The 72,089-nt window shown below is 38.2% G+C and overlaps 1 protein-coding gene across 4 annotated transcripts; it reads left to right on the top strand.

Annotated features, from left to right (window-relative positions):
* Window positions 1-30,281: 30,281 nt before the first annotated feature.
* LOC109155305 (ABC transporter C family member 13) lies at window positions 30,282-58,186 on the top strand. 4 transcript variants are annotated; one of them, XM_019302992.1, is made up of 36 exons: window positions 30,282-30,367; window positions 30,702-30,742; window positions 30,858-30,945; window positions 31,186-31,344; window positions 31,442-31,573; window positions 32,122-32,222; window positions 32,829-32,892; window positions 33,232-33,489; window positions 34,012-34,081; window positions 34,507-34,567; window positions 36,940-37,027; window positions 37,207-37,325; window positions 40,287-40,384; window positions 40,901-40,967; window positions 41,787-41,904; window positions 41,999-42,115; window positions 42,205-42,285; window positions 42,371-42,619; window positions 43,580-43,681; window positions 43,764-43,831; window positions 45,225-45,356; window positions 45,445-45,592; window positions 46,350-46,630; window positions 46,723-46,879; window positions 47,830-47,891; window positions 47,963-48,074; window positions 48,212-48,265; window positions 49,016-49,138; window positions 49,318-49,416; window positions 49,574-49,666; window positions 49,801-49,911; window positions 50,002-50,163; window positions 50,284-50,471; window positions 50,654-50,843; window positions 50,983-51,150; window positions 58,032-58,186. In XM_019302992.1, exons 1-36 carry the CDS (start codon window positions 30,329-30,331, stop codon window positions 58,110-58,112), a joined length of 4,281 nt encoding a protein of 1,426 aa, XP_019158537.1. In that variant the 5' UTR covers window positions 30,282-30,328; the 3' UTR covers window positions 58,113-58,186. The 4 variants fall into 4 exon arrangements, with proteins under 4 accessions (XP_019158537.1, XP_019158536.1, XP_019158538.1 ...); XM_019302991.1 differs by having other exon boundaries at window positions 47,716-47,891; XM_019302994.1 differs by lacking the exons at window positions 30,282-30,367; window positions 30,702-30,742; window positions 30,858-30,945; ... (3 more) ...; window positions 32,829-32,892; window positions 33,232-33,489 and adding an exon at window positions 33,798-33,860 and having other exon boundaries at window positions 47,716-47,891.
* The last annotated feature ends 13,903 nt before the right edge of the window (window positions 58,187-72,089 follow it).

Raw genomic sequence — 72,089 nt, 5'->3', positions numbered from 1 at the left:
TATTTATAGAATCAGGAATCCTAATCATAATCTGAATAATAAGGGCCTACTTTCTTTATTCCTAATTAGAATCTGACTAGTAAAAGGTTTACCCTCTTTATTTCTAATGGGCTTAAAACTCTAGTTTAGGCAAGGGTCCACAATCCATGGTGGACCACATTAATTAATTAAAGGGAACCCTAATCAAATTAAATCCTTTTTAATTATTATTAACGAAATTAATTAAATAATTAATTCGGGATTGAAGGCCGTAACACGGGGTGTTACACTCTCCCCCCCCCCCCCCCCTCCCCCTTACGAGAAGCTTCGTCCCCGAAGCTTAGAAATTATTACAGGGATAATGAGTCAAAACTAGTACGGTGGTTATGTAGGGAAAGTATTCTACGAGAAAAATATATAATTATATATCTATGTACGCTGGGTTTTTGGGAACGATTGTGTTAGAAGGATAAAGAGAGTGGGCAGTTCGGGTTTCAAACTTGAGGACAAGTTGAATTTAGGGATTAGGATCAAAGTTTTCAAAGTCGCAACTTAGGAGGTGGGGTTGCTACCTTGTATGGAATCGTTAAAATGGGGAATCAAGAATGAGGCTTGAAGGGTAAAAAGGGTTTTGCAATAAGACGGGGTTCGGTTGTCAAAGGGAAGGGATGGAATTCGGCTAGGATGGGTTAAGGATTCTCGACATTGAGTGATTATTCCTGTTTGAAGCCCGATTATGACGTCAAGACGAACTGATGACCCTTTTTCTTTAGTTTTGGCTCTGCTTGGCTCTAAGATTCTGTTGATATTTTCTTCCCATGCTAAGGTCTCATCCATCTTTACCACTTTTGAAGGAATTTTTGTGATGAGTCCCGTGATGATTCAACACTTACTTCTTTAATGCGCCCAAGGTCTTGACCAAACTTGGTCAACCAAGCCAATCTTTTAGGGCGCACTTCCCAAATTCTTCCCAAAGTCTCTTGGGAGTCAATAAATTTCGGGTTGACTTTCTCTCCTTATTGAATTTCATCTCCTTTTTAGTGAATGAAATTCTTAGTAAGACTTCATGTCTTTCCTGGGGTTCGGCTTGCTGTGCCCTTTCGTGTTATTCTTAATGATGAAGGTGCCTTTACATGCTCCTCTTCTTCTTGAAGTGCAGTTGGTTACCTAATCTTGTTGCGGAATGTCTCGATGACTTTACGAGTCATCTTATTTCCTTGTTGGTCCTTAATAACCCTTGAGGCCTTGGCACAAATGTGCTTTTTACTTTTTCCTTAGCACCACGGACAACGTCATTATTGATTTTGTACAACTTGTAAGGAGCCCTCTGATTTACTTGAACGATATCCATGGTTCGAGGGAGTCCTGGTCCATCCTTAGCGTTTCGATTTTAAGGCCTGTGTGAGTCTTTAGCACGAGTTCCCAACTCGCCTCCTTGGGTTGCACAATCCTCCTTGCCGATCACTCCTAGTCGGTTGCATCGTAGAGTCCAACTACAATTCCCTGTGTAACGCAATTGGTTGTGCTCTTCCGACGGTGTTTCGCGGGTCAAGGTCTATTACCGAGGTTACCATGTTTGGACAACCCATGATTCCTTTCTGCAGACTCGCGTTCATCACCCTAGGCACACAAGTGCGCCATGAATCAATAAAACGAGGAGTTAAGAAATCAACGCATTGTACCAGTGGGCACAAGGTGGGCGGTCGTCCGCCTGCCAAGCTCCTGTCAGGGTCCCGTCAAGGTCCCGTTAGGGTCCCATCAAGGTCCCGTTGAGGACCTGCGGGAAGGTGACTAGGGAGGGGGAATTCCTTCGGGAAAAATCCCAAGAATGCACATATTCACCCGACAAGCCCCATGCCCACGTGAACAATAAAAGGGGCTTGAATATATAGAATGACTCATCGTACTGTGTTGTTGATCCTTAAGTACGAGTTCTAGATGAGTCAAGACCCTTGCGTGTTCTCTCCACCCAGTAGGTCGGGTCCAGTTTCCAATTAGCAACCTCGTCACCTTCACCGAGTAGTTGGTCATAAGCCAAATGTGTCTTTCCTTGCTTGATTAATGAAAAGCCTTCTTGGTTTTTCTTGGGGTTCAGCTTGCCGCCCGTTCCTTGTGCAACCCTTTGGTGACCAAATGCTTAGTGATGTCTTTCTCTTCCTTGGAATGCATTTGATTGGCTGTCATCGACGTCGCATGGTGTTTTGGCGATTTTGTGTGTCACATGTACTTCTTACGGTGTCTTAAAACCATCAAGGTCCTTGTTCCAAGGTAAGACCTTTATTGCAGGGAAGCTTTAGTTGTATGATACTTTCTACGCGTCTGTCGCGTTTCCTTGTCGTGTCGAGTCTTTTTCGACAATTCGCGCTAAAGATTAAGAAAAGCTGTTGTTTATGTGCTACTTCACTTCCTTGTATTTAATTGGCGTTTCCTCGTCCTCTTTACGAGTGGTCCCCCACTTCTGTTACTCCTCCTTTTGGGTTTGTTCCTGAATTCCCGTTGTAGAGGTTGGATTCGGCAGCACTGTTATAGGCTTTGTTAGGGGTTCGGGGTGGAATCGTTCTTGTCGCTGTGCTTTTAGGCATTCCCAGTTGATCCTCCGGTTGTTGCCCATAAGTGGGTCCTTCATGGGTTTACCAAAGATCGGCTTCATGTCTGAAGTAGAATGAGGTTATCTCTACGCGGCGTTCCTTTTTGGGCATTCCACTAACCCGAGGACTTTGTCGAAGGTTTGGATCCATTCTTCGAGGAGTGTGGGGTCTTCTTCCCCTAAGAAGGTGGGTCAGCGATGGTTCGAAACTTGCTGGGCGACATCTGAGTTTCTGTTAGATGGTGGTGGTGTTCGGTTGTTGTTGTGGAGGATTGCGTTGCTTAGTGCCTGGGTGACATGAGCTAGTTTGTAGATTCTGAGCTAGAGATTTGTGAGCAGAGGGTTTGGGTGTCTTCGACTGACTTCTTGTTGGCGCCATGCTGCTGGTTTTCAGGGCCAATATTTATGGTAATGATGAGTTAGTGTGCTGCACCCATACCTTGGTGTGGTTAGCGTAGAGGGAGTTCTTTTAAGCTAAATGTAAGATAGAGTGAGGGAAAGTTATGTGACGATAGGTAGGCTCACAATCTCACCGCGCGTCCTAAGATTCCTGAATCCTATGCTCCTAAATACCTAGAGTTCAAGCCTAATGTCCTAAAGTCTGGTCTTAAGATTCTTATCCTAGGGTCAAACTTAGGCTCTGATACCAACTGTAACACCCCAAACACCCCAAACAGGCTAAACTATCTAATTATCCTTAAACAACATCATTACATCATTATGGCACACAGGCCGAATGTGAAACTATCTATCTAAGCCTCGGGTCCTCTAGCGCGCTCCGGAGCAAATCGTCTAAGCCTGAAAGCCAAATATATCTGTTCAGCGAATAATGCTGGTAACCCACTCTAACGCGTTGAAATATCGTATAAGTATATATATATATATATATATATATATATATATATATATATATATATATATATATATATATATATATATATATATATATATATATATATATATATATATATATATATATATATATATATATATAAGAAAAACCATTTTGAAGCCGGAAGAGATATCCTAGGAAACTCTAGTTTCAAAACCGGAATAGACTCGACAGATAGGGATAAGCACATTCAACAGTTATAACCAAGCATATAAAGATACTAGCATATATCCTACGGTCACAGATTCACTTCATCTCGTTCATATCATCATTCAATTCGTATCTCATCACACAAGCACATTTTGGTGGCGCCACAGGACCAATCACATGCCCATACATGAGGGTCAGCGCATATAGCTCTAACACGGCCCCGCAGCACCCTGCCTCGTATCGCAACACGAAGGGGTCGATCACAACCGACCGATGAACCGCAGCTCATCATAATGTTTGATCGCAACCAAACAGTGGACCGCAGCCCAAGAGTGATTATCTGACCGCAGCCAGGAATATGAACCGCAGCTCATGTAAAATGTTTGATCGCAACCAAACGGTGGACCGCAGCCCAAAGGTGTGTTTTTTACCGCAGCCAGCTTCTGAATCGCAGCTCAGGAATAACCAATTTGATCACAACCAAATTGGGGTATCATGCACACATAACACATAGCAAGCACATGCAACCCATATTAACACATTGGGAAAGGGGAGAAAAACGTATAATGAAACCTATGCGTGGTCATCCACATACTAGGAATAATCCTAAGGGGTTCGTACTTCTTCCACCTAGGCCATCCGGGTACCAATTCGACTAGCATGCGATATATAAGACTTATTTATCCTACGAACGGTACCCGAAACATCAACTAGACTTAGGCACGATAAACGGAGTCCATTGGGACCCCACGAGGGTCGGGGAAACATCAAACGGGGAAGCCGAAGTCCCAAGTTGGGCAAGTTCCAGCGGGTAGCCGGTGGGTAGAGGACCACCCGCCGGCGATCAACCTCCGGGCAGCGGGTGCCCGGCGGACAGCGGGTAGGTGGCGGGTTCCCCTACCCCCCACAGACTCTTTATCAAAATAACCGTCCCGGGATCCTTTGTGGAACCCGAAACCATGCTTAGACACTTTTAAACGCAATTGATGACACTACGTAGACAATTAATTAATAACGGATCAAAAGCAAGAATCATATAGCACATATCCTATCATGACTTCTAAGCATAATCATCACCCGAATATGCGAATTCCCACCCAAATATATCAAGGATATCACAACATGAATTTCACGATTCATCCTAGGGCTCTAATCATATTTAAATCATCAAGATCATAGTTCATCTTTTAACATCAAGGAACATCAAGATTTATCAAGAACATCACATAATCATCAAGAACCTCTTATCATTATCAAGATCATCAAGATCACACATAAATTTATCTCATCAATCATCAAGATCATATCATCAACATCATAAACGATTTATCAAGACACGAGTATAGAGAAGAAGCCAAAGAAGGAGATTATAGCAAAGAAAATAGGTTTTGTTAAGACATGGGTTACCTCTTAGCCTTAATTAATCCTCCCTTGGCTATTAAGGTTCTTCTCTAAGATTTCCATCCGTTTGATCTCCCTATACTCGGTGGTGGGGAATCTCCCGGGAATATTTTCGTGTAATATAACTATGGGTGGTGAGGGTTCTAATTGCTTTCTAATGCCCTATTTATAGAATCAGGAATCCTAATCATAATCTGAATAATAAGGGCCTACTTTCTTTATTCCTAATAGATATATAGGTCTAGGATTCCTAATTAGAATCTGACTAGTAAAAGGTTTACCCTCTTTATTTCTAATGGGCTTAAAACTCTAGTTTAGGCAAGGGTCCACAATCCATGGTGGACCACATTAATTAATTTAAGGGAACCCTAATCAAATTAAATCCTTTTTAATTATTATTAACGGAATTAATTAAATAATTAATTCGGTATTGAAGGTCGTAACACGGGGTGTTACATTGGGGGTAGCCATAAGGTTGGAACCGGGCATAAGGAAGGCATATCAACTCGTGACAGGTGATGTCACGAGGGCTTGTGTAGCCGTTGTTGTGAGTTCTCTTCTTGTGACGTATGTAGTCACAAAGGCATGTGTTGCCGTTTGTCGTGTCTTATTCCTTTGAGTTATATACATGTCGGGTGTTGGTCTATTGTGTAATGATAGACCATACCTTGAGACTTCTTGTGAGTTGTTGTTGTTCCTTGTTGTCTTGGGATGTGTTCCCGTATTCTTGTTGAGAGTGTTAGAGTCTTGTGTTGACTATTACTCTTGGTTTTTGACTTATATATATGTATTCTGTTTCGAAAATGGCTTTATAAACTTATATCTTACCTATGTATGATACTTCACATGTATTGGTGGGTTACCAGCATTATTCGCTGACCGGGCTTCGTCCCATGTTTTATATGCTTCTTTCAGGTGATGTTTAGACGAGTGCGCGGTCTAGTGCCAGCAAGTATAGCTCCCCTTTTATGTTTTGTGGCCTGTGAGCCAATCTAGACTTAGTACTCTGTTGGATGGTTGTAGATTTTAAACAATGCAGATTTAGCATGTACGTTCACCCTTGGGTGAGGATGGCATAGCACCCCGTTTCCTTGTTTTATATATATCTTCTCTTTTAGTCTTCCGCTATGTTTGGTGTTTTGGTTTAAGTTATTTGCATGTTTTAAGGCTTTAAATAGCATGGTTTTAGGGGGTGTTACAATTGGTATCAGAGCCTTGGTTTTGAGCCTAGGATGGTTAAATCTAGACTTTCTAAGTGGCAAAGAATGGTTTGAGACCTTAAAGTGACCTTAAAAATCTAAGTGTTAGGCTTAGGACTCTAGGTTGCGCGGTGAGCTGAGTGTTGCTTTCAGTTATTTGCTTGCTTGTTGTCCTTTTGGTAACCGTGTTGTTGTTGTAGAAGTTTGTGATGCCTCCTCGTCCCCGAGCACGTACCCCGGAGACCCCGACGAATGAGCAGCTTGCTCAGAACCTCCGGCAGCTAACACAGACGATGCAGACGCTTAGCGAGTCTTTGCTGAACAACAACCACCCCGCGCCACCTCCTCAGCCTGCTGGGCACAGGGATATGGGCCGTTTGGTATCAGGTCATAGGCCGCCGACCTTCGCGGGTGAAGAAGACACAGTGGTTTTGGAAGAATGGATGAGAGTGTTTGACAAGATCTTCGTGGTTGTGGGTTGTCCCGAGGAGAGAAGAGTAGAACTGGCAACGTTCTACTTCTGCCAAGAGGCTGATCTGTGGTGGGTCCATGAGGGTCCAACCTTTCTTGAAGAGCCCGAGTTTTGTTGGTCTGCGCTTAAGGATAGGATGCGCATGAGGTTTTACCCAGCACACGTGCGAGCCGCCATGTTTGATGAGTTCCTCCACCTGCAGCAAGGATCCCTGTCTGTGGTCGAGTACCACAAGAAGTTTTTGGAGTTGGCGCGCTTTGCTCGGATGCTTGTGCCTACGGAGCTTGCTAAGGTCGAGAGATTCGTTTCCGGTTTGAACTATGAGGCACGAAAAGCGTTGACAGTGAGTAGGCCCAGTTCTCTTAAGGATGCGTACCTGAGTACCGCGGATCTGTATCACGTTCAGCAGCTTCAGCGGGGATCCTATGAGCAAGCGAGAAAAAGGACCGAGAGTGGAGGTTCTTCTACCTTCAAGAAGCCACGGCCGAGTTTTCAAGCCAAGAGTGGGCCATCTTCGACTCAAGTACCCAACCGGATGGAGCAAGGGAACCAAGTCAAGACGTTTGCATGCCGTAGATGTGGGAAGGTGCACGCGGGCCAGGATTTCAACGGCCAAGCGTTGTTACCAATGTGGAGATAGGGGCCACAAGGTTGCTGAGTGCCCTCACCCGGCCAATCAAAGAGCGTTGCCGCCACCCCCTGGAGCCGGAGGAGTAGCGGGCGGAAGCTCAAGCCGCGGGGGCTAGGCCAGCAGGGAGAGTCTTTGTGATGGGGCGTTCGCAAGCGGAGTCTGAGGGTTTGGTGGAGGAGGAGCTAGCAGGTAACCTTTTCATAGCCTACTCTTATTCCTTGTGCGCATTTTGTTCCTTGTTACCTTAAGCGTTGTCCTGTGTCCTTTGTTGCATACTTGAGTTACTTGGCTATTCTTGTCATATATCGTTGATAATGATTCTTTGGAGTTAAGTGTAAGCCCTCCTTGATAGATTATTTTCCTAGTTTTGTGGGTAAGTCTCGTTGTGGAAATAGTTATTCATCTCCTAAATGAATCATGCTTGGAAATTCTTGCAACTTTTTCCTTTGAGAACCCTCTAAATTTCCCACGTCTTCCTTGAAATGCAACCCTTGAGTTTCAAACCCGGGCCTAATCTTTGCTAATCCAACCTCTAAACCACTTGAGCTAATTATCTTTCTTGGAACCTACCCAATCTTAATTCCATTTAAACCATAAATTTCCATTTTACCCAAATCCCTAATTAAATCATCTTTTCTCCAATTTTTCCCCAAAATCCCTAAATTCCCAAATCTCTCTCTTTCCCTCTCTTCCCTACCCGTGAACCCCCGAGCACCCCACCCCACCCATCGCCACCACCTGCAGCTGCCGACGCACCACCAGCCGTCGCCACATCGCCATCCGCCGCTGTCCACCGTCAGCCGGAGCTTCGCCGCCGACCTATGCGTGCCGCGACGCCGAGAAAGCAGCGAGAGAAAGAGAGAGAGAGAGAGAGCCGAGTGAGTGGAGAAGAATCAAGAGTTGTGGACTTCTTTTGTTGAGCTTTGGGTCATCTCTTATCATGCCTAGAAGGTCAAGTTTGGCTAGGAAAGCGAAATGGGTGGATTCCCATTACCTTGTTCTTGAAGGTAAAGCCTTTGACCCGGAATGTTTTTCTAATTCTATGTTGGAAATGCTTAGATTCCAAGGTTTGTTGGATGGGTTTCTCGCCATAAGGGCCGAGACTTACCCGAGTTTGGTTAAGGAATTTTATCGTCACATAGTTGTGACAAAGGATGGTGATAAGCTTGAGGTCACCTCAAAAGTGAGAGGTGTGAAGGTAGTTCTGTCTGAAAAGAGGTTGGCTCAACTTTTGAGTTTATCTGCTTCTGGAGTTGCTCAGTATAGCGGTAACTCATGGATTAGTACGGATACCATGGGATACCGGGACTATTTGAGTTATCTATTGGATCACACGAGTGGTTTCACTCAAGCTTCAAGGACCGGAGAAAAAATGGTTGTCTGCGGAACAGAGGATCTTGGTTATGTTGGTCTCGGATTGTTTGTTACCCAATAAAAACAAGATTAAGTTGTTGGGAAAGTTGGAGTGCACCTTTGCCTTTTGCCTCAAGAATATGGTCAAGTTCAACCTGCCCGCTTTGATGTTGCAACATATGGTTTTTTGTCGTGATCATAACCGGAAAAGCCTACCGTATGGGATGGTGTTGAGCTGGATCTTGGTTAGGAAAGGTGTGAGTGTGGTTGGTTGTCTACCGAAGGCTGTGGGAAAGTTGGTGCTGGATGCCACCAATCTTCGGAGTTGCAATCTGTTTCAGCTGGATGATGGTGATTACATCACTCTTGAAGAAGTTGCAAGGAAAGCCCCTAAAGAGAGAGCTGAGTTGGCAACAGAGCTTGGGATTCATGCCGGGAAGTTGAGCCTCGCAGTCCAGAGTTTGGGCGGTGATGAAGAAGATGAGGATGAAGCAGGCCAAGAAGAGGAAGTGGAAGCACCGGAAGCTGCCGAAGCCGAAGAAAGTGATTCTGAAAGTAAGGAAAATCGAAGAAGGAAAGAAGCTCGCACCAAGAGGGAGCATGATGCCATGGCACATGAGGAGCGCGTTGTCACCTTGCTTCGGCAACAGAACAGTATGATCGCAGAAGGCTTCGCGTACATGAAGGCGCAGTTTGTCGCAGTGCACCAGAGGCTAGACCAGATCGTAGCCAGCTCGAGCCGCAGAGGAGAAGATGAAGAAGAGTCTGAGGAGTCCGAGGAGTCGGAGAGCGAGTCCTTCTAGAGTGGAGCTGAGGTCGTCTTGTTTGCCCTTCTTTTGTTGTTGTTATCTCCCTAGCCGTTTAGTTGTTGTTTGCTTTTATGCTTGCTTTTGCTTTTTGTTTTTTTGCTTAATTAGTTTTGGTAGTTGGTGTTTGGGGTTAGTTTCTTAGCTCTTATTTGTTGTCTAGAAGTTGGTGTTTGTATTGGGACTAGAGTTCGTTATGCTCAATATATCCGTTTGCTTAATTCCTGCCAATTCTTGTTTTGAACTCTTTTGCCTTGAAATCTTGTGGAATCTTTTGGGATTTTGACCAAAATAAATTGCTCTTGGCACTCTTTGTCACATTGCTGTTCTTGTTACCGTTTGTTCTAATTCGTCGTACCCAAGCTTCGGGGACAAAGCTTCTTTGAAGTGGGGGAGAATGTGACACCCCAAAATCCAAATTTGGTTAAGGGATTAATTAAGTAATTAATCCTATTTCCATTTGTAATTTAATTCCTTAAATTCCTGAAATTTAATAGTCGGGGAGTAGTAATTGACTAGTCAACCCCATAGTCAAAGTTGTACCTTGAGCTTTGTAAGGAGTTCCCTTATTCCTTACACATTTCCATGTTAGTAAGGGTATTCTTGACCTTTCACCTTGTGTTAGTATTGTAACCTAACCTAGTAAGAACAACTCATTTCTATCCTTACACTTTCCAAATCCTAGCTCCATCTTCTCTCTAAAAATGTGGGTAGTTGTTCTTCCAAGCCAAGTTGAAGCTTTGTCAAGACTTCAAGAGTTGTCTCCAAGATTCTACCTTTCATACATTTGGGCAACTAGGAGGGTAAGATCCATGTTCATCTTGTGTTTTTAGTGTTTTCTTAGGTGTCTTTTCTTAAAGATAGGATCTTTATGATCTTTTGGTATGTTCTTGAAGTGGGTTTGGAAGGTAAGCTTTGATAGGAGCTTGGTGTGGTGTTAAGTGAAGGTTTTTGGTCTACAAGAGGTAACCCATGCTCTACAAAATCTATTTTGCTTACCTATATGATGATTTCTTGGATTCTACATGTGTTTTGCTATGAAATGTGAGTGTTTATGCATTGTCTTGTGAAAATGCATATCTAGAGCTTGTGTTTAGGGTTCTTGTATGCCATTGCTTGGCTATTCCTTTGATTCAAGTCATTTTGTTGTATTTGGTGAGTTTTGGCATGTTTTGGACTTGAATTTGAGCTTGGAGTTGAAAATCCCCGAAGGGATTATTTTGGTACAGGTTGGGTACCCGCGGGCGGAACGGCGGGCAGAGCCCTACCCGCCGCCCCACCCGCGGGTGTATGTACCCGTGGGTCCACCCGTGGGGTACACTTTGGTGATTGGCGGGGATTTGTTCCCCGTGATTCTTTTGACTCGGTATTTGGTCTTCTGACTTCCCGATGTTCTTTTGTGGAACTATTTGAGCGTCTTCTTGATGTTTCGTATTTCTAGAACTATGTGGTAGGTATCCATGTAGGTTTTGGTGTCTTGAATCGTGCTAAGTATTAAACATTGTGTTTCGTTGAACCGTGATGAGTCTTGTGTGTTCTTCGGAACTACGTTTGGTTTAACCGTTTGATAAGCATGCTAGTTCGGTGTTTAAATGCTAGCATGTGTGTTGTTTGTACCTTCCTATTGGTTAATGATAACTTGTGTTACTCATCGTTGTTGTTGTTGGGTTGTGACCCATTCCTTGATTGAGTATGGTTTTATATCTTCGTTGTGATCCGTTGATTGATTCCTGTTGTGGTGTGATGTGTGTGTGGCTTTACCTGGATTGCACGATTAGTGGTATGGGACACTAGTCACCAAGGTAATGCAGTGGTCCTCGTGGTGGCCATGACGTGATTATGGAGTTGTGACCTGTGTGTCAGGTTCACGTGTTTTGGGAGAGGCATGTGTTGCCATGTGTGTGAACGGTACCCTCGTGTACTATGAAACCGGTGGTTTTTATCGGTGGTCGTTGGCGGATGGGGACGACTGCCCTCGGAGGGAAAAGGTTGGACTTGGTGTACAGGGGTCCTGGAGGTAATGGTTGGAAGAAGATATAAGGTTGGGGGTAGCCATAAGGTTAGAACCGGGCATAAGGAAGGCATATCAACTCGTGACAGGTGATGTCACGAGGGCTTGTGTAGCCGTTGTTGTGGGTTCTCTTCTTGTGACGTATGTAGTCACAAAGGCATGTGTTGCCGTTTGTCGTGTCTTATTCCTTTGAGTTATGCATGTCGGGTGTTGGTCTATTGTGTGATGATAGACCATACCTTGAGACTTCTTGTGAGTCGTTGTTGTTCCTTGTGGTCTTGGGATGTGTTCCCGTATTCTTGTTGAGAGTGTTGAGTCTTGTGTTGACTATTACTCTTGGTTTTTGACTTATATATATGTATTCTGTTTCGAAAATGGCTTTATAAACTTATATCTTACCTATGTATGATATTTCACATGTATTGGTGGGTTACCAGCATTATTCGCTGATCGGGCGTCGTCCCATGTTTTATATGCTTCTTTCAGGTGATGCTTAGACGAGTGCGCGGTCTAGTGCCAGCAAGTATAGCTCCCCTTTTATGTTTTGTGGTCTGTGAGCCAATCTAGACTTAGTACTCTGTTGGATGGTTGTAGATTTTAAACAATGCAAATTTAGCTTGTGCGTTCACCCTTGGGTGAGCCTGGCATAGCACCCCGTTTCCTTGTTTTATATATATCTTCTTTTTCAGTCTTCCGCTGTGTTTGGTGTTTTGGTTTAAGTTATCTGCATGTTTTAAGGCTTCAAATAGCATGGTTTTAGGGCAGTCGTTATATCATGCCCCGCGGTAAAAAACGGCGCCGTTTCTTTAAGTAAAGAAACGGCCCGCCGTTAGAGTTAATGGAGTCCGCTTGTTTGGTGTATTAAACACCAACTGACACTATAGTATATCTAAACCGACACTGCAGTTATATCAAAATGATACTGTAGTTATAGTGAAATGAAACTGCAGTGTATATAAAATGAAACTGAATAACATTTCACATATTTGAGTGTATATTGTACAATGAAGCTGTAATTATATCAAAATGATCATGTAGTTGTGTTTTAATGAAACTATAGTGTATATAAAATAAAATTAAATAACATTTTCACATATTTGAGTCAATAAATATCGAATGAAACTATAGTTATATCGAAATGAAACTGTAGTTGTGTTGAACTGAAACTGCAGTGTATACAAAATGACACTGAATAACTGAGTTACTTTTTGCGAAAGGGTGTGAAACGGCAGAAACAAACACTGTTTATTTTCATTTAAAAAAAAAGACGCGCGGTGCATAATCGATTATGCACCGCGGTGCATAATATAATTTGCCGTTTTAGGGGGTGTTACAAGTTTGGTGTAAGGGGCATGTCTTAGACTAACATGCCACAAGTTACACTTATTTACAGTAGATATTACATTGCAAATGTAAGGAGCAGTAGGGACAACTAAGTGATAGAATCCCTTTTGAAGCTCAGCCATTCCAATCATCTTGCCAAGAGTGGGATCCTGTATAAGGCACTTGTTACTGTGAAACTTCTTAACACAATTAGAACTCATAATGAAGGCACCAACAGAGATTAGGTTGCAATGGAATCCAGGAACATAAAGAACATTGTGCAACACAAATTCATCAGATAGATGGACTGTTCCAGTATATGTAATATCAGTTTGTGTGCCATTAGGCAGACTGACATGCATGTTCTGAACCTCTTCTAGATTTCCCAACAGGTTTTTATTACAAACAATATGGTGAGTAGCACCACTGTCCAAGATCCACTCATTTTTGTTATAGACAGCCAAGTGTGATGAAGGATTCATACCTTCCAGTTTATTTCCTGAGAGAGAAATGTTGGAACCAAATATGGTATTAGCCTATGCTATGGGCTGATCAAGGGGAGTATTCTGATGCCCTCCAGTTGTCTTGTGTTTCTTCATGAAGTCTAAGAATCTCTTGAAGTCCTCTTGATTAAAATGAGTATTTGCATCAGAAACAGGTTGTGTTATCAAAGATCCTTGAGCTTGGTTAACAGACCCTTGGTTCTTTGATCTTGGCTTCCACCCTGGTGGATAGCCATGCTTTTTGTAACACTTATCTTGTGTGTGTCCAGTGTAGCCACAATAGGTACACACAGGCTTCTTACTATTTGTGGAGAACTTCTTGAAGCTCTGTTGATTGTTCTGGTCTGCATTGGCCAAGAATACGTTTCCAGTAGCAGAGTTCTCCCCACTTTGATACAACTGGCTCTCAAAACCTGTTGTGTTCATCTGGAATTGCCTTTCTTGTTGAGCTATCATAGAATAGGCTTCACATACATCTGGGATAGGTCTCATCAACATGATTTGGTTCTTTGCCCCAGTATATCTTTCATGTAATCCAAGCAAGAAAACAGATATTTTGTCTTTCTCAGCTAAGCTATTCAGATCATCTATCTTCTTCCCACATTGACACTTTGGATTGAGTTACATAGCACAGCAGGTCTAAGGATCGAAAGTTCATCCCATAACAACTTTTGCCTGGTGAAGTATTCATTCAGAGAATTCTCTCCTTGTTTTGTCTGGTATATCTCACACTTTATTTTTGCTGTCTGGAATAGATCATGTTGGCTAAACCTTCGCCTAAGATCATCCCATATCCCATAAGCAGTCTCTATCAAGAGAACGCTTCTACCCACTGTAAGTGACAGAGACCTCACTATCCAGGATACTACTGTATTATTGCATCGCTCCCAGACCTAAAATTTGTGGTCATCTAGGGAAGGCTTGGTGATGCTGCAATTGATGAAGGCAGTCTTGTTCTTACAAGACAGGGCCATCGTCATAGCCCTAGCCCAGGGATGGTAGTTGGATCCATCCATGAGCGTTGAAACAAGAACTAGCACTGGATTCTCATTAGCATGTAGAAAGTAAGGGTTTGATTGATTGTCTGGATCGAAAATTACATCTCTAGGGTTCAATCCAGTTGCCGGATTGGAAGAAGAAGGTACCGGATTCTGATTCTCAGCAGTCATCGGAGCAGTCGGTGTATTGTTGACCGAAGTTGTTGGAGTCGTCCTGTTGCCGATTGAAGGCCAATTTCCCATGGAGGTCGCCATGGATACGTTCTCAAGGAGCACCAGTGTGGAGCTCTGGTACCATGTTGTGATTTGTGTTACCAAGAGAGAGAGAGAGAAGAAAGAAAAGAAAATTGTATATTGTATTCATCATCTTGACAAAGAGAGCAACAGGAGACTAATATACATGGATGAAAGAAAGGAGGGAAAAACAGTTGATCAGTTAACTAACTAAACCGCTAGCTAAACTGCCAAGCTGTGAGATGCTGCCAAGTGTTGATCATCCAATTCTCCTAATAGAGCTCACGGTCCCACCAACGCCCGGGAAGATCGCCGGAACTGCCCCAACCGCGCCGCCGTCGACCACCGCCAGAAATACCCCGAGCTCACTGAATCTTGCTCGCACCGGACTGGAAGTCATCCGATTTGCTGAGTCATCGCCGGATCCGTTGCTACAACGTCGGAGAGAAGCTGCTACGCTCGGGAAGATGACCATTGCCGGTTCTAGAGGTCGTCACCGCTTGCTGCTACGGCCGATCTACACCACCAAAGGTTGCCGCTGCAGGTTGCCAGTCGAAGACACGCATGAGGGAGATGGAGCTCGTTGAGTTTATTGTTCTGCCTTCATTTAGAGAGAGAGAGAGAGAGAGAGAGAGAGAGAGAGAGAGAGAGAGAGATAGAGAGAGAGAGACCAGAGAGACAAAAGGGGGTTGTTTGGTTTTTCTGCTGAGTTTCTCACGTAACAACATACATATATAACATATAAATATTTATAAAAATATAAATAGTAGGGTAACTTGCTAACTTGGGTTTGGGTTAAAATAGATTGGATTTGGGCTTAGTGTAGAAGATTGGATCACAATATTGGGCTAGACATTTTAGAAATCAAGAAATAATTGTTGGGCTTAAAATATTGGACACGAATAAATTACACTTGGCTCAAAATAATTTATTCCGCACCGATTTTCTCGCAAATATTTTTACGGAGTAAAAATTGGCTATTCTAAATTTCTTAAAATCGAATTTATAAAATAATAATTCGGGTTGTCACAGCTACTGATTGAAAATGCTTTGTTGTACCCTCAATCTAAACGAACCTTGCTGAGTTTCAAGGATATTCGTTTAAATGGTTTCCATATTGAAACCAATACTAAGAATAATGAGGAGTTCTTAATCATGACTCAGTTTATCACTAGACAAAAGTGAGAGGTTAAGGAACTTGCCTCCTTATCTTCTGGGTTATATTATACCAATATACAACCCAATGATTCATTTGTTGCACTAACCATGAAACTCAAAAATCCACATTCTTTTCAATTGTGGCATGACCGTCTAGTCATCTTGGGCAGAATATGATGGTCGGATCATATCTAATTCTGCTGGACATAACCTGTCGAGATCTCAGGTACTTTCGCCAAATATTTTTACATGTGTTGCTTGTGCGAAAGGTAAATATATTGTACGCCCGTCGCATACTAAGGTTGGACATAAATCGCCTATATTTCTGCAGCGATTGCAGGGCAACATTTGTAGACCTATTAGTCCACCTTCTGGGCCATTTAGATATTTTATGGTCCTTATTGATGCTTCCACTCATTGGACCCATGTTAGTTTACTATCCACGAGGAACAACGTTTTCGCTAAATTTGTTGCGAATATTATTGAGTTGAATGCCCAATTCCCAGATTATCCCATTAAATCAATAAGAATGGATAATGTTGGAGAATTCACGTCAACGACTTTCAATGAATATTATATGGCCTTTGGCATCAAAGTGGAGCATCCTGTACCTTTTGTCCATACTCAGAATGGCTTGGCTGAGTCTCTGATTAAGCGTATTAAATTAATCACTAAACCATTATTGTAGAAGTCAGGTTTACCAGTTACATGTTGGGGCCATGCAGTATTACATGCTGCAGCTTTAATACCAAATCCGACCCAATGCATATCATGATTATTCCCCCTTGCAACTACTACATGCTGTAGAATCTAACATTTCCCATCTGCGTGTATTCGGGTGTGCAGTCTATACCCCCATACCACCTACAAACTGTACCTCCATGGGCCCACAGCGAAAACTAGATGTATATATATATATATATATATATATATATATATATATATATATATATGTGTGTGTGTGTGTGTGTGTGTGTGTGTGTGTGTGTGTGTGTGTGTGTGTGTGTGTGTGTGTGTGTGTGTGTGTGTGTGTGTGTGTGTGTGTGTGTATTCAAATGAGGACAAGTATATTATAGAGGACTGTGAGGACAGATGTAGTGTGTGTCATTAGCAGGTATGTTGTGTGCATGACCAAATGTAGTCGTGTGCCACAGTTTGTATGTCGCGCGCTAGATTTGTTAATTTATAGAGCCTGGGTTCGAAACCTGATGTTTACATTTATTCTTGTGTGTCATTATGTATTAAGTTGTGTGCCTGGTATAAATTTGTTGTGTGCCCATTATTTGTCCTCACAGTCCTCTATATATTGTTGTCCTCATTTGAACTCAACCCTATATATATATATATATATATATATATATATATATATATATATATATATATATATATATATATATATATATATATATGTTGGTTATGAATCTCCTTCCATCATTAAATACCTAGAGCCTATGATAGGAGATCAGTTTACCGCGAGGTATGCTGACTGCATTTTTGATGAAGATCATTTCCCGGCATTAGGGGGAGATAAAAGACCTTATTTAACGAAATGCCGAGAAATTGCATGGGATGAAAAGGATCTTCAGTACCTAGACCCACGTACTAGTCAAACTGAACTAGAAGTTCAGAAAATTATTAATTTGCAAAATTTAGCAAATAATCTGCCAGATGCTTTTGCTGATAACAGAGGAGTGACCAGGTCCCATATCCCTACTGTGAATGCTCCTTCGAGAGTTGAAGTCCCCAAGGGACCTAGTATACACACTGATACTCCCTACGCCAAAAGCCCGGGAGACCACTTGGTGCAAAAGATTTAAATCCGCAGAAGACGAGAATTGGTAAAATATCTCAGTCACTCCAGAAAAATGTTAACCGTCCTAAAGACGGCCGTCCCGAAGACGGAGAACCCAATGAACCTGCACGTGCTCAAAATAATATGAACACTAGGGATGTAGAACATCCAGATCAGAATATTTTGGGAAATGACGATGATCTGGTTGATGTCAATATAGAAACGGCCATAATTTTTTTTGATACAGTAGAAACATATAACAGAGATTTAATAGTCGTCGACAACACTTTTGCCTATGCAGTTGCCTGTAATATTCAAACATACTCTCTTGTTATTGATGGCATTTCATTCCACTACTTAATATCACTGGCAGTAAACATGAAATTAGATATGCAGTTGATGGATGTAGTGACAACTTACCCTTTATGGGTCACTAGATGATAATATATACATGAAAATACCCGAGGGTATTCAAAATTCCAATATGAGGGAGAAAGATCAAAACATGTATATCATCAAACTTCAAAGGTCATTATATGCCTTGAAGCAATCTGGGAGAATGTGGTATAACCATTTGAGTGAATTCCTCCTGAAGAAGGGATATGTTAAAAATGATATTTGCCCTTGAATATTCATAAGAAGTCATCTAATGGTTTTTGTATTATATCTCTCTATGTCGATGACATGAACATTATTGGGACAAAGGAAGACCTTATAGAAGCATGTTCATGCTTAAAGGTAGTCCGGTCACTTGAAGCGGAAAAGGTTCCATTTAGACCTAAGGAGGATAATGAGGACGTACTAGGACCTGAAGTTCCTTACCTAAGTGCTATTGGAGCCTTGCTTTATCTGGCTAATTGCACTAGACCGGATATTGCTTTCTCGGTGAATTTACTTGCTAGATTTAGTGCCTCTCCAACTAGAAAACATTGGAGTGGAATAAAGAATATCTTTAGATATCTCCAAGGGACAAAAGACCTTGGTCTTTATTTTTAAAACAACTAGGACATTACTTTGATGGGGTATTCAGACCCTGGATATATGTCTGGCCCTCATACTGCTAAATTGCAAACTGGTTATGTTTTCCTTTGTGGAGGTGCAACTATATCTTGGAGGTCCATTAAACAGACCTTAGTTGCTACCTCATCTAATCACTCGGAGATAATTGCTTTATATGAAACTGCACGCGAATGCGTATCGTTGACATCACTGATACAACATATCCATCGCTCATGCGGAACAATGAGGAATGTTGATTCCCCGATTGTCCTATATGAGGACAATGTAGCATGTGTTGCACAGATGAGTAATGGGTACGTTAAACGAGACCTTACTAAACATATCGCTCATAAGTTCTTTTACCCACATGAACTCCAGAAGAGTGGTGAGATACTAATTGAAAAGGTTCGCTATAGTGAAAATCTAGCAGATTTGTTCACTAAGTCCCTGCCTACATCCACCTTTGAGATGTATGTTTATAAAATTGGGATGCGAAGGCTAGAAAGACTGTTGTCTTCAGGGGGAGCGATAAACTCTAAAGTTTAAATCTGGAAGATGATGCCCGGAAGGCTTACGGATGTACCTTTTTTCTCTTAACTAAGTTTTTCTCCCACTGGGTTTTCTTAGGATAAGGTTTTTAACGACGCAACCAATGCAACACATACTTTATACTACATGTACTCTTTTCCTCGACTAGGTTTTTCCCATAGGGTTTTTCTAGCGAGGTTTTTAACGAGGCATGAGTATAGTCATTTAATGGTCAAGGGGGAGTGTTATAATTAAAGTGTAAAGACTCTTCATTTTCTTTCCATTTATTACATTATTTATGTTATGTAGTTGAAGGGTTGTATGAACTATTTTATAATTTGGTGAAAGCTAAATGATACATACAGAGATTGTGGTGCCCAACATTTGTTGTCGTTCTTCTTCTCCTTTTTCTCTCTTTTCGTACACAACATACATATACATACGCAATTTCGGGTGTATAACCGTGCAAGCATCACGCGAGAACTAACGAGTTGATAGGCCAAAACACAACAGTTCAAACTTTTTTGAAAATTTAAAAGGGTAGTGGTTGGGAATCTACTAATTTTGGACTGATATTTTTTTACGAGTTCTACTACATGTATTTCCAAATTCTACTCCATCACTTTTATTCCATGATGTGGCAAACAATGATATGATATTTTCATCATGTTGGTCTTAGGAAAAGTGTCTACATCAAAGATTTGTGAGTTGGAATAAGAAGTGGGAGTACAGTAGTAATTTGTTTTTTTGACCTATGATTTACTTATGTTTTTTCTTTTTAAAAGGGTAGTGGCTGTGAATCTACTAATTTTGGATTGATATTTTTTGAAACGCATATTTTTTCGAGGGTAAAAGCATTTTATTACTCAAACGAACATAGCAATGGAATCAGGCGGGATTGAATCCCAATACATAGAGTTATCCTGACTAGTAGCTAACGATGCTAAAGTATGAGCATGCAAAATTAAAGTTCGTGAAACAAAATGCAACGATCAGTGCGAAAATAAAGACATAGTCATCCTACACTGGTCCGTAACAACCCCAACGTAGGATAAAACAAATGCCGAACCTGAGGCTATGATAGTGCGTAACTCTGAACAGTCCGTAAGAAGGTCTACCGACGTAACGCCTCGTGCCATAAGCCAAGATAAGGCTTCCTTGCAGGCTAGCGCCTCCGCCATGAGTGGTGAGTGAGAGGGTGTGAGACGGCCATTCGTTGCTGCCAGGAATGCTCCATCGTGCGTGACTAGGACCGCTCCGTAAGTGGCAGTGGCGGTGTGGCGATTGAAGCCCGCGTCGAAGAAGCACCGTGGCCTCGCTTCCAGTCCGCCGGGGAGGGACGCCGACTGGTGTAAGCGCGGTGGTGGATTTGGCAGTAGACCTGGTGCGCCGCTGCCGCACGTCGCCATGTTTTCTCCGGCCGTGGTAAAGCGCCTTCCCAAACAGCCATATTCCGGGTAGCCCACACGTGATATAACACACCAACGACCAGACTGCATTGCTCCTCTGTTAACATGTTGAAAATACCGGTAAGCCATAATGAGAATGAATGTGTAACAACATTCGCGACAGGCAACCCAGTAATAGTCCAAACAATTCTAGAATAATCACAAGATATAAATGTATGCATAACATCCTCATAGACCAAACCACACATCGGGCATGCCGGGTCCACCTCCACCCTCTTCGTCAATAAATTAATAGTTGTGGGTAAAATATCACTCACAGCTCTCCACAAGAAAGTTTTCCATTTGGGTGGCACTTTTAATTTCCACAATGATGCCCATTTGTCAATCTGTTAAAATATGAGGATCCCAAGTGTTAGTCTGTTTATCAATTAGTCCAGACACCTGCACCCCCCTCAGTTCCTCTGGCATTTCAGTCTGGATTACTGGACTAGGATCATTCGGTAACCACGGGTCTCCCCAAATCGATGTAGTTCTACCATTACCAATTCTCCTCCATACTCCCAAACAGACAAGGTCATGTGCAGCCATAATATTCCTCCAACAGTAACTTGGGCAATTCCCTATAGTTGCACTCATAAAAGATGTATTAGGATAATACCTAGCCTTATATACCCTGGCAGCCGGAGTGTTTGGGTCTATCAAAAAACGCCATGCATGTTTCCCTAGTATAGCCAGATTAAAAGCTCCTAGGTTTTTGAATCCCAATCCTCCAAATTTCTTTGGGATACATAACCTGTCCCATGATTTCCAATGAATACCCCTTTCTGTGCCACTGCCCCACCAATACCTGTTCATAGTTCTCTGTATGGACAAACAGACACCATCAGGCAGCAAAAAAACACTCATGGAAAAGGTCGGCATTGAATGCAACCCTAGTTTGTAGGGAAGTTGCTGATGGGATGTTGTCGGGGACAATCGTGTTGAATACGGTTGATATGTGGGTCCAAGTGCATGCTTTACTGCTTGGGGACACGTCAGGGAAGATTCTTGAACAGATTGGGAATTATTTGGGTTCTATTATTAAGGGGGATGAGAGGTTCGCTGGTGCCCCATGGAAAACTTTCTACAGGATCCGTGTTGCTATCCCGGTTGATAAGCCTTTGAAATCGCTGGTGCCCCATGGAAAACTTTCTACAAGATCCGTGTTGCTATCCCGGTTGATAAGCCTTTGAAATGCCGGATGAAATTTCAGAAGCGTGATAAGACAACAACTTGGGTGTACTTCAAGTACGAGAGACTGCATAGCTTCTATTTCTGTTGTGGCAAGCTTGTCCGTGTTTATAAATTTTTTTTGCATGAAAGAGACTCAACACTGCCGCCCGAGAGTTATCCCTACTCGGCGGAGATGAGGGCTGGAGGGCGACGTGGTCCAAGACCGGTAGGGGAGATCTGGCTGCTTCCGGCTGAGGGGAGCCCAGGGGACGGTACGGGTGGTGAGGTGGAGGGTGGTGGACGGTTGGATGATGGTGTGGCAGTTCAGGATCCACGGCATGAGCCGGAGGATCCGGTTGTGGCCGTTACTAAACGCTGACGGGAAACGCTAGAGGGAGGTGGTAGGGTTCCGGGAGGAAGTGATGCTGATATTGTCATGTCTGATGCGATTTCAAAAAACTTGTCCATGGCGGGTATTGGTTCCCAGGACCGCCCATCCTCATTAGTACCCTATCTTGGAACTGTCGTGGCTTGGGCAATCCACGAACAGTTTGGGAGGTGACGGACCTTGTGTCCCGTAAGAAGCCTGAGTTCGTGTTCTTGATGGAAACAAAGGTGGGACGGCTGCATGCAGAGCGTCTCAGGGTCAAACTGGGTTTTGATGGGTTATTTTATGTTGATAATGATGGTCTGGCAGGGGGCCTCGCCCTGCTTTGGATGAAAAATAATACGGCTCGTTTATTGAGTTACTCTAAAAATCATGTGGATGTGGAAGTTAGCCGTGCAAATGGTAAGGTGTGGCGTATGACATGTTTTTATGGCCTACTAGACCGAAATATGAGGACTGAGTCTTGGGATCTACTGCGAGCCTTGAGTATTAGATCCCAGTTGCCCCGGATAGTTGTAGGGGATTTTAATGATCTATTGTATCAGTATGAGAAGAGAGGAGGAAACCCACACCCTAACAGTCTGCTACGTGGGTTTGGGGAGGTTGTTGGTGGTTGTGGACTGACACAGCTGCCTATGTCTGGCTACCGTTTTACCTGGGAAAAGGGGAAGGGCACTGACAGATGGATTGAGGAGAGGCTGGACAAGGTTCTCGCAACTGTTGAGTGGCGTGATATGAATGGGGATGCGGGTGTGGAAAATATACTGACAAGAAATTCGGATCACTCGGGCCTGTTTCTAAGAATTGATGTGGCCAACGTGACAAAGAATAGACCGAGGGGGTTCAGGTTTGAGATGACCTGGCTGTTGGATGAGGGCTGTAGGAAGGTGGTTGAGACTGCCTGGCAGGATGGGAGGACGGAAGGGCTACTGGATTGTCAGTAGTATTGTGGACAGAGGTTGATGCGGTGGGGGGTGACCACTTTCATAAGTTTGGGGACCGCATTAAACGGCTCAAGGAGAGGCATGAACAGATACGGATCAAAAGGGACCCGGCTGCATTAACCGAGTTCCAGCACATTAAGACACAGCTCCGTCAGTTGGAGGCGCAGGAGGATGCATTCTGGAAGCAACGAGCAAAGCAGCATTGGCTGCGTGGTGCAGATTCCAATACAAAATTCTACCACATGTATGCTTCTGCTCGTAGGAAAAAAAATTCAATTGTTAGAATTAAAGATGAATGTGATGTGTGGGTGGAGGGGGTGCTATGAATAAGGTAATAATGGACTATTTTACGTCTATTTTTACCTCGAATGGTGCAATGGGGGAGGATGCTTTGTTTGATGATTTTACTCCCCGAGTAACCCCTGGTCAGAATGTAAATCTTTTGCGTCCCTTTGAATTAGATGAAGTTAAAACTGCGCTTTTCTCGATGTTTCCTGACAAAGCCCCAGGGCCGAATGGAATGAATCCGAGATTTTATCAGCATTTCTGGGATCTTGTTGGGGGGGATGTATCTGGCTTTGTGGTTCAATGTTTGAATACGTGTGTTTTTCCAGAAAAACTGAATGATACTGGTGTAGTATTGATCCCGAAAAATGTGTGCCGGAAACGGTTGCGGACATTCGAACGATTGCACTGAGTAATGTGCTTTACAGAACTATGGCCAAGATGATAGCAAACAGGATGAAACCACTTATGGGGGAGATAATTTCAGAATCCCAGAGTGCGTTTATTCCGGGGAGGCTTATCACGGATAATATTTTGATAGGGGCAGAGATAGGCCATTATTTAAATAGGAAGCAGTGTGGTATAGCAGGCTGGGTGCTTTAAAGCTGGATATGGCAAAAGCATATGATAGGATGGAGTGACCCTTCTTGGAAAAAATGCTAACAGTAATGGGTTTTGCAGATGAATGGGCCAGGTTAATAATGCTTTGTGTAACAACAGTTGAATACACAATAAAGGTAAATGGCGTGCTAAGTGGAACTTTAGCACCTACCCGTGGGCTGAGACAGGGTGATCCGCTGTCTCCATATTTATTTATTATCTGTGCAGAGGGTCTTTCGATGTTGTTGCAGAAAGCACAGATGACTAGCTTAATACATAGTTGTAGGGTTGCGAGGGGAACCCCACCAATTTTGCACTTATTCTTTGCGAATGACAGCCTACTGTTTTTTAAAGCGAATGTCCATGAAGCCAATGTGGTCAAGCAGTGTATGGTACGTATAAAAATTATCTGGCCAGATGATTAATTTCCATAAATTGAATTTTGTTTTGACATGCATATGATTTACTTATGTTTTTTTCTTTTTAAAAGGGTAGTGGTCGGGTGTTTGTATATTTCAATTCAAGGATATATTAGAGATTTTAAAAAAATTTAATAGGAAAGTTTTATTTTTTAGAGTAAATACCTAAAATGGTCCATCGACTATAGCTAAATTCACAAATTGGTATTTGACTTTTAATTTCAACCAATTAAGTCCTTAACTTTGTAATTTTAACACAATTTGGTCCTTTGTCTATTTGACCGTTTGTTGACTGCACTTTTTTAGGATATATATGTAATTTCATGGCCCATCGTCAGTTTTTTAAGGTTCTGATTGCATTTCTAGACCGCACTGTTACATTTGAATCCACTGCCGCCGCTCCACCCCATGCCGGAGAGATTATAGCTTTTGATAGATAGATCGCCGAAGTCCCTAGAGTGGCTCTTCGAGAAAGCCATGACTCTAAGCGATGTAGGCAAGCTGAACCGGCTCGGGATCCCCAAGCAGCAAGCGGAGAAGCACTTTCCCCCTCCGAAACGGCGCTGTCACCTCCAAGAGCGTTCTCTAAGCTAAACCGGCTCGTGATCCCCAAGCAGTAAGCGGAGAAGCACTTTCCCCCTCCGAAACAACGATGTCACCTCCAAGAGCGTTCTCTTGAGCTTTGCACGTGAAACTACATATATATCCTCAAAGATCGCGGTCAACAAACGGTCAAATAGATGGAGGACCAAATCGTGTCAAAATTGCAAAGTTAAGGACTTAATTGGTTGAAATTGAAGGTCGAAATTTAGCTATAGTCGAGGGACCATTTTGAATATTTACTCTATTTTTTAAGTAAATAGGGATTCGAACATATGACATCCCATTTGAAGAATCATATAATTGTCATTAAGCTACAAACTACTTAAATATAGAAATATCTTTTTAAAAATTTAATTGATAGAAAGGTATCAAACTTTCTAATATTACTCATCTTTCTAATATTTATCAAATGTCATTTCTCTAGCTAGCTTTATAATGTAAACATAGTGGCCGAAAATTTAAGATTCTCAATATATATTACCGAACATCAATGATTACTCATCTTTCTAATATTTATCAAATGTCATTTCTCTAGCTAGCTTTATAATGTAAACATAGTGGCCGAAAATTTAAGATTCTCAATATATATTACCGAACATCAATGAAGTGGACGCACAACCCAACCAAAATCTCAAAAGTGGTTGAAAAATTTTTGATTGACGCAAAGTAGTGGTTGAAAAATTTAGAGTTCGGTAATATATATTGGACGCACAACCACCATTATTGGAAAAGGAATTACCATTATTGAGATTCTTCCTTCAAAAATATATATTGAGAATCTCAAAAGTGGTTGAAAACATACTCTCCTTCTAAATAGAAACTCTTAGTAGTATAATATAAATATTATTTTATTTTTTAAAAATCTATATGTTAGTTTTTAAAAATTATTTTAATGTTGAATATTTTATGTGTGTACATTGCACGCGTATCCAAAGAGTAGTGTTATAAAGAAAGATCAGATGAATATTTCTTTACAATATGTATAATAAAAAAGAAAGGAAAAATAAAGTTTAATAATATGTATAAATTATTATTATATTATTTAGGCCATAAAACTAATTAAAGCAGTGAAAGTGGAATGTGACGAAGCAGGCTGCTGGGCGCTGGCTCACATAAAAAGAAAAGAAGAAAAAAAAGAGAAAAAAAGAAAAGGAAAATAAAGAAATGCGAAAAGGAATAGGCATGCATGCATGCATATCCACGTGCAAAGCAATAAACAAAGTTTAGGAATCTTTTATTACTTTTGACGCAACTTACTTTAGTCTTTTTCAGTTTTGCCCAGGCCATTCAGTCCTGCATCGTTGCTAATTCTTGATAACTTTTTAATAAGAGATGTTCCATTAAATCTATCTTTAAAAAATTATTGTATTTTTTTTTGAGTTCAAATTGCGATTTGTTCTGAGTATATACTCAATCTATAAAAGACATATTTAAGACTGTGTCATGCTCAAAACTACTAGCCTCTCTTAATATATAAAAGTATATGACTACTCATGCCAACCAAGTTGGTTTAATGTATTCGATGTTTACTCCATTTTGTTTTAGCAAATTATATTGTAGATTAAAGTGCGCCCTGTATAGTGAATCTAAATACATAAAAATAATATTTTATATATAAAATTAGAACAACTTTCAATTTTAGTCATTTATTATTGTAACAGTGTCCCATTTAATCTTGCTCTTTTAATTTTGTCACATTATGTATTTGACTTTAATTTGTTTGTCAAAATTAGTCATTCTTTTTAAATTTTATTATTCTACCACTTAATAATTATGACAGTTAACATGTAATTTCATTATTTAATTAAACGAGTTTACAAGAAAGTGAGAAAAATTACATGCCCGATAAAAATGGATAGGTTTTATAATTTGAACATTTTGGGTGAAATTAATATACAAGTGTGTTTTAGTCGAACTTTATTAGAAACACATTTCATAAATTGATCCAATTCAAAGTAGTAATTTCAAAAATTATTTAAAAGAAATAGGGTTAAATGTATTTGGGAAATTGGAGCACGCACGCACTGCACTGCACGAACTATTTGAGTAACTTTATTAGTAGATGCTGAGGGGGGATTTTGGAACCATGACAAAAGACACATCGCTTATGCTCTTTAATTTTATCAAAGTCTTTATCACTTTAACCTATAACTTAATTTGAATATTGGTAGGAATTACTAAATAGAAATTTTAATGAAATTTCTTGCTTTTTCGATAATCCCCAACCCCAAAGGTTCATAATGGGAAATCTAGTCTATCCAGCACCCTAACCCAACTCTAGGAGCCCCATTTCGAGATTGTTCGCTTATTAGTGGTAAGTTTGAACTCTCACCCTACAACTAGAAGTGAGCTTTAAATGCAGCTTCTCAACTGTTTAAACCACTGCCCTGAGACTATTTCTTTCTTATTTACATATATGTCTAACATGCATTAAAACATAATTTACATTTTTTTTCTTGAATAGGTAAATATTATCAATCCAACATGTTATATAATTGGAGAGATGTTAGTAAACTCTCCGCAAATTATTTTGTGGACCTAGGACCACCTCGCAAGGTAGACTCGTGTCCAAATATTCACAATTTACATACTAAATATTTTTAATTACCTTTTAAAAATTCACAATTTGTATACTACGAATACACAATGTTAATATATATGTAATTGATTACCTTGTTTTGTATTCAGTATTCACAAGTTCCTTTCAAATACTGCAGTCAAACAATATTAACAGGTTAGGATTTGATAACCTTGTATTGTATTTACAAATTCCCTTCTACATATGTTATGTGTTTTGACTTAGAAACACAATTTATATTCTAAAAGTTCACAATTTCAATACTAAAAATACATAATTTATACGTTGTTTAGGACCAAGGTCCACCTTGCAAGGTAGACTCTGGTCCATAGTACAACAACTCTAAACTCTGTCTCTTTTATTTCCAACCAGCTGGTTAGTAAACTATTATGCCATTGAAATGCATTTTGTTTACAAAATAGTATTAAAAATATTTTTTTATCAATGAAAAAAGAAGGCAGAAAAAAGAGGGGGAAAATGCAGAAAAAAGAGGGAAAATCCATTAATTATTTGGCAAATAATTTTTTTTTTAGGTTAGTTATTCATTATGATTTATGTGGCAAGATTAAATAAAAATGTGTTAAATTAACCAAAAGTAAATAAATTGTTAACAATTTAACCAATCGAATGAAATTAACCTAATTTTCTTTTAGGTTTATAAAATTGATGTAAGTGTAAAATGTTACACGTTAAAACCCTTAAGTTAGTTGGGTTAATTAGTTATCAAAATTAGGAAGTGGTTAGACTCTGGTCAGCGTCTGGATGCATGTCAGGAAAGGCAGAACTCATTCAACCGAGTTTGTTTTCGACCCTATTTCTATGGTATTCAAAATCTTATGGTGCAACTTCTTTTGAGGACTTATTTGCTGCACATTTTCAGACAAGGAGGTTCATATTCATTCCTATAAATAGCTATCTCGGTTTTCTTAACAAATTGTCGATTTAAGGAATCATATTTGGTGAATTCTCTTGAAGTCCTCCTCTAGGTATATCTATCATATTATAGCTAGTTGAAGACACTGTGGCTGTGTTGAAGATGGCTTGCATGTCCTGATGTCCTGTCCAAAGAGATGATGAAGAGTACGCTGGAGTAGTAGTGTGTACCGTAGTTTGTATTGAACTCTCTCCTTGTTGACCATCTAGTGGATTGGGCTGACGTGAGTGGCCCCGCAGACGTAGGAGTGTAGCTCCGAACTGCATGAACAATTACTGGTGTCTGGTTCCTTTTACATTTCTCGTTCTTGTTCTTTATTTTTCTAGCATAGATCCTGTCTTTAGTCCAAACTAATAATTGAAATTAAAAATTAAGTAGGAACTGTTAGGACTTAGCTTGCATTCAAGATCCACGATCTTTTTCAATTGATTATTATGTAAATATGTAAGATGAAAGGGTCAAATAGGCCCTCGAACTTTAGCTGAAAGGTTAATTAGCCTCCTAAACTTTTTAAATATGTAATTACACCCATCAACACTTTATATTAGTGAAAAGAAGCCCAAAAACAAGTTAATGACCTACTATCACATGTCATTAGGGTTCCGGCCACTCTCCGACAAAATTTTCGACAAAAAAAAAAAATGAACGGCGACAATTGCCGAAATTCTGGCAAAAAAAAAAAAGACCGGCAACCAATGGTCGCCTTCTCTGGTTGAGAAGGCGACCACATTTGGGTTGCCTTCTCAAGCGAGAAGGAAACCCAGATCTAGGTCGCCTTCTCCACGGAGAAGGCGACCTGGTGTCTTCTCCGTGACCGGTGACCGTTTGTCGGTCGCCGATCACTTTTTTTGACAAAAATTTTGCAATTGTCGCCGGTCATTATTATTATTATTATTTTTTGTCGAAAATTTCATCGTAGAGTGACCGGAATTTTAATGACCTGTGATAGCAGGTCATTAATATGTTGTTGGGCTTCTTTGCACCAAAATAAAGTGTTGATAGGTGTAATTGTACCTTTAAAATATTTAGGGGATTAATTGACTTTTTAGCTAAAGTTCGAAGGCCTATTTGACCATTTTTTCTCTAAAAATAAATAGTTCAAATTAATAATTTAGCTTTATTTATTTTCCTGTTGCAATATTAAACTTAACAGTATTATAACAAACAAGAGAGCATTTTTGTTCAACAAAAATGTAATATACAATGCTTTAAAAATTATGTATAACTCGTTTAACACAATAAAAATGGACAAGAATCAAGGACACATCCTGCATTAACTATTGTTGGGATCAGAGTCGATTTTTAGATTTTTGTGTCCCATTCTTGTAAATAAATGAGGCCCTACGAAAAGCGCAATCTTTAAAACTAATACCATAATTTTTATTATAATAATAATAATAATAATAATAATAATAATAATAATAATAATAATAAAATCAAGAAAAAAGAAACTAAAAAAATGTAGGCAGCCCCTTGGCATGGGCGATTATAAAGGCAATCCTTATACCATGATTTAGGTTTCCAGTGCACTCTGAACTCTAGTACATGTATTTATGTTTTATGTTGCGAGTTTTTGAATATTGTATTACGAAATTATATATTTTTAAGAGTATGAATTTTGTACTTGAAATAAATTAGTAATTGTGTCTTTATGTTATGAATTTTTAAGTAAAAATTGTGTACCTAAAATCAAATTTGAAAAATAAGTAAATATAAACCATGTCTTGTAGTGTGATTTTTGTATCTTGTGAAATTTTATATCTTATGAATATAACCTTTAAAAAAAAAAATATCTTATGAATATAAATTATGTAGTCTGTAGTCTGTACCTCATCGTTTGAATTCAGCAATATAAATTGGCATTATAAAGGCGTGTATACATGCAGCACAAACCGTTACTCTCCTGAGTCGCTGCGGGAGCTATAGAAGAAGAATCGGTAATGGAGTTACTGAAGAAAATTTGCCCCGACTCTTCCTACGTGAGCCCTCTCTCTCTCTCTCTCTCTCTCTCTCTCTCTCTCCTTTTTCCTCATAACCATCCTTTTTGCAATTCCTGGTAAATGTTTTACTCACCACTGATAGTAATTCGATCAAGAAATTTTACTGATATAATTCAGCTTAATGCCCAGATAGATTCATCTTAACGGTAAAGATTCGAGCTTTTAAGAAATTAAGGTAGTGAGTGTGTGCCCTGCCTGCATATTTCTTCAAAACGAAGAATTTACTGACTCATTTTCCCCTGCTGTTCCTCTATCAGTATGAGTATTTAACAAACTCTGTATAGCAATCTTTTAAAAAAATTTTGTGTGTCAGGTATGGAATGCAAGTGGAATTTCACCATGTTTGGACGATTTATATCCTTTGATGGCCTTTGTCATTGTTTGTTCATTTGACTTACTAATTAATGAAGGTGAAAAGGAATAAAAGGATGATGATGGTTCACTTGTTTTTCACTTAACACTTACTTACAGTGCTTGGATTTGGAGGGAACATAGTGACCGTTATTATGCTTGCTACTTTTGGAATTGTGAAAAGGACTTACAAAGATAATAGGATGGTAAGCTGAAGTTTAATTTTCTTGTTCAAGAGATGGGAAATAATCAATCTTTATCCATGAAAAATATTTTTCTTTTCTTCCTTGATCAGTATTTATTTCTCTGCTGCATTTACAAGAATATTATGTAAACTATCTTTAGAGGAATTGAAATTTTCAACACAAGTATGTGTATGAAATAAGAGTTCAGTTCAGTATTTTCCTTTAAGAGATGATAACAGACTGCTTGCTGGAACTGAGCAGGTGCCCCTTTTAGTGGAAGTTTTATTCCGTGCTATACCTGCTTTTGGAGTTGGCATAGCATTTGTTGACATCATTGTGCTTGCAACCAAAAATCTAAACAGCAGCTATGATATTCCATATCACGAATGGCTATATAGAAGTTCGCAATTGGCAGTATGGGTAAGTTATCGGTTTTTTCTTGTTTTTGTCGAAGCTGGTCATGGTTGCTCCTCATTTTTTCTTCAGAGCTGGATTTTTTTTTTTCTTCATGATTTAGGTCACTGTTCTCCTGGTCTCAAAATGTTGCCGCTGCTTTGTTGTATTCTGCAACCAATTCTTGTGCTTTTGGTGGATTATGAAACCGTTTCTATCTATAATGCAGTTGCAAAGAGATTTTTCTTCTAATGAGGTACCACTTATAATTATTATTATTATTATTATATCTATGACTAATAGTATATTTTCTGACTTGATTATGATTATAGCAGGCTGAATTAGTTTTCTGCTACTTTCATTCCCTTTAAAATTTCTACTAAAGTATGTAATCTTCACCATTCTATTATCATAATGCTAATAGGAAGGTATCTTTTATGCCTTTAGGTAATAAATAATAAGTGCACTACTGAGATCAAGGCGATGGGTTACTAATTTGACTGGAATGTGGTTAATATGTTTCCCATAGAACTCTCTCTCTCTCTCTCTCTCTCACTCTCTTTCTCTCTCTCTAGCTTTTCCCCTGATTCCCAGAAAATATACTTTTTTTGGAAAGAATTCCCAGAAAATATACTAGTATACTACATTACTACAATCTCAAGGATTTCTGAATGATATCTGAGAATAATCCTTGGTTCTGAACAATTAATTTTCATGCTGGAAGTTCTTGTGAATTATTCAATTTCTAGTAGATGTTTAAGGTATTTCTCAATCAAATAAAAAGAAATTATTTTTCCACGACAGGTAATCACATGTGTAAAGGAGATCTTTGTTGCTTTACTGGATGTCATATTTGCAATTTTGATAAATATCATCAGACTAAAGTCAGATGATACAGGAAGCAGGTAGTAACATGTGTTTGTACGTTTTAATGTTTAACTATTATTTGCACAAACCCTGTAAAAATTCTTTGTGTTCTGAGTGGCATTTGCAAGGTTTTCCCTTCTCTAATTAATTTAATTTTTTTAAAAACATTTAACAGATATACATTTCTGTTAAAAGATTGAACATGCAACTTACTTTTTCGTTTGGAATGAAAAAAAATTAGAAATATTTTCAGAAGCCACAGATACTGGATATTCAAGTCTTAGATCAAAATCTCTTGGTTGTAGATAACTAGATTTAAAAAAAATAACTAGATAAATAAAAAGCTAAAGAGGTTTAACATGGGAATTTCTTAATCTTCTCTAGAACCTAAACAAGAAAGGGAAATTTCAGGAGAAGTCTAAGTTGAATATATTTTACATATAGGATGAATTTATACAGTCTTCCAGTTACATCCAAGTTTTGCTTATCTGTGATGCCATGATCACCTTTTAACACTCATGATCCAATTGGTCTTGAAAATTGAAGGTGCTATGTCTAGAGTTATTCTTTTACTAGTAGTTAAACAATTTAATATTCATTAACATTAGCATTGTGTTTAATGGCAAAAAAAAAAAAAAATCCAGTCCAATGGAAGAATCACTTCTCTCCGGCAATGTTGATATTGAAGAAGGCTGCTCTAGAGATTTGGTACGTCTGCTTCTGTCATTGTTGTTACTTTTTGCTAATAAAAAGTATTATTATATGTGCTCTATCAGCCTATCTCAAGTCAATTTCTGAATGATGCTAGTTTATGTTTGCAACCAATTTATCTTTTGTGGTTGAGATGCCACTTTGTTTTCAGTTACTTGGTAAAAAATGCAGTTTGATAAACTGCCCTATCAATTTGACCCTCGCTTGCATGTATTATTTTTGCTAGCACAAAAATGCTCCAAATTTGGGCACTTGTTAATTCTTTTTCTAGTATTCTGTATCCATCTAATATCATACTTGAACTGATTATTATATATACCGTTGCTCACATGATAGCCAAAGGGAATTGTTGGAAGCTTTTGGAGTCTTGCAACATTCAAGTCTATCGACTCTGTCTTGGAACATGGTATAGAAAAGCAACTTGACTTTGAAGATTTGCTTGAGCTACCGCTAGATATGGATCCTTCGTCATGCCATACTTTGCTATTAAACCATTGGGAATCTCAGCAAAGGAAAAACTTTTCTGATCCTTCGTTATTCAAAACAGTTTGTTCTGCATATGGATGGCCATACCTATGTCTAGGTTTTCTAAAGGTGATATATTGAGCTAATTTAATCAAAATCTTATTTATTCCTGCTCTCTTTCAATTAGTACATGATGTTAGATTTGTGGAAAGATGGTAGGTATAGTGAAAGGAAAACATGAGTGATTCTATATAAATGGTTTCCATGCCAGGGAGCTTGCCCTTTAGAAAACACGAAAATGCACACATTTAGTATACATTTAGTATGAGCATTCATTGAGTTTCATCTGTGGAATCTACATTGCAATTTGTGTGATGCTTTCCTGTCTTTGTTGGGCTGATTTGTTGAACGAATTTTCATGTAGTGTAGGAACACCTGATCCATTGTTAACATAGTAAAGTGCTGTTGGGATAATATTCCTATGATTGAAGCAAATTAAGGTGGTTGTTCACACTTTTGCTACCGTTATTTTGTTAATCATTGGTATATTTGATCAGCTTACATACCAACGTTTGGATAAAGTAGTATATGCTTTTACATGACCTTTCGTTCTTAGCATGTAGTCAAGTAAGTGAAACTCGCATTTTGTAGGTGGTTAATGACTGTCTTGGCTTTGCGAGTCCCTTGCTTCTCAATAAATTGATTCAATTTCTCCAGGAAGGTTTGTGTATTCAAGAATTTCTTGTTTTCAACATTATCTTGAAATTTATAGAAGAAAACAGAATGTTACTCATTTTATTGAGAAATGATTTTATACTCCGTCCCGGCACCGATAACATTGTAGATTCTATTTATTCTTATAAGGCCACTAGATTTGGGACACTTTCTTCACATTGAATTCCCATCTAATACGAAAAAGGAGAAAGAGAAGAAGTACTAAAAACAGCACGAGTATCTTTTATTATATTATTCATTCTATCTTTATACAACAAAAACATTTATAAGCATTTCAGACCCTCAAATCAACTTCACTATACAAATGTCTTTAACTACTTGAAGTTGATTACATTAACTGATTCATTGAAATTTTTACTTAAAGAGAAAACTCAAAAGTTCATTATTTTTTCTTTGAATTTTTCATAACAGGTTCAACAAGTTATGATGGCTATGTTCTTGCAGTATCCATGGGCCTTACATCTGTTTTGAAGTAACTTCCTCTTTCAAACTTCTACAATTTAATTGAAGCATGTGCTCTATCTCATAGTTGGATTGCATATTATATATGCTCAACACGTCCCCTCACGTGTGCGGGCCGACCGATTACTTATCGATAGGCTCCAAGCAACTCTTTTTTATGGGGTGATGCAGAGATTCGAACCCATGACCTTTGGCATGGGGTTGGCTCTGATACCAAACTGAAGCATGTGCTCCATCTCAACTAAAAGCTTAAGCTGATAGTTGGATTGCACATTTATGTTTATATATTATATGTTGAATTTGGAAGATGGAATGGCCTGGCGGGTGGAGAATAATACCACCCGCCAGTTAGGCGGAAGCAATATGAAGAATCAAGGACTAGGAAATATATATAAGACTGAAATTATATTAGTATTCTCTCTGTTTCTAATACAGAAACAGAGTACATATATATACACAAATACATAACTGTAAATAACTACTCATAACTTACACCTATTCATAAACATACACAACCCTATAGATAAACCTATCTATTTAGTTTTCAACACTCCCCCTCAAGCTGGAACATCTAGAAGTTCCAAGCTTGGATTAAACATACACTATACATTACAAATGAAGATTAAAAGCAACTAGAGAATAACAGTGCTAGATGGCTTCGGAGGGGCAATGCTATACACAATCCTTGGGAATGAAGGCACCAGGGGCGATTAACTCGAACACCCTCACAACAACATAAGCACTCCCTTGAGAAGCCGACGTCTGCGGTAGCTTACTCTAGAAGCCACTCCGGACTTTTCTCGGCACCAGGTAGCCCTTTTCCCCTTTGGATGGCTTCACTCCAGACCTTATCAAGTACCAGGTAGCCCTTTTCTAGGTCGCCCCCTCTGCTAGACCGACACCGGATGAGTGGACGGCTTCACTCTGGATAGCTTTCACTCTGGACTCTTCTCGGTTTCCTTTGAACCTTATCACGCAGCGGGTAGCCCTCTTCCAGGTAGCCCTTTCCCACCACACTCCAGCCTCTCAACAAGAGCACCAAAGTAATGACAAATACACCCAAAGAGTGAAGTATGAATACCGAGAGCACCACATATGATTGTTGTTTATCCCCCTTATAGGATAAGTGAATAACAAAAGAGACTTTCGGAAATAAACAAAAGGTACCAAACTTGAAAACCCTAGGGAATAAATATGGTATACCGAATACAGTTATACCAAAAAACCTCGGAAAGAAGTTGGCAACAAACCCAAAAAACCTTAAAACTTCACCAACATGTCCAAAGAAGGGCAAAACAACAATCTGTAAAATTTTCACCGGAAAAATACATCATATGCACAGAAGGAATGGAGGAGAGCCGACGAGCAGAACTGGAGAGTTTCGTCGGAAAAAGCGGCCGGAGACAGCCTCATGCGCCGACGCGTGCGATCGGAGTCCGACAATGGCGGTGGCGCGTGGCGGAGGAGATGGCGATGTCGCTTGCTGGGTTAGGCTCGCTGGAGACAGTAGAAGGGATGGGTGACACCAATTTGACCAAAGAACTCACCAAAAGCAAGTAATTTGAAAAATTAGGGTTTGCGTTACTGTTCATGCGATGAAAAACAATTTTGATGTTTTGGAATGCCCTAGGAAAGTAGGCTCTGATACCATGTTGAATTTGGAAGATGGAATGGCCTGGCGGGTGGAGAATAATACCACCCGCCAGTTAGGCGGAAGCAATATGAAGAATCAAAGGACTAGGAAATGTATATAAGACTGAAATTATATTAGTATTCTCTCTGTTTCTAATACAGAAACAGAGTACATATATATACACAAATACATAATTGTAAATAACTACTCATAACTTACACCTATTCATAAACATACACAACCCTATAGATAAACCTATCTATTTAGTTTTCAACATTATATATATGCTCAACATTTAACTCATTCTTTTTAAAAATTATGTTTTTTTGAACAGTATATTTAGATTCAATGACTTGCCCAAATATAGCATACTAGGTGCATAGTTTGCAACAGAACATTTGCTATCAACTAAGTTTTGTGGTTCTTAATGTACCTTACAAGTCTGCTTTTCTATTAGTGTGATACCGGTTCACTTGGTAAAGTGTAGAAAGAACTTTTGGGTGTTCACTTGAAGTCCTGAAAAGCGTGAGCTGTATCTGGAACTTCAATTGAAACCATATTAATGGGCTTGCTGAATTTCTAGCTGGAAGGTCTTATTTATTACCCTGTAAATTTGAGGAGAAAAAGAAGTTATATGTAAACTTTATTTGTTTCCCTTTAAACTGCATTACTTAAACTTTTTATTATTGAAATATACATTTTGATGCAGCATTCCAGTTTTGTCCTTAAACAATGCTAATATGTTGCAGATCTTTCCTTGATACACAGTACACTTTTCGTCTTTCCAAACTTAAGTTAAAGCTAAGATCCAGTATCATGACTCTCATTTATCGTAAGGTGAATCTTTTTTTTTTTTTTTTGATCAATTTTATATTATAGGAGAGATCTAGTTTATAGTTCTGTAATAGTTTTCTCATCTCAACTTTTTATGACTCAAATGTTTCCATATCTTAATTTTTACGTACAATAAGATTACTGTGCAATATACCAATAGCATAACCTTTTTATCTTTTCAGTGCCTCTGCACTAACTTAGCAGAAAGATCTAAATTCTCTGAAGGGGAAATTCAGACATTCATGTCGGTGGATGCTGATCGAACTGTTAACCTGTGCAACAGCTTCCATGACATGTGGAGGTTAAAATTCTCTAACTTTTACTTATAGTCTATAGAAATAAAGGATTTATCTGTCTTTTAATGATCAGAGAAATATAAAATCCAACACCTTCTAACTTCTTAACAGCATTTGCTTCCTTTATAATGATCCTTGTTATTTGCATCCATTGCCAGAACATTGTACAGGATAAAACTTTCCTGATATGGATATCCTGACCAGTCCATACCGGTATTTCATGAGGCTCTAAGTGCATTTGGGATTCTGTTTATTTAGTCTTGGGAAGTAATCTGTAATGTATTTCCAAGAAGGATAATCCGACTTCATTGATCAAGAATGTTGCTAGAAAGAAAGGATTTCGAAGAATGTGTTTCTCCTTTTCTGTGTGTTCTTCACTGCTACAACATAGATCTATATATACACAACAGGGGACAGTTCTACAGCCTCTTCACTTCCTATGTCTATTCATTTTTATGCCTGTCCATCTCCCATGACTATTCATTTCTAACACTCCCCCTCAAGCTGGAGCATAGATATTAATCATGCCCAGCTTGTTACAAATATATTCAACCCTGTCCCTGCTAAGCCCTTTGGTGAACAAATCAGCTAGTTGATCGCCACTGCGAACATGAGCCATAGAAATTAAGCCTTGTTGAATCTTTTCACGCACAAAATGACAATCTACTTCAATATGCTTGGTACGTTCATAGAACACTGGATTATTTGAAATGTGTATAGCTGCTTGATTATCACACCATAAACGTATGGGCTTCATCACTTCCATACCAACCTCCTTCAACATATTGTGTACCCAAGTTATCTCACAGATCACATGAGCCATCACCCTAAAGAACATGTTCTAAAGAGAAGGAATGGATAGTGACTTTTCCAATTCCTTTAGCTTTTCCCTTTGACCCATCACCAAAGGTAACAGATGGGAGAGAATCTGAGAAATCAATTTGGGAGAAAAAGGAGGGGTTACCAGATATGTGATCGGTGGCTCCAGAGTCTAAAACCCAAACTGAGTTCGATTGTGAAGCAAGAGCAGTATGGGAGATATCATGAGAAATGGATGTCTTGGCAGCCTTTAATTGCAAGAATTCTGCATACTCAGCTTTTGAGATAACTTGTGTATTTGAGTCCTCAGTATTTGAATCCCCAGACTGAACTATGTTAACATAGTTCGTTTTCCATGAAGTTTCCAGCAAGCTTCGCGAGTGTGCTCTTGTTTGTTGCAGAAATCACAAAAACGAGTAGAATTTCGTCCTCCACCTTGGCCACCTCGACTGCTTCCCCGACCTCTTCCTCTATTGTGACCTTGATGACTTTGAGTAGTAAGAGCAGAATGATCAATAATGGTTGCTGATGATGTATTTCCTTTATGAATAGAAGATACTTGAAGAAGTCTTTTGAACATTTCCTTGGTGTTTGGAACAGCTCCATCACCGAGTATACTGTTTCGAACTTGCTCAAATTCTGGTTCAAGCTTTGCAAGTGTAAGAACCACAAAGAACTTGTCGCGTTGAGTAAGTTGCTCTTTAGGTGATCCTCCAATAGGCATGAGTTTATTGAATTCAGCCATGAGTCCTTGGATTTTCCCCAGAAATTTTTCCATGGACATTTCTGACTTCTTTACGTTTAGTATCTCACTTACAATGAAGTAAAAGCGAGAGATGTCATTCGTATACAGAGATTGAGCTTGTTTCCACACAGAAAAACAGGTTTTGAAAGGTCTAAACATGGGGATTAAATCAGGAGCAAGGGACTGCCATAATAAACTGCATAGTTGGGCATCAACTCTCTCCCAAATATTCCTTTCATGCTGAATTTCTTCTGCTGTGGTAGTGAGGTGATCAACCACTCCTTGACCCATAAACCATAGTTCCACAGCTGATGCCCAATCTTCATAATTTTGGGACCCAATAAGTTTTTCACTAGTGATAGTTGAACTCCCAGAAAGATTTGGAACATAGACTTTAGGTTGAACAGGTTGAGTATTATGGACACTATTAATAATTTCTTCGCCTGCCATAGTGACCAGAGAATGTGAAAAATTCAGGGTAGGGTCGCAGCAAAGAGATAAGATGATCTGGAAATTTTGGCCGGAAAAAGTCGCTGGAGGTGACGTCACGCGCCGGCGCCAGGGCAGACAGGGTGGCGGCGCGTGGAGAGGTTTCTGATGGTCGGAAAAAGACAGCAAGGGTCACCGGAGCTTCCTTCAGAGATATGCTGCACCAGGTTGTCAATGTAGCTCAAAATGGAAGGGTTTTAACTTGTGATACAACAGTAATATTCCTATTACAGTATTACTTCCTTCTTCCATGGCTGCCATTCTCTCGTTCAACCCAGGAGATAATCGCAAACCCTAAGTGCAGAATATCAACAACCCAAAACTCCACAAAACATACCTGGGTAGAACCTAGTCCTCACGGCGAGCCCCCCCGGAGTAGTCGCCGTCGAAGAAGGTGGCCGGAAAATCACTCACACCCCGGCACGTGGCGTCGGAGCAGCTGCTTGGCGGCGGCGCGTGGAGGCTCCGATGGCGGCGCAGCTCGAGCTCCGGCGTCGCCTCCCCGTTCCGAGCACAGCCCACTACCTCACTCTCGCCGGCTCTGATACCATGTTGCTAGAAAGAAAGGATTTCAAAGAATGTGTTTCTCATTTTTCTGTGTGTTCTTAACTGCTACAACATAGATCTATATATACACAACAGGGGACAGTTCTACAGCCTCTTCACCTTCTATGTCTATTCATTTCTATGCCTGTCCATCTCCCATGACTATTCATTTCTAACTAAGAACAAATAAATATGATATAAAAAAAAAAAAAAAACTTGATATATGAACAAACCATGATTGTGTGAATTTGTAGTTATATTAATTTTGCTAGTTTTTTTTTTTTTTAATTTTTTTAATTTTTTTAATTTTTTTAATTTTTTAATCTTACTTCTAAACAACAATCATATTAATCATGCCATTATTCAGCTTGCCTTTGCAAATTGGAATTGCTCTCTACCTGCTCTACGAACAAGTCAAGTTTGCCTTTGTTGCTGGAATAGCAATAACCATTTTGCTAATACCAGGTATGAGAAATTTTTTGTTGTAGAGGAATATACTATGAATGATTTTCCAAGCTTGTAAACTTGTATTTCAATTATAGTAGAGAGTGAACAATATTTATTGCCATTTGAATATGGGTAATCTTGTTGAGGGCAATTGGTTCTGATGGATGTTACCACATGGTGAAAACAGATTCTACTGGATTGTGCTTCTATCCTGTGCTTATTTGTAGGACTTACTATTTTAGTGACGTAACAGTTGTTGCAAAAAAAAAAAAAAAAAAAAAGACAATTATTTGTTAGTAACACTGCTGAGCTCTTGGTCTAAGAAACAGTTTATTGCTGGAAGTTGAATAGCCTATCAGATTTCACTGCAGTTTTCTAAGGCTGACATGAAGGCCTATGATATTCTTAACCTTCTACTGCAATGCTTTCATTTACTTCCTCATAGCGTTCATGATCAATGACCCTATAAATTTGTTTAATCATTATAGGTTAAACATGAAGAGCATTTGTACTTATATCTGAAATTTTGTGCAGTGAATAAATGGATTGCAAATTTAATTGCTAGCGCTACCAAAAACATGATGGAGCAGAAGGATGAAAGGTAGCATAATCTTGTTAGGTTTTTCATTTTTTACATATAGCAATCTTGTTAGTTTTGCCCTTAGAAGATATTTCTCTATGCAAAATATAAGTCTGGCTGTGTAAGTTCTTCTATACATGATGCAAGGATTTACACAGAAAAACAAAATAGCTAGCAAATATGTAGTTGCTTGTTATCTTATTCTTTGCAGAGTATTAGGACATAACCCATAGATGTTATAGCAAATGCTATCTTGAATTTCATGCAATTTTCTGCGCAGAAAACTTTCTGGGATGATTAGACAAGTGAATTGTTTCATGCAATTTTCTGCGCACGACACATCAATTCCTGTGTCTTGTGGATTCCATCTAAAAGGATACAAATGTTGCAAGTTCCTTTACCTCAGCAGGAATATTTGACAATTACAAGCACTGGAAAACCATATGACTAATGTTGAATAATTTAATTTTTTTATCGGTGGATCACAGAGTGCTTCTATTTCAGTACATGGGCATGCCAAATAATTTGCAGAATGCCCTTTTTGCTTCTTAAACTGAACCCCAATCCAAGTGAAAAGCAGTGTTGACATGCATTGAAAATCAGATCGGTCATTTCAGATAACACTGTAAATGGTCCAACTTTCAGAATAGATTTTTAGGTAATTCAAAGATTAGTACTATTCTTTTAGTGAGAAAGAATTATAAGAAGTGGTATGACTAGGTTGAGGAATATGTATGGAGAGAGGAGGGAAGACTTTGGACAAGAAATATGTACTGCAGTGTTTTTATACTACCTAGATATCCTGATTTCTACATACTCTAAAATCATGGGCCTTGGCAGGATTAGGAGGACAGCTGAACTCTTGACAAATGTTCGCACTTTGAAGATGTTTGGATGGGAGTTTCTTTTTGCTTCTTGGCTGACAAAGACAAGATCTGTGGAAGTGGCTTACCTATCTGTAAGACAAATTTATTATTGCTTACAAGTTGCAATCTAGAGTGTCAGGCCACCAGGCAGTGCAAGTTAAATCTTACAGTTTGCTTAATTTCCAGACTAGGAAGTATCTGGATGCATGGTGTGTATTCTTTTGGGCAACAACGCCAACTCTTTTCTCTTTGTTCACATTTGGACTCTATACACTGATGGGTTATAAACTTGATGCAGCGACGGTATAGTCAATGTTCCATGAACACATTTCTTTTGGTCAAAGTTCTCTCCAATGCGACTTCCTCTCTAAAAATTTAGTATTAGATTTCAGGTTTTCACGTGCCTTGCATTGTTTAATAATTTGATCTCCCCACTCAATTCATTCCCTTGGGTCATCAATGGGCTTATTGATGTGAGTTATTTGTTTACCTAAATATCAGATTTTACATTCAGTATTGTCTTTTTCTTTTCTTAGTTTATTTATCATTTTATCCCAGGCCATAATATCTACTAGGAGATTAAGCAGATATCTATCTTGTTTTGAGCATGAACCAGAGAAGGAACGGACTGCCAACTCTTTGTTTCTACCAGACCCAAATAAGCAGTCTAGTTCCGAGGATGTTGCCATTTTTATCCACGATGCATCTTGCACATGGTCGAGCAGTGACGAGAAGCAGTTAGACTTGGTTTTGGATCATGTCACTCTTCACATTCCTAAAGGTTTACTGGTTGCAGTAGTTGGAGAGGTAAATATTCAGCCATATTATTACTATTATATGTTATACCAAAATCGTTTTCTTCTCTGAAGATTTGAAGAATCCTGAACAATCTTTCAGGAATTGCTATAGTATTCAATACCCATGCAGATATACGAAAACATGACTTATAACATTTTAACTGGAGGTGGTAACTTGAGGCTATTGAGTAGTTTCTGCTTTGCTTTAGGTTTCAAAAGTGATAGTATACAAGGTGATAACCATTCTAGATTACTAGTTTTAAGTTAAAAATCATTTTGACCCTGATGTTTGCAGAGGGAAAAATAAATTGGAATAGACCACTGAATAATTTTGATTGAAACTGTTGAGCATATAATATATAAACATAAAATGTGCAATCCAACTATCAGCTTAGACTTTTAGTTGAGATGAAGCACATGCTTCAATTTGGTATCAGAGCGAACCCCATGACCTCGCCAAAGGTCATGGGTTCGAATCTCCGCATCACCCGATAAAAAAAGACTACAGTCCACGTGTTAATTGAAACCTGTGAAAAGTAATCGGCCCGCAAACGTGAGAGGACGTATTGAGCATATAATATATAAACATAAAAAGCGCAATCCAACTACCAGCTTAGGCTTTTAGTTGAGATGGAGCACATGCTTCAATTGAAACAAATGTTGATGAATTTACAATTCAGTATTTGCATATGGTACCTGTTTCAAGGCAGTCATCCAAAAATCATAAAACACTTCTACTCAAAATTGTATTCTAATGTAAGATTCTTGTAGTTACTAGTGAGCAATAGGTATGACTGTCTATGGTATCTGTGTTCCATCCACTTGAGTATAGGATAAACATGAAATAGTTAACATTGTTGTAAACAATCTATATGGTTTCCTTGAATATATGATATCGTCAATCTGATTGTTCAATGAAAATGACCTTTCTTACTCATTTAGCCATCTCTTGACAATCATGTGTATGCAGGTTGGGTCAGGAAAATCATCCCTACTCAACTTGATTTTAGGGGAGATGAAATTGGTAAATGGCTCTATACATGTAAATGGTTCTACAGCCTATGTACCTCAGGTTGATAAACTTTTGTTAGTCCTTGATGTGTTTTCCTGGCAATCCATATTGCTTTCCTCTTATTCTTATTCTTTCATTACAGGTCCCTTGGATTCTCTCTGGAACTATCCGTGACAATATTTTGTTTGGGAGGGACTATGATCCAAGGAGGTAGAAATGTCTTTCATTTTCATAGCTTCAATACCATTTTTCCAATTTATTACCATTTATTAATGTTTGCCAAGATGTGTTTGTGTCCAAGAGCCTTCTCAAGTATGTTGGCTAATGTTTTGTGTGTGTGTGTGTGTGTGTGTGTGAAATACAGCTCCTAATAGAAGCTCTGTTGTTTCTTGTTAAGGAATATATATTTGATATATAGAATCTCTATATATTAGGCAGTTTAGGGTTTTAGGTAGGTAGGACATATGTAAACTTGTTTCCTATTCGTAGCTTTCTAGTACCTATTTATAGGGCTTTGTATTTTCTATTCTTATGAGAGTTTGATATAATATATGACAGCACATTAGAAACTCTCTCTCTTCACTTTCGTAACATGGTATCTGAGCCTTTACGATAAATTTTTTTTTTCCGCTCCGTTGTCGTCACGTTTTGACTAGCGCGTGAGCCTCACGTGCTGCCGGCACGTGAGGCTCCTCCAACGATTGAAAAACGTTTTGGTCAACTTGTTTCTGGGTCGCCTAAGTCTGTTTTTCTTGGTTCTGGACTTAGTTTGGACCATTGCCTTTTGTTCTACGGTCAGTTTGTCTCGTTTTGGTGCTGTCTTGTTTTGTGTTTTAGTACTGTCTCGTTTTGTGTTTTGGTGTTGTCTCTTTTTTTATGCTCGTTGATTGGAGCATGCTTCCCTTTTGTTAGTCAAGATACTTCCCTTTTGCTAGTAAAAAATTTGTGTCCTCCGGTTTGGAGTTTGTCTTCTTTACTTTGTGTGTCCAAGCTTGTTCGGTCCACTTTTGGTTCACCCGGAGTTGCGGTATTGGTGGATTCCAAGCTTCCTGTTCAGGGGATGGTCCAATCCCAAGCTTGTTCGGTCTACCACGTTGAGTTCACCCAACTGTCCGTAGGTATTGGTGGCGTTCACAGCTTTCGTTTCAGGGGGAGTATCCAATTTTAAGCTTGTTTGGTCACTTTGTGTTCACCCATTGTTCGTGGGATCCGTGGCGTTCGAAGCTTTCATTGGAGGGGGAGTATGAGTATCCAATCTCAAGCTTTCGTTTCAAAGGAGTGTCCTAAATGGACTTGAGTTATTTGTTATTTAGTTATTTTGGGTTATCACTCATTTGTGTAACAAGTTGGGCATTATTAAAATATATGCTCCAACTTGAGGGGGAGTGTTAAGGAATATATATTTGATATATAGAATCTCTATATATTAGGCAATTTAGGGTTTTAGGTAGGTAGGACATATGTAAACTTGTTTCCTATTCGTAGCTTTCTAGTACCTATTTATAGGGCTTTGTATTTTCTATTCTTATGAGAGTTTGATATAATATATGACAGCACATTAGAAACTCTCTCTCTTCACTTTCGTAACATTTCTCATGAGCAGATACTCAGAAGTATTACGGGTGTGTTCTTTGGATTTTGATATCTCAAGAATGGTAGGAGGTGACTCAGCTCGTGTTGGAGAGAAAGGGCTCAATTTATCAGGTGGACAGAGAGCTCGTCTTGCACTTGCAAGGTACACTGTCTCTTAATTTTCAATTGGTAGAGTACACTGTCTCTTGAATGTAATAAGTATACTTGCTGATCTAATTGAGAACCATCAGGGCTATATATCATGGTGCACATATATACATGCTTGATGATATCCTCAGTGCTGTTGATGCTCATGTCGCTTGCTCTATATTACAAACTGCAATTCTTGGCCCTGTGATGAAACAAAGGACACGCATTCTTTGTACACACAACCTTCAGGTTTTATGCCCACCATGACTTATTTTTCACTCTGTACTCTCATTGATAGCCGAACTTGACTATCACTTTTAAATTTCATGCTCCTGTTTAGTGGATTGAACTATGTTGCTTCATTACTTTTAAAATGAGAATTCAGAAGCACAATAATGCAAATCAACTCTAATCCATTTGGAACTCTGCTTGATTAGTACGGAGTGAAATTTAGTCAAAAACTATCTCAAAGAATGAGGTGTGTATCTTTTGGTGTTTGTTAAGAGTCCCACATTGAAAAAATAAGAGAGAACATATGGGTTTATAAGGCCATGGGTTAGACTAGCTAATTGATTGGATTCAATCTTTTAATGTGGTTTGGCCCATGTGCATGATATAGCTCAGTTTGGTCCACTTTGTGGACACCCAGTTGTTTGTGGACACCCAGTTGTAAAGAAGCTGACACTGCCTCACGTATTATTTTTATATTCACATATTTGAGTGTATATTGTGTAATGAAACTGTAGTTATATCATTAGTTGGTTGCAATGAAACTGCAGTGTATACAAAATGAAACTAAATATGTTATACAATCAAAGTTACTTTTTGCGGACGGCGCGGAACAGGTGTCATTTCTTTTCATTTAAAAAAACGGCACCATTTTGATGTCTGGACCAAAATGCATTGTGGACCGCGGTCCACAGTATAATCTGCCCATAAATGTTTATGAATTATTATTGGACAATTTTCATCATACACTGTTGTTTAAACTGTTATAGTTTCACAGGCAATAACTGCTGCTGACATTGTGGTCGTGATGGATAAAGGACATATTAAGTGGGTCGGAAATCCAGCTGATTTATCTTGTCCTTCCAGTGTTGCATTCTCAACTGTGGATGAACTGAGTGCATCTCCTACATCTCATACTGAAGAAAGAAGATCAAGCATGTCAGCAGAGCCCGGTCTGGAAGTTTCAGACTCTGATTCTATAAGCATTTCTGATGAAGCACAAGACATTATTGAAATAGAACAAAGGAAAGAGGGAAGAGTTGAACTTATGGTCTACAAGTGAGTTACTTTATATATTCTTGAATCCAATGTATGTTGTGATAACCATCAGTCTAGGCTTTGTTTGATGGGTTTGTTTTTATGTCCTCCAGAAAGTATGCTGCATTTTCTGGTTGGGTCATCACTTTTGTAACAGGTCTTTCTGCAATTATGATGCAAGCTACTCGTAATGGAAATGATCTGTGGCTATCATATTGGGTTGACTCAACTGGAAGCAACCAAAAAGCATATTCAACGACCTTTTATCTGGTGATTTTCTTACCAAGTATATTTCTTGATTAGATTCATGAACATTTTACAACAATGATATGAAATCACAATGGGAACTTGTACTACATATGAATTAACATTTTTGATTGCTTTCTCCATGTTCACTTTGCATAAAAAATGTTGGTAAAAGGAAAACGTTTTACATGGAGAAGTTGTGTAAATAAAAAATGTTGGTAAAAGGAAAATGTTTTACATGGAGAAGTTGCGTAAAAGCTGTTCCAACATTTAGTTCGATTATGAAATATTTTAAACTTGGTTATATAGGAATATCTTTGGGATGAAAAAAAAAAGAAAAAAAAAAAGAAGACTATTTTACATCTTTTGATCTGTAAAAGGTTTCAAGTGTACAAGTGTAAAAGTGAGGTTTACTCACTTTTCAGTTGAGTGAATGGCATATATGGTAAAACAATTTATGTGAAAAATATTTAATCCCTATTTTATGCAAAGTAAAGAGGACATTATGTATTGCCTAATTCTAAACATTTTCCCAATAAAATTTCTACTTCTGGAACCTGAGTTAATTCTTTAAGTCATTAATGGTTTTCTAGAAAAATTCCATTTAAATGATTTGGAAGTTCGGAAGAATGTTGATGTGAATGATGTTAGACACCATTATTGATATTACCAAATATGTAACGCCTTAGGAGGATACATTGAACAGGAAATATGATAGAACTGCTATTCTCTGAAGTACTTTACCCAATATCAAATACTATTGGCATTAATTCAAATCTGATGCAATATTTTGAAGACAATCCACTTTGCAGTCAATTGGAATTGAAGTCAATCAATTGATCAGACGTTAAATGATGCAGGTTATCCTCTGCGTGTTCTGTTTGGCAAATTCTTTGCTAACTTTAGTGAGGTCATTTTCGTTTGCGTATGGTGGCCTACGTGCTGCTGTTCGGGTGCATGATAAATTGTTAAAGAACCTTACTAGTGCACCAATTAGGTTCTTTGATCAGACACCGAGTGGAAGAATATTAAACAGGTAGCATGAGATTGTTCAAACCATGCACTTTCTAGTTCTTTTCCAAAATATATGCTGACTGAATAAAATAGACTGTCTTCAGATCTCTACACAATTGACGATTCCCTTCCATTCATTCTGAACATTCTTCTTGCCAATTTCATTGGCCTTCTGGGGATCGCTGTAGTTCTATCATATGTTCAGGTATAAAACTTCCTAGCAATAAAATGTTGAACTGTCTTTTATCTTTTATTCCCTCTTTTCTCTTTTCATATCTTTTGTCACATTGAGTGGTTCTGTTTGCTAACACATCATCCACAAAATGCTATAACTACCTGCAGATCGTGTTTCTGTTTCTGTTGCTGCCTTTTTGGTTCATTTACAGCAAATTGCAGGTAATTTTTTATAGCCTCAATGTACTTCTAGCTTTCTATCACCTCCTATGTATTTGTTATAAACTAAGATTGGGCTAGGGTCTTATAACTCATGGTCTTATAAACCCATATGTTCTCTTTTATTTTTATCAATGTGGGACTCTTAACAGTATTATGACATTGATTTTTAGGCAACCATTAGGCATAGAGAGATGTATGACACTCGCTCAAAATGGCAAGTATCAGTAGGCTATTACATTCTCTGCAATGTGTAATATCTTCTCTTTCGATAAGTACAATATGTAGAATATTTCAGTGCCATTCAATCAATACGGCAATACCTTTGCAAATAAATCTTTTTTAAATTACTAGTTATTCAATTTCTTCCTTCTGAGGATAGGACTAAGGTTAAATCTATATCTTGGTTTGATGATCCCGTTTCCTTCGTAGTCCAGGAAACGCCTATAATTGCCTGTTTTCTCTTTATTCACCATCTATGCCACTTTTTGTCTACCTCCCACCTTACAACTTCTCACCCCGGTCACCAATGATGATATATACTTTTCTAGTGCTGACCAATCAAGTGTTAATCAGAAATGAGCGATGTTTATGTGTTAGCCCTTTAATCATTGCAGAGGTCATAGAACAATTTAGTTGAGGCCTTCTACTAGAAATCTTTGGAAGTGAATACCGTAGAAATTTATATACCTGGTCCATAATAATTTATCAATTCAAGAAACCTTCAGACTAACTGAACATTTGCTTCTCCAGCTTTACTACAGGTCCACATCACGTGAATTGCGAAGGCTTGATAGTGTGTCCCGGTCACCAATTTATGCATCTTTCACTGAAACTATTGATGGATCATCAACTATTAGGGCGTTCAAGTCTACGGTAATGCTAAGCATTCATTTCATTGCAATCATAGATGAATAAGTTACTATTTTGCCAAGATGTGTTACAAATAAATCTTAGCTGCAAGAACGATTTTAACACTTACACACATTGTGAATCTTTTCTGTATAAAAGTTTGGCGATATGTAAGTGAGTTAATCAGATTCGTTTGTTTGCAGGACATTTTCTTGATCAAATTCTTTCAGCACCTGATGGTTTATCAGAGAACTTCTTACTCGGAGGTAATGGCAGGGCTGTGGCTCTCTCTGCGCCTTCAGGTACATCTCTTGCAGCAGAACACGTAGACCGATTTAACTTTAATTGGCATGATGAAGAGCCATACTCGTAAAAGTGGATAGTAATACATGCCTTAATCTTTCTTTTGCAATTTGATGTTCCCTAAACATGAATATCAGTAACAGTCAAAGTTTTTAGCTTTTGGCAGCATTTATCGTGTCGTTCATTGCTGTGATGGCTGTTCTTGGCTCTCATGGATATCTTCACATTAACTTAGGTACTCCAGGGCTGGTGAGTTATGCTTCTGGCTTTCTTTTAATTTGCTTTCCATCAGTTGCTTTACTTCAGTACAGAATGTCCTTAACTGTTCAGAAACGAACAGACCTCGTGGGGGAACCTTGTAATGATGCCTGGTATGTTTTCAGGTAGGTTTGGCACTTTCGTATGCAGCCCCGATTGTGTCCAATTTGGGAAGCTTCTTATCAAGTTTCACCGAAACAGAAAAAGAGATGGTTTCTGTTGAAAGAGTTCTTCAGGTAATTTTTAATAAATCAAAGTGTTGACATTAAATAAACAGAAAGACACCAAATTGATTGATACATGCTCCGCTCCATCTTTCATTCTAGTACATGGATATACCTCAAGAAGAACTCATCGAAGACCAGAGATTTGATCAACACTGGCCATTTCAAGGAGACGTAAATTTCCAGAATGTGACTCTGAGATACATGCCATCATTGCCTCCCGCTTTGCGTGGTGTTTCTTTTACCATCTCAGGAGGAACACAGGTCAGTTAGTTCATCCCAATAAGAAATATTACTAGCCTGTTCTGGCTGGCTGGCAAAGCATGTTTAAGTTTTATTTAGTGGAACGCCAGATCAATTGATAGACATAAATGTCTTGAATAGGTTGGAATAATTGGAAGAACAGGAGCTGGAAAGTCGAGCATTTTGAATGCCTTATTCTGCCTCTACCCAATATGTGGAGGGCATATTATAGTCGATGGCATAGACACAGCTCACATTTCTCTCAGGGATCTCCGCGAAAGGCTTTCTGTTGTCCCCCAGGTTCCCTTCTTGTTTGAAGGGTCACTCAGGTAACACAAGGTCATTCTAAACCATTGTATGATCTTATAATCTGAAACTGGACCAAGGTCACTCAAAGACTCAATTCAATCTATTAATTAATCTTAACCCATGGCCTTATAAATTCATATGTTCTCTCTTGTTTTTTTTCAATGTGGGACTCGTAACAATATGATATCTACATTTTCCTCAGGAGCAACCTAGATCCACTGGATGTGAGTGAAGATATGCAGATCTGGGAGGCTCTGGATAAATGCCATTTGAAGGAGGAAGTGGAGGCTGCTGGAGGGTTGGACATGAATGTTAAAGGCTCTGGTGCACCATTTTCTGTCGGGCAACGTCAGCTACTCTGCCTTGCCCGTGCTCTCCTCAAATCCTCTAAGGTAAAAAAATGCTCTTATAATCTAAAGATTGGGCCAAGGTCTTAAACCACATTAAAAATTGAATCCAATTAATTAACCAATCTAACATATGGCCTTATAAACTTTCAATTACTGACAGATGAATATGCAATGTTGTTAGGTACTGTGTCTGGATGAGTGCACTGCAAGTGTAGACACTCAAACAGCTTCAAAACTGCAAAAGGTGATCATGGATGAATGCCAAGGGACGACGGTGATCACAATTGCTCATCGCATTTCTACTGTTGTGAACATGGACAACATACTAATCCTAGATCAAGGCATCCTGGTAATCAAAGTTTGTTAGATCTAAATAGTCTAACTATAATAAACCATAGTATACGAGAAACCTGACCTCGTATGATAGCGGAAGCGTAGCCGTAGACCGTTAGACTTCAGACTTTGACTCAGAACCCTAGATGGTTTATTGGTGTCTACTGAGCAGTCTGAGTACCGTAGCTGAATGTGCTAACATCCAACCTGTATCCCATCAATCCAGGATTATATTAGGCACAGAGTCTGGTTGACTAACAACTTCTAGTTATTCAGTCCAACCAGACCACTTAATAAGCTTAGTCCACTTGCAACACTTAATTAAGGCCCTAATATATAATATATAATATATAATATATAATATATATTATTAGGGAAAATCTTACATTCTCCCACTTGGTGCAAGTACTAGCACAACCTTCATCAAAGAACAAAACACACGAATCATAGTGATATGTCCTCTATTTAATCAGAGTAGTATCCATTATGGTTACATGCATTTTAATTCTCCAACTTAGGTCCTTAATGAACAAACCCTATGTTTATTCTCGGTACCTTAAGGGATGTTTCTCAAAATACATTATGTGGACAACTGAAGGAGAAAACGCATTCAAATTGTACAAAAAAGTATACTGTATGATCACTAAAACTTTATAAGCATGCCTGAAGTAGAGATCTCTTAATGTTAGCATAATGCTAACTATATTCTATGACTTCTTTATAAGTTAACTTTAAGTTCTATCTCTAACAGCTAAGTGCTTGGAGTTGACACGTCTGTCACTCCCACTCATAAAAAATAGCCAAAAGATAGTCAAGTCACAGAAATATTCCAATAACTTAGACAATAAACCAAAGGTCTAAGTCCATAAATTTGGAATCTTAAACATACACCATAACTTCCCAAATAACTTCAATGTTCATTTTAAATGAACTGAACATAATGAGTCTTACTTATATGTCCCACAAAATTGTTTTGAGCCCTATAAACCAAAATGGTTCAGGATCAATTTTGAAGAAACTAAAGACTCCATTAATCACTAAAGAATTTATTAAATGACAGTGCACCACAAGTTAAATGCTTTTGTTCTAATAAATTTCTTAATATTGTTACAACATTTTCATAAATATGTTGTACGACCAAATGTTCAATAATTTGAATTTATGAATTTATATGAACAAATACAAGATTGATACTTGTGGAATCTTTTAGACTTATTGTTTAACATACAATCCAATTTGAAATGTATGAATGCAATAATTAAATCCAAAATCTTTAGTGGAGTAATTTAATGATCTTTTTCTAAATGATCACTCCCACTGATTAAAACATTCTTCAGCGAAATTAATAAAATGAACTTAATAACATACATACTCATAATTGATTTATTGACCAACTAACAAATGAAGACATAATTCCCCACCATTACTTGGACATACTAAATAATCAATTTTGGTTCCAATTAAAGTCCAACTAAATAATGAAGATATAATTCCCCACCATAGTTGGACATACTAAAAAATAAAACAAAATACATCTTCCAAAACCAAGTTAGAATTCGGCTCAAAAGATACATTTTAGTATTATTGGAATCCAAAAGAGGTATGTCAAATCACGTAACTTACTACAGTTAGTCCGAAGAACCGAGCAAGATTCGTGGATTAATTAATAGAAGTTACTAAATTTTGAGAAGTGACTGAAAACATGTCTTGCCAATGCAAACCATGAAACTTAGAATTATAATTGAACTGAATTTATAACTTTAAAAAATTGTGATAAAATTATTATCTAATGGGTTGAGGGATTTATTAACATAAAACTTGCCTGTGGGCTAAAGTTTTAATTCTATTAAATCCAATTAAGAAACCCTTATGATAATATTTTTCACAATTACTAAAGAACCAGAAGAATCTAGAGACATAAAACTTGCCTGTGGGCTAAAGTTTTACTCAATTAGATCCAACTGAAAAATGTATTTATGATGAAACCATTATCAAATGAGTTGAAGAATCAAATGACATAAAACTTGCCTGTTGGCTAAAGTTTTAGTCAATAAGATTCATTGCTGTCATTATGATAAAAAACTTAAGAGATCATGTTCCTTTTTATTAATCCCTGTGGGCAAATTAAGAAATATGATCTAAAGTTTACATCATAAAATTAAACTTCATGATAGAATTGGAAATTATTTACAAATAACCATAAAGTAAATAAATTGATTTATTTCTATCATCACTGATAAAACTACTAAACTACATTCTGATACATAATTGCCTGTGGGCTAAATTATGACCGTAGTCTAGTATTTCATCCTGATTAATTATACAATTATAGCGAAATTGCCTGTGGGATAAATTTCATCATATTACATACAATTAATCACAAATGATATGTCCAAAACTTTATGTGATCAAAATAAACCGCTTAATATATAATTTTAACAGATTAAGGATGCTATGGCTACTCCCAAACCAAATTAAAATTATAAGATCACTAGACAATTATCAAATTCTTGCCTAAACTTTATGTGATTAAAACTTAATAATCTTAGGTAGCTGAATATGCTGTAGCTATTCCTTAATTAACCAAGGTTGAAAACTTAAGAAACTTCAGTAAATTAAAGATGCTTTGACTATTCTTTAATGAACCGAAATTAAATCACATTGGCACGGAATACTTAAAATTTTGACAAACAGATTATACCAAATTGTGATGGGAAAATCTAAATATACTCCAAGGAAAGGTGGTTAGAGACTGAGTCTCACTGAAAAACAATTCCTTAAATAGAGTATCAATTTAAGGAGACTAGTGGCTCAAAATGTTCTTAACTCATATCCATTAAAACTAGTATGTCTCCCCGATTCATATATACTTAATGTATAACTGTTTGGGGGTATGAACCTAAAACTGTAGGGTTCACCTATGATTAAAGCTTAAATGGTGAACTAAAAATAGCGGACTAAACGTGCTTAAATTCAGGCACTACCGCAACTAAAGTTTATGCATATGTCCAAATTAAATAGGAACTAATATAATTCCATCCCAAAGTATGCATTGCTAAAGGCATAATAAAATTGCATAATTTAAAAAAAAATAATAATATCATGCGATGGACAAATATTCATAAAATTAAACATTAAACTCATATATTCCAAATAAATTGCATAACTTAAAGCAATTTGCAATATGAGATTTTAAAGTATAAACTTAATATTCAAACACCAATGAGTCCAAACCAAAAGAGACCCAACATTTTGAATAATAATGTACTGGATATATACTTTAAAAATTTTTAAACTGTAAGCCATGACAAAATGTTTTAATGCATAAAGATCAAATTTATGAGAAATAACTGAATTTACAAATTCAAGCAATATCAAACCAAAAGGATATGCTATAATTTGTAAATCAAAATCTCACACACCCTAATTGCATAATTAAACTTAATATTATGCACTTAATGTGATCGAATGCTAAAACAATCTAAGGAGTATGGACCAACTAAAGAATATGAATTTACACCAAATATTCATTTATTCATACTTAACCAAATATGAGCAATCATAATTCAAAGAACTAAATGAATTATGGAATTAATGACAATAGTCAATTGCCTAGCAAACATGTTTTTCCAAAATTACTAAATTGATTCAAAATCACTCTCCATAACCCAATTAACAATATTATTATTATTATTAATGGAAAAATTACAAACAATCAAAATAGCAATAAATAGCCATAATAATATTATAACATTGTGTAGGAGACTAAATATGAAAAAACAATTGTTAAAACCGCTAACATTTATAAAAGTTTTCGGATAAAATTTTGAAAACTTAATAAAATTTGAAGTCCGACAAACCTTAATGTCAAGAAAAATATTTTCTTAACTGGAATATTGTCACATAAATTTATTTGTAAACAGTTCAAGATGCATAACTGAATACCATAGCAACATTAATGTTATCATTAATTAATTATTAATAGCAATAAATAACATTATAATCACTATTAACATTAAATATTAACGACAAACTAAAGTATGGTAATGCACCTTTTAATGTTTTCATTTTCTAAAGATAAAATATATGACTAGTCCAAATTAGCGGTTAACTGTAACTGTAGCACTAATTATCAATAATAACCATAAAAGATAATTAATAGTTAACCTTAATGATGCAAACCGCATCTCCCCATTGCGCTAACAACGATGATGATCCACAAGAGAAGAAAAACTCCAGAATTCTCCCATCCTCATTGTCGGTGTCAGTAGCCTCGATGCAGCGTCCAATGGTACATTTAAAAATTTATTGGTAGGACTTAATTACCAACATTAATAGTCATGAAAAATTATGTGGTAATCATGCTAATGTACCAAATATAGCAGATTACCATGAAATGATAATTATTATGTGGTAAATTGAGATTAGTATTTGGCATCCCTTAATTACAGTTTTGCCTGTATTGTAATGAATTGACATTATTAATTACTGTTATTAAGTTTAGGGATTAATCTCATGACTATTAGGGAGACTGAAGTGAAGGAATAACCAAATTACCATTATATAGACAATATACCAACTATATTGTGTTTGCCCTAAAATTAAAGACTTAATATTATCAAAACCCTGAAAAACTATTGATAGATTAAAAATTTAATCAACTTAAACAATAGTTATAGTTCTTAATTGCCAAAATAACAATTAAATCCTTAAATTCTTAATGCCTCTAAACAGGCCGAGACAATAATTATAGCACTTAATCACTCAAATTATGCTCATAAACCTCAATGACCCAAGTGAATTATAACATGAATGATAAATGGTCTAGTACTGAAGTAGACCTAAAACTTAATATTATTACCAACGATGAATACCAAAATATGGTAGTTAGTAATAATTAAAACTTAATAAACATGTTATAAGGAGCTATAATTATTATTAAAATATCAATCAAAATGGTGAGATCCATACTTTAATGACCCAAGATAAGTCCCGAATAGCTTGTTCAAAATAGGTTGTAAAGTCCCAGAGACACATAAAACTAAAATGAGCTCAAAATTAAGGAGAAACTAAAACAAGCTACCTTAATAGGCCATAATGCTTCAAATTGACCTAAGGATCCAAAATTGAGTGATATTTTAATAATGAATTTATGAGTTAATAATATGCTAAATCCAACTTTAATGCATGCTATTATAGATGTATAATTATAATAATAATTTATGAATATACGTAGCATGGTTGGATTTGCATATTAATATATTATTATTAACTCATAAATTCTTAATAAATTGTAACACTTGAGGTAATTTAAAATAAACCTCAAAATTAAATTAAAATTCAAATAGCAAATTCAATACTTAATATTTGCTCAAAATTGAAAGATAATTTAATAATAAATTAATGAGGAATTAAATTGAACAATTAAGTAAGAAGAAGTCTAAATATGATGATAGAAAACATTAAAGCAAGCCCAATAACTAAAGTAGGCCCAAGATTTTTTTAAAAATATTATTGGACTGGTCTGCCCCAATGGGCCTGACCTGGCCTAACCTTCATAATCCATCATCATCTTCTTCCTCTTTATGCCTGGGAGCCTGAACAACCCTAGCTGCCATGAGAGACTGAAGCGACGACGGAGAACAGCAACATTCCGGAGCCGGTGCCGCCGCCGCCTGTAGGAGGGAGCAACGATGGCCGAAGCTAGCATCGCCTGAAGGGAGGGGGACAGTAGCGGCGAGCCGGTAACCCAGCCAACCTCCACCGTCTCTCCATGTCACGACACCAACGCCGACGTCGTCTCTCTTGGTTGCAACGTCAGAACGCCGCCGTCGTTTTATGCTGAAATCATGAACTGATGGTGACTGCCTGAAAAATGGTGCACGGTGGCGTCCAAAACCAGCTCCGAGGTCGCCGGCGAGGTGCGCTCGGAACCAGTGCCTCGGCCTCCATTTTCCGGCCAAGATACGGCGTCCGAATGGAGAATAGCGTAGATATTAAATTATTTAACTTCCTCCGTCACTCCAGCCATCTCCGCCGGCTTTGACAACAATCAGTGTCCCAAAATTAACGGCAAACCAATTACCTCGCTTGCAAATAAATTATGGCAGTAGGCATTCTTAATAGGCTTTCTTAATTGTGCTTAATGCTCGTAATTAAAGTTCAGGCATCCAAATCAATTACAAATAATTCTTTCAAACAAAGAATTAAAATGAATGTAATTGAAAACTAAAACATATACAATACTTGATGTATATGAAATTAATATTGTTTTAGGCAAAACAATCAACCAGGCAGAGATTATAAAGACTCTGATACCAAATGTTAGATTTAAATAGTCTAACTATAATAAACCATAGTATACGAGAAACCTGACCTCGTATGATAGCAGAAGCGTAGCCGTGTTGATCTCCAGCCATAGTTGATGTTCCTGTTGTGTTGCCTCTTAACGGTAGACCATTAGCCATGTTTTGCCTCATACCTGACTCAGAACCCTAGATGGTGTATTGGTGTCTACTGAGCAATCTGAGTACCGTAACTGAATGTGCTAACATCCAACATCCTGTATCCCATCAATTCAGAATTATATTAGGCACAGAAGTACCGTAACTGAATGTGCTAACATCCAACATCATGTATCCCATCAATTTAGGATTATATTAGGCACAGAGTCGACTAACAACTTCTAATTATTCAGTCCAACCAGACCACTTAATAAGTCTAGTCCACTTGCATCACTTAATTAAGACCCTAATATATAATATATAATATATATTATTAGGGAAAATCTTACAAAGTTTACTATCTTGACATAAACTAAAACGTACTTGAGATTATAAAAGATGCAAATGAGGATTTCTTATTGTGATCTGTTAACATCTTTTCCATTTTTACCAGGTGGAACAAGGAAATCCGCATCATCTTCTTGAAGATGAATCATCCTTGTTTTCAAGCTTTGCAAAAGCTTCAAATATGTAGCTATGCTGTATTGGAATGGCTATGAATCAACAATTATATGTTTCTCTCTTTTAAGTTCAGCTGTTTCTTGACTCTGCTCATTGCTGTAAGTTTTTAGCACTCCACTGAATTATTCGTAGTGTAAATGTGGTTTCTCGCCATTTTCTCTATTTGAAGACCACATTTTTTTCTTCCATTTTTCTTTCTTCATTCTGCCGACAACAATGTTTCTCCTTCTTCCTATTAGGGGAAGGGCAATATATGTCACGTTTTGAAAATTGAGGGACAATATTTACATCACTAATAATTCAAGAGTGACATTAATAATTGACATATTTGTGAGGGACATAAATTATAATTTTTCCCTTAATAAATAAGGGAATAAAAATTACAATTGAAAAAGAAATTACAAAAAAAAAAGGGTTTATATCTACTATTTATCTACTTCTACTATCTATCTACTATACTAATAAAAATTAATAAAGTTAGGTCTAGCTAGTTCATAAGCTGGAAACTGCGTTGTGGATAAGACCACTACCTTATAAGCATTTTGACGTAAGGTGCAAGTATTAATCGGCACCGCCCCCAAGATTTACACAACAATTCTCCGTCAACCGAACACCTAGTGTGAGCAAAAATAGACTTGCATTAAATAGAGATGCAGAAAAAATGAAGTTGAGTAATGTCAGCACCATAATCAGGTTATGACGAAGGAAGACCTGGAGGATCGTAGAAATCGCACAACGGCAACTAATTCCACAACCCCTTGCATTTCTTTCACCATACAGTTGATTTTAAAGCATGAAGTGCGCATAGAGTTGAAAGAGATTATTGAGGTCTTTACATGAAGAGAGGAGGTAGTAGTAATCAGAAGGGATTTGGGGTATTGTCTAGGTTGGTTTTAGTAGTGAATTAAAGATTCTGCATTGTCCTTTAAAAAAAAAAGTTTCTGCACTGTCGGAATCCATTTATGATGCTCCTCATCATCTTGGATAGGTAATCTAGTATTAGAGAGAAAAGGCAGTATTGATTTTGCCACCAACTTTAGCTTGGCAGTGGGAGTTTGACAAAATACGGAGCGGACTCGAGCAACTTTGCTATGCATTTCCGAATGTAACTTTTTCTATATTAATATATAATTTCTCATAGTTTCTAGAATTTTTTAAAGATCTGTAATAACATTAGTCATATGTAGAATCATAAAATTTCTAGAACTATTTAAAATTTATGGGGCTATATAAAATTTTAGAGAAGATTCTAGATAAGGATTTATAATCATAAAATTAAGTAGATCTTCACCGTTAGTTTAGGAGGTAGAATGTGTATAAATACTTAAATATCCTTCATAACTGTTCATTTCTAACGAAATAAATTAATGTTTTTTTTAGCTAGATCAATTTAAAGCTCTTTCGAAGTGCACGGATTGCCTAATAAAAAACCAAGCTAAAAAGGTTTATATCTACTATTTATCTACTTCTACTATCTATCTACTATACTAATAAAAATTAATAAAGTTAGGTCTAGCTAGTTCATAAGCTGGAAACTGCGTTGTGGATAAGACCACTACCTTATAAGCATTTTGACGTAAGGTGCAAGTATTAATCGGCACCGCCCCCAAGATTTACACAACAATTCTCCGTCAACCGAACACCTAGTGTGAGCAAAAAATAGACTTGCATTAAATAGAGATGCAGAAAAAATGAAGTTGAGTAATGTCAGCACCATAATCAGGTTATGACGAAGGAAGACCTGGAGGATCGTAGAAATCGCACAACGGCAACTAATTCCACAACCCCTTGCATTCTTTCACCATACAGTTGATTTTAAAGCATGAAGTGCGCATAGAGTTGAAAGAGATTATTGAGGTCTTTACATGAAGAGAGAGGTAGTAGTAATCAGAAGGATTTGGGTATTGTCTAGGTTTTTTAGTAGTGAATTAAAGATTCTGCATTGTCCTTTAAAAAAAAAAGTTTCTGCACTGTCGGAATCCATTTATGATGCTCCTCATCATCTTGGATAGGTAATCTAGTATTAGAGAGAAAAGGCAGTATTGATTTTGCCACCAACTTTAGCTTGGCAGTGGGAGTTTGACAAAATACGGAGCGGACTCGAGCAACTTTGCTATGCATTTCCGAATGTAACTTTTTCTATATTAATATATAATTTCTTAGTTTCTAGAATTTTTAAAGATCTGTAATAACATTAGTCATATGTAGAATCATAAAATTTCTAGAACTATTTAAAATTTATGGGGCTATATAAAATTTTAGAGAAGATTCTAGATAAGGATTTATAATCATAAAATTAAGTAGATCTTCACCGTTAGTTTAGGAGTAGAATGTGTATAAATACTTAAATATCCTTCATAACTGTTCATTTCTAACGAAATAAATTAATGTTTTTTTTAGCTAGATCAATTTAAAGCTCTTTCGAAGTGCACGGATTGCCTAATAAAAAACCAAGCTAAAAAATCCAGTGCAAAAAACTTAACTAAGAAAAAAAGTACAGCCATAAACTAAACATAAAATTTTTAGGCATATAATCTTCTTTGACAATACTATACCAAAATCATGCCTCGTTAAAACCTCACTAGAAAAAAAACCCAGTACAAAAAACTAGTTGAGAAAAAGAGTACATGATTATGCCAAAATCATGCCTCGTTAAAAACCCACTAGAAAAACCAGTAAGAAAAACTAGTTGAGCAAAAAAGTACATGATATGTGTATTCATGTGTTATACTAGCCGCCTTATTAAAAAAAACTTTAATTAAGAATATAATATCAAAAACTTAATTAGAGGAAAAAAGTACAGCCCTTGGCCTTCAAGACCTAATCTTATTGATTTAAGTATAATCTTAAAAATTGATTAAGTATAATCTTTTGAATTGATTCAAGTCTAAGATTCAAATGAATGACACTCTCCTGGAAGATCAGATAACAATCTTCAAAGTCTACACTTTTTAATATAAAGACAACATTGTTTCAAAATAAGTGTGGAAAAAATGTATAGTACATATTATCAATATTGACTAAGATAATATAAACAAGTTCATTATCAATTCTTTATTGAGCACATAATGGTACATATTATTCCTTCTTCATGAGGAAAGAGTATATTATGGCACATAATAAACACATATTCCTTCTTCAAGAGGAAAAATACTCCGTCAATTATTAATGGTTTCTGGTCATATAAAGACCATTGTAATTTAATACCATACATGCTACGATTTCCATTTTCTCATTTCGGAAATTATAAGTCCATCAAGGGTTTCTCAAAATAAATATGAATTGCATATCTAAATTTATTATTCTACCAATAATATTATGTAGCGAAACTTAATGCCATTTACTGTAGGAGAGTATATTTGATTAGAATCAAAGGGTCTCTGCTTGAACCCATAAGCTACAAACTCGCTTTATAATATCCATTTTAGCGAGTCGAGCTATGCCTTAATTGCTCCTTTATATGTTAAATAGTCATGACACTTCCGGTGCCTAACTCTGGATCCAGATTATTGTATAACTAGCAATTTGTAAAGACAATTGTGTTGTCCACAACTGTAATATTTTATCATAATTTTCCCATAGAATTCATGGCAATTTCTAAATCAAGCAAATTGTTGGTCATTTCCCAAAGGTATTTAGACTTGGTTATTCCGCATCCCTAGCATTGTGTTTGTTTGGTGCATCTATAATTTTACTAGGGTTTTTCGTCATCTGGACGAATGTCTGCAAGACATAAATTCAAGATATTTCAAGAGTAACAATGTTTATTTACTAAATCTAGTATTATGATTCTTGCCTTTTACACCGATAGATCTCATGCACTACTAGTGTCAAGGACTATCGGTAGATATATTTGGTCCAAGATGGGAAGGTACATGAGACCTAGTCACTCTTTATATAGTTGACAAATTATTTGCTAGTGTCGCAAATAAATTATTTTCTAAACATTCAGTTTAGTCTAACTAGTACCCAGATTTCTTTTCTTAACTAATGAAGTCTTTTCATTTCATAAAACTTTTCGGCATTTCATTAAATTATCGGCCTCATTTCTCCCCCTAATGCCGTGAAGTATATCAGAGCCATAATACTTGTTATAACCAAGAGCCATAATAATTGTTTATAACCAAGAGCCAAAAGGACTTGGATGTGGATCAAACTAAAGTTTAGCAACGCAGGTGCAACCTAACAATGAAAATCATATTGAGAATTCATGCTATTGTCTCACTTATAAGTTGTGTGATAAATCTCAATAGCTATGGCCTATAGCAAATAATTAATTGCCACAAGAGAAAAAAAAATTCTCTTATATGAGCCCTAATCAAGAGATTATATGCTAAATGTTGTTGTTATAGAATATTCTATGAGATTAAGTATCCGGCCTACACATTAGGAAACTAAAGATTCGGGAGAAACACATCACAGCCATCTGAAAATTGAAATTACCAGTATGTGAACTCAACAGTTGTTTCTCTAACAGAGAGGAGCTCCAAAACCTCTGCTTTGGCAGCTAGAGATTGGGGATAAAACAGATGTATGCAATCACCATCAAAATAGCACTTAGGGGCCCATTCATTCCTATTATTGGAGTAAAAAACGACACTCTTTCAAGTAATCTCTCATGTTATTCCATAGTTTTCATACATGCATCAAAACAACACAAGATACACAAGATAAACTGAAACTGGCATAAACTTTTAGAGTTTTTGACATGGATTGCAGAATTTTCTGGGAAAAATTGGTAACACATTTTGACACAAAATTTACCAGATAAGAAGTATGTTACAACCATAGTGTTGTTACAATTATTATTATTATTATTATTATTATTATTATTATTATTATTATTATTATTATTATTATTGTTGTTGTTGTTGTTGTTGTTGTTGTAACACCCCCTAAAACCATGCTATTTAAAGCCTTAAAACATGTAGATAACTTAAACCAACACACTAAACACATCGGAAGACTGAAAGAGAAGATATATATAAAACAAGGAAACGGGGTGCTATGCCACGCTCACCCAAGGGTGAAGGCACAGGCTAAATCTGCATTGTTTAAAATCTACAACCATCCAACAGAGTACTACGTCTAGATTGGCTCACAGGCCACAAAACATAAAAAGGGGAGCTATACTAGCTGGCACTAGACCGCGCACTCGTCTAAGCATCACCTGAAAGAAGCATATAAAACATGGGACGACGCCCGGTCAGCGAATAATGCTGGTAACCCACCAATACATGTGAAATATCATACATAGGTAAGATATAAGTTTGTAAAGTCATTTTCGAAACGGAATATATATATAATATATATATATATATATATATATATATATATATATATATATATATATATATATATATATATATAAAAGTCAAAACCAAGAGTAATAGTCAACACAAGACTCAACACTCTCAACAAGAACACGAGAACACATCCCAAGACTACAAGGAACAACAACGACTCACAAGAAGTCTCAAGGTATAATCTATCATCACACAACAGATTAATACCCGACATGCATAACTCAAAGGGTAAAGACACAACAAACGGCAACACCTGCCAAGGCAAAACATGCCTTTGTGACTATACACGTCACAAGAAGAGAACACACAACAACGGCTACACAAGCCCTCGTGACATCACCCATCACGAGTTGATATGCCTTCCTTATGCCCGGTTCCAACCTTATAGCTACCCCAACCTTATATCTAGTTCCAACCTTTACCTGCAGGGCCCCTGTACACCAAAGTCCAACCTTATTCCCCTGGGAACTGTCGTTCCCCCTCCAACAGTCATCCAACAGAACCACCGATTTCATAGTACACGAGGGTACCGATCACACATGGCAACACATGCCCTGGATAACACATGTTATCCCAGAAATAAACACGTGAACCTTACACAAAGGCCACAGCTCCATAATCACGTCATGGCCACCACGAGGACCACTGCAATACCTTGGTGACTCTAATCGTGCAATCCAGGTAAATCCACACGCACATCACACCACGACAGGAATCAATCAACGGATCACAACGAAGATATGAAATCATACTCAATCAAGGAATGAGTCACAGCCCAACAACAACAACGATGATTAACACAAGTTATCATCAACCAATATAAGAAGGTACAAACAACACACACGCTAGCATTTAAACACCGAACTAGCATGCTTATCAAACGGGTAAACCAAACGTAGTTCCGAAGAACACACAAGACTCATCACGGTTCAACGGAATACAATATATGTTGAACACTAAGCACGGATTCACGACACCAAAACCTACATGAAATCCTACCATATAGTTCTAGACATACGAAACATTCAAGAAGACGCTCAAATAGTTCCACAAAAGAACATCGGGAAGTCAAAAGACCAAATACCGAGTCAAAAGAATCACGGGGAACAAATCCCCGCCAAGCCACATCATGTTCCCCGTGGGTGGACCCACGGGTAGGCCCCTACCCGTGGTTTCGCTCGCGGTACACTACCCACCGGCCATGTACCCCGCGGGTAGGGCGGTGGGTGGACGCCTACCCGCCGTTCCGCCCGTGGGTACACACCTGTACCAAAATAATTCCTTCGGGGATTTTCAACTCCAAGCTCAAATTCAAGTCCAAAACATGCCAAAACTCACCAAATACAACAAAGTGACTTGAATCAAAGGAATAGCCAAGCAATGGCATACAAGAACCCTAAACACAAGCTCTAGATATGCATTTTCACAAGACAATGCATAAACACTCACATTTTATAGGCAAAACACATGTAGAATCCTAGAAATATTCACATAGGTAAGCAAAATAGATTTTGTAGAGCATGGGTTACCTCTTGTAGACCAAAAACCTTCACTTAACACCACACCAAGCTCCTATCAAAGCTCACCTTCCAAACCCACTTCAAAGAACATACCAAAAGATCATAAAGATCCTATCTTTAAGAACACTAAAAACACAAGATGAACATGGATCTTACCCTCCTAGATGCCCAAATATATGAAAGGTAGAATCTTGGAGACAACTCTTGAAGTCTTGACAAAGCTTCAACTTGGCTTGGAAGAAAAGCTATCCACCTTTTTAGAGAGAGGATGGAGCTAGGATTTTGGAAAGTGTAAGGATAGAAATCAGGTGTTCTTACTAGGTTAGGTTACAATACTAACACAAGGTGAAAGGTCAAGAATACCCTTACTAACATGGAAAGGTGTAAGGAACAAGGGAACTCCTTACAAAGCTCAAGGTACAACTTTGACTTTGGGGTTGACTAGTCAATTACTAGTCCCCGACTATTAAATTTCAGGAATTAAATTACAAATTGAAATAGGATTAATTACTTAATTAATCCCTTAACCGAATTTGGATTTCAGGGTGTCACAGTTGTTGTTACATGCACTTAGGGAGTGGGTAGTTTTATATTATTCTGTATATATAGATATCTATGTATTTGCAGAGAGGGAGACCTTGGAAATTCATAATTTGGGCTCTCTATTAAGGAAAGATTGGGAGAAGAAGCACTCCAGAAACCCTTCATTTTCATTCTTAAGTTCTCGGCCTGTGACGCGATCCCATATATCTCGGTCCACATAACATTTGGTATCAGGACCAGTCATCATGGGCGACTAGACACTAGCCGATGCCGTCCAGAACCTCCAGATCGCGGTTGAGGCTTTGAAGGCTAATCAGGACGAACTCTGGCAGATGTTCCGACAGTTCTTAGCTGGGAAAGAGGCTGCTCACAACGTGCCACCTCCTCCCACGGAGGTTGCACCAACGCCAACACCAACCCCAACCTACCTTGCTGCCACCACCACTGCCCCAAAGCTTACCAAACTGGAGTTTTCCCGGTTTGACGGGCGAGAGGACCCCTCTGGCGGGCTTCACCACTGTGAGTAATTTTTGGTGCCAATTCGGAATAGAAGAGCAGCCAGTTGCTTGCCAACCGTATGGAAGTGTGTAGAAGGTAGCCAATTGTGTAAGGCAATACGGTGCAGAATAACATATTTGGAGGTGAGCTTCGAGCTAGACAGAGTATCAACATCCCTTGTAGGCCATACAGGAGTCTGACCATCGGTAAGGGTCCTTGTAACTAAATTCCAATCCATAATCTCTTCCTCATCAACAGCCCTCAGACCATAATACTCATTAATCACATCTGGACCGAAAACATACCATTTTCCTCTGATGAAAATCTGCATGCACCTGGTCCCTGAAAGATTGTCAATTTCCTCATTCAGATTACATAAGAACTCATAGGTTAGTAGCTTGGAGTAAGGGCAAATATAAGTGACAGTCTTCAGGAGGCCAACTTCACTGAGCAAGGGCAGAATGTCACAGACAGAATTCAACTGATTCTCATCAACCGATCGCTGAACTATAAGTTCCCGTCGAACCATCGTAGACCATTTTCCTTGAGCTGTAGCAGAAATAAACTGAGGTTTGTAAATCGATGTGTCAGGGTTGTCCAGAGCAGCTTGGACATCAGGCGTAACACTCTTTCCTCTCGACCTTGTAGTTGGTTTCATCTTTTTGGTAGAGGTGTGGAGACCGTAGCAGGTGCCTTGTTCTTGACAGATGATCGCAGAGTTTTGAAAACCTGTTGAACAGGTGGACCACTTTCAGCTTTGACAGATTCAGCAGATCGCCTTCTTTTCTTAGGTTGAACTGTATCAAGATTATCATCACCGGTTTCAACTGCTACTCTCTCAGGAATCCCTTTGCGCTTCGATTTTCTTGTCTCTCTGGATGGAGAATGATTGGTTGGGCTTGGTGAAACCGAGTGGCTTGTTTATGACACAGGAGCAGACGAAGAACCAAGAAGTTTGGAGACTTCTCGAATTTTAAAGGTAGTCGAGTCTGGATGTTCTGTTGCTTCCACTGTAAGAGGTCCAGACAACTGAGCTTGAGGACCATAAACTTCAGCCAGTATCTTCTCATCATCACTGTCAAGCTGTACAGGAGGATCATCAGGGTGAATGACTTTATAAGGTTCTCGTACAGAAGCAGATTGTAAACCGGCAAAGTGACGGATGTGGTCAAGGCTCTCAGCCATAGAGGTTGAAGTATAAACAGGAACTCCATCAATTTGATCAGAGGAACGAGGGCTTGAGAGTCTGGCAGCCTCAATTCCAGTCGACACCTTAGGAGGAACATCTACCGGGCAAACTTCAACCAGTGACTTAGCAGCATCAGAGATGGGTAAAACAAGAATAGAAGATCGTGCAATGTCAGTAGAGTACACAACTAGACTCAAATTGTCTACCTTATCATCAGAATCACTGTTAGGGATAACTTTTGCAGACTCCAAATTTTCAGAAGATACATAAGGAGGATCATCAGACACAGAGGATTTCGTAGACAAAAAAACATTCTCATTATCGGATTGTGCAACAGGCAGAGCAGATTCAATAACATCAGAAATTAAATCATCAGTCTTATCAGGAGATATCTCAATAGGGGTTTCAGAAGTATCAGACCTGTTACGAAGAATCTCGATACGGTGTGTGGCTTCTTTCTGTGCAGCTTGAAGATAGAGAGGTTGAGCTGCTATCCGTCGACGCGAGATTTCTTCGGATTCCAAAGCCCTTTGGCGAAATATTGGAGGAAAGCCCCAACACGGTTACCATCTTCAGGCTCAGGAATGGTCGCAGGGCTAACATCATCACTCACTTCAGAGGCCAACATCAAGAGATCACTTGTGTCTTCGTCGGACCAATCCGCATAGGACTCCGGGTAATCTGAGAACACTGTGACCACGATTTCGTCATGGAGATCAGGGTCAAGCTTCAACTTCTTTTTCATAGCGAGTTGGAGAAGAGTTTTGACATGCTTCATGGCTGTCTCTGGTGAATGAACTTTCCTTCCCAGCTTTATGATAATATTTCTCACTGTATCCGCCATTGTTGTGTGATTTGGGAAAACAGAGAGAAACCCTAGGTGTAGAATCAGTAAGCAAATAACATAGAGATAAGTAGTATTTAGAACTCTTCCTCCAAAGAAAAATAGACCCGATCAAATATATAATCCCAAGGGAGATGAACACTATTTAATGCGATTGTCAGAATGCATGCAGCGGATGTGATTGACGCAACGGTATAGCTCCTTTTTAGGGATTAAATGGATGATTTGAATTTTGAAAGAGGCGAATTAAATTTGGTAACCAAGGTTAAGATAATATCTTAACATAAACAGAAGAGAGATTAAAAAGGAAGTCAAATATGTAATTTTGACCCGTGAATATGACCACCATACACTCTCCTTATGTGTCAGACGTTCGTACCATGCCTTGGAGCTTGTTTAAGCCCATAGAGAGCTTTTCTAAGCTTGTAGACATGCGTCGGATGAACTGGGTCTCCAAAACCTTTAGGTTGTGCTACATAAATATCTTCATGCAGATACCCGTTCAGAAATGCTGTCTTAACATCCATCTGAAACAGTGTGAAACCCAGAATACATGCAACTGCCAATAGAATTCTGATTGACTCTAATCTTGCAACCGGAACAAACGTTTCATCATAGTCAATACCCTCAATTTGTGTATATCCTTGAGCAACCAACCGAGCTTTGTTTCTTGCAATATTTCCAGCTTCATCAGTTTTATTTTTGAAGATCCACTTTGTTCCGATTATGTTAACACGGCCAGGCCTTGGTACCAGATCCCACACATGATTGCGGTCAAACTGATGTAGCTCCTCCTGCATAGCCTTAATCTTTAGATCATCCTGCAAGGCTTCCTTTACATTCTTTGGTTCTATTTTTGACGTGTAGCAGGCAAGTCCGGATATTTCTATCAGATTGCTTCTCATCCGACTTCTGGTGTTCATTCCATCTGATGGATTACCAATGATGTTGTCTAGTGGATGATTTTTCTGTGTTTGGTGGGCTTATTTTTACCATCACCATTCGAGAGAAAGTTCTCATGTTCTGGGCATTCTTTATCTTCTTTTGATGAGTCATGTGTGTCGGGCAGTTTGGTTTTTTCAGCTGTTTCTAATGACTCACTGATAGGAAGGTCTGTCTCTGGATCAATCACCGATGTTTCTTCTGATTCTCCTGGGTTATCATCGATAACAACGTTCACTAATTCCATGACTGATTGAATTCGTTTATTGTAAACTCTATAAGCTCAACTGTTTGGAGAGTATCCAAGAAAGATGCCCTCATCACTCTTGGGTTCAAACTTTCCCCTTTGTTCCCTATCAATTAGAACATAACATCTTGTGCCAAACACATGGAAGTACTTTAGATTCGGATTCTTCCCTTTCCATATCTCATATGGTGTCTTAGTCATACCTGGTCTGAGATAGACTCTATTCACTGTATGACATGTTGTGTGCACTGCTTCAGCCCAGAAACGCTGTGGTAGATGCGATGCGTGCAACATCACTCTGGTCATTTCCTGCAAAGTCGTATTCTTTCTTTCCACTACACCATTCTGTTGTGCTGTTTTGGGAGCCGAGAACTCATGAGCTATTCCATTTTCAGAGCAGAAATCTGAGTATAAGGAATTTTCAAACTCTTTTCCATGATCACTTCTCAGTCATTGAATTTTTATGATGGAGTCGTCCTTTTATTTTTGTACTCTTGTGCATAGAGTCTTGAAAGCATTGAATGCCTCAGATTTTTCTCTCAGAAAGTATACCCAGCTGAAACGAGAGAAGTCATCTACACACACAAGGATGTATTTCTTTTCGCCAATGCTTTCAGACTGAGTTGGTCCCATGAGGTCTATATGGACGAGTTCTAGACATCTCTCAGTAGTGATCACTTTTACTACTTTCTGAGGAGCCCTTATTTGCTTTCCAATGGCACATGCACCACAAACTCCTTCCTGTTCTATTTTGAGCTTAGGTATCCCATGAACAACATCTAATTTGATCATTTTTTCCATATCTCTGAAGTTTTTGTGACCCAATCGTCGATGCCACAGTTTTGATTCGTCTGTTTTAGAATGTAGACATGTTGTTTCATTAGTCAGAACATAACAGTTGTCAGAGGATCGTGTTCCTTCCATCACCACTTCGTCTGCTTTATCACGGACTCTGCAGCAGTCATGATTGAAGCACACATTCCAATTTTGATCACATAGCTGACTGATGCTAATACGATTTGCCTTCAGACCACTGACTAGGAGAACTTCGTCCAGATGAGACAATCCAGGTACATTTAGAGTACCTTTTCCCACTATATTTCCTTTTTGTCTGTCTCCATATGTTACTGACCCACTACTAGGTTGAACAGCCATGAGACACTTGACATTCCCAGTCATATGTCTGGAACACCCACTGTCAAAGTACCATCTTGCCTCAGTCATAGAAGCAGTCAGAACCACTGTGGGATAGCATATTACTTTTGATTTCCTGAGTCACACCTGTTTTGTGAAGGGGGTAATAGACTTATTCTGATATTTCTCCTTCCTCTGATCTTTGTAAAAAAAAATAACATTCAGGTCGGGTGTGACCTTTTGTTTGACAGTAGTGACAGATGGGTACGTATTGTCTAACTTTTACAAATTTAGTCTTGAACTTTGAGTAATGAGATTGAAATTTTACTCTGCCAGTCTCAGTCTCAGCAATCCGGGTGTACATAATTCCTTTCTGCTTTATCTATACTGACCATGATGTCTGATGTTGTTCATAACTGTGAACTGGTTTACCAACTGATGTACCTTCTTTGATAAACACTGGCACTGTCTTTTGAGGACTCACCTCGTTCGAAACCAAGTCCCTTTTTATCATTGGGGTTTCGGCAAGAATCCAGGATTTTGTCTAAGGTAGAAGTGGTATCCATCATCTTGATGTTCTTCTTTAGATCCTCCAGTTCTTTTATCAATTTTCCCTCTCGTGATCTTATCTGAGTAATAAGATCTTCTTTTGTGACAAGTTCAATGTTTAGTTTCTTCAGGAGATCATCTCGCTGCTTCAGATATTCATTCAGACTCTTGTTGACTTTCACTAGTTGTTCCCAACTTTCAACTTGTTTGGTAAATTTCAGTTCCAGTTGTATATGTCTCTCTTCAAAGTCATCTGATGATATGTACGATTCTTCATCAGTATCATTCTCTTCTGATTGGTTTTCTGTTGCCGTAAAGAAGGCCACGAAGTTTCCCACTTTATCATCAGACTGGACATTTTCTGCTTCATCTTCATCATCACTAAGGGTCGCCACTAACATAGCTTTCTTTCTTTTGAGATAGGTTGCACATTCAGATTGTATATGTCCGAATCCTTCACACTCTCGACATTGCACTGATCGATTTAGAGGTCGAACTGTGTCAGTTGGATTATCCTGATTTGTCTTGTTCGGCCACTCTGAGACTGATTGTTCTGCGAGAAGGAGGGCGTTTCTGTTTTCTGATACGAGGAGTTTCCGCTTTTGTACTGTGTCCTGTTAGGTTGTCCTTGACTTCTTCGGTTGATGCCTTTCAATATTTTCTTAAAGTTCTTTGTTAGCAGGGCCAAAGCTTCGTCATATATTTCATCTGTGTCAGATTCTCGATCAGCTTCAGCAACAAATGCTAATGACTTGCCCTTTTTGCTGGCTACAGGTTCGTCATCAGCTAGAACTTCAAGTTCATAAGTATGTAAACTTCCCATAAGTTCTCCCACACTCTTCTTTTCCCAGCCTGAGTGTTCCTGAATTGCAGTCACCTTCATTCGGAAACGTTTGGGAAGAGATCGAAGGATCTTTTTTACCACTCTTTCATAAGTAAAAGGTTCACAAAGAACTGAAGCACTGTTCATCAAATTCTGAACTCGACTGTGAAATGTTGAAATTGTTTCCTTTTCACTCATCCTAAGAGATTCAAACTCTGATAGTACCAACTGAAGCTTTGACTGTTTGACATCACTGGTACCTTCGTATATGGTTTCAAGGGTGTCCCATACTCGTTTTGTTTCTTTTATTCCGGTGACAAGAGTAAAGATAGATTCATGCAGATATCCTACAATAGAATTCAACGCCTTATTGTTTAGATCTGAGGATGTCATTT

The sequence above is a fragment of the Ipomoea nil genome, unplaced genomic scaffold (genome assembly GCF_001879475.1).
Source record: "Ipomoea nil cultivar Tokyo-kokei standard unplaced genomic scaffold, Asagao_1.1 scaffold2700, whole genome shotgun sequence".
Taxonomy (NCBI): domain Eukaryota; kingdom Viridiplantae; phylum Streptophyta; class Magnoliopsida; order Solanales; family Convolvulaceae; genus Ipomoea; species Ipomoea nil.
Note: the sequence above shows the minus strand (reverse complement) of the source record. Positions and strands in the feature narration are given on the sequence as shown.

Coding starts and splice junctions, on each gene's coding strand:
- LOC109155305 (XM_019302991.1), top strand. CDS start 30,329: ATGGAGTTACTGAAGAAAATTTGCCCCGACTCTTCCTAC. Junction 49,417..49,573: donor GGCTCTCTCTGCGCCTTCAG/GTACATCTCTTG, acceptor CAAAGTTTTTAG/CTTTTGGCAGCATTTATCGT. Junction 50,472..50,653: donor TTGTTTGAAGGGTCACTCAG/GTAACACAAGGT, acceptor CATTTTCCTCAG/GAGCAACCTAGATCCACTGG.